We start from the raw sequence: 72,089 nt of genomic DNA on the forward strand, positions 1-72,089 counted from the left end.
TTTTACGATCATCACCGGGAATGCGATCACCAGAACGCTTCTTGGAGATATTCTTCTTTACCATATTCACAGTTAATACCACAAAATTGGAGAAATACGTAGTAGGCAAAAATCGCGTTACAGCAAACAAGTGTTCGCGTTATACAAATATCGTTCCTCTATTCATAAATCGCGTTAGAGCCAATTCGCGTTGTCAAAACACGAGTTATAGCAGAACTCACTGTACAGTAATATTAAAACCCCACGCTAGAGGGCCAACCAATACTGATTTATAAGATGCAATTGTAGATCCTTTAAGGCCTTTAACTCTGAACAGAAAATCTAAAAATTCTAACACCACTGTTTCCGACAATGTGATTGGAATCGTTAACCTGATAAATTATTGAAAAAGTTTCCAAGCTTTCTCATATTGCATAGAAGTTTGGGGTCTATGTCCTGCTATCACTTGGTTAACTATACAGTCGGCCCTTAACATACGCTGGGGTTAGGTAACAGAGATACCTGTACCCGTGACTGTTAAGAATCCGCGTATTTTTGCTGCCCCCCCCCCCCAAAAAACACCCCTGGCCCCCCATGTCCTTATTTACCGTATATACCTGTGTGTAGTTCGAGTTTTTAAGACAAAATCTTTTGGCCAAAACTTGGGGGTCGACCTCAAAACGGGTAATAAGTTTCGTTAGGTTGAAAAATATTTACCAGTAACTACCAGTAAACAATGGAAACGACGCACCACCAGCTGTGAGTGTCGGTACAATTGCCAGGGCAGATCTCTTGCATCATCATAGCAAGCCCAAAGTAGCCAAATGCATGGTATAGTAGCACAGGACGATGTAAAACATAAAGTATTCATTTTTTAAAGTTTATTTATAGATACATAAATTATTGTTCATTACATTTGAAACATCAATCTTTGTTAATTAAATTTGAAACAAAAGCAAACTACGATACCGTATTTCTAAATACCGGGTATTTTCATTAAAATATTACATCACAAGTATATTTTACCTTAACTGTGACTGAATGAATATATTCTCAGAAATAAATATGGAAATGTAATATTTTTGCTGAAATGACGTACGTATTACAGTGGGAAGTGGGATAAAATCGTGACGAAAACAATGACTTTCGCTTTCTTTCGTTCAAAAGATGTTACCGTAATCGCTTTTCGAATGGTTTTCAGTTAAAAAACCGTTGTATGACAATAATATTCTCTCCTAATTCACTTGTGATGCAACAGTTTTTTAACTGAAAACCATTCGAAAAGCGATTACGGTAACATCTTTTGAACGAAAGAAAGCGAAAGTCATTGCTTTCGTCACTTTCCACTGTAATACGTACGTCATTTCAGCAAAAATATTACATTTCCATATTCTTAGAAATAAATAGTAGTTTTGCTGAAACGTAATGTATTTCAATGTAAATTAGGATAAACTACATGAAAACAAAAGACTTTACCTAACCTTCCGATGTTCATATGTTACTCGTTTTTTTAATAGTTTTCGGTTAAAATACTGTTATATTAGTGATAGCCTATTCATACTGTGCTTGATATAATACATTCACGGAAATGTAATATTTTTGCAACTATAATGCTAATGTCAACACAAGCATGGTTACAACGAGACTGTCTGACCGAGGGAGCGCGGGAACGCGGGGTGGTGCGGGCGATGTGTGTGTGTGTGTGTGTGTGTGTGTGTGTGTGTGTGTGTGTGTGTGTGTGTGTGCAGTGTGTGTGCAGTGTGTGGTGTCGCGAGCGATTTGAATAATGTATATTCCTTTGAATGTATATTCCTCCAGCGGCAATCCGCATATTTGCAAATCCGTGTAAGTTAAACCTGTGTATGTTAAGGGCCGACTGTTTTGGAATTACCCAACAATCTATTTAAACATCTTTTGAGAAACTCCAAGTACAGTGGGGTATGCTATAACGAACGTAATTGGTTCCAGAACCTCGTTCGTTCGTTATAGGATTAATCCGTTCCGGACCCCCAAATACAACCACTTAACACTGAAAAAATTCTGTGGAAAATGTAAAAAATCCGGTACTTTATCTTACCTTAGTGTTATTCAGCATGCAGGTACCCCTAAACACTGGCACATCACTATCACTTCCACTGGGAGTCTTGGCTTTAAGGTCCTCAAACAATTGTTTAGCCTTCTCACAAATTATAGCTTCACTAATGTTACCACCTGCCATTTCTTTCTCCTTTATCCACACTAAGAGTAAATTTTCCATCTCTTCAATCACATTACACCTTGCTTTGCTAAGTCTAAAGATTCCCTTAGCCACTTGCACAGTTTTTAACTCCTCTTTATTCTTCAAAATCGTACATATAGTCGATTTAGCCATCCCATATTCATCACTAAGTTTCGCAATGCTTCTTCCATTCTCACGTTTCTTTATAATTTCTTTCTTAGTTTCAAGGGTTATTAGCTTTCTCACTCGCTTTGGACAACTTATTGTTACAATTGTATACTTGTATAACAAAATAGTTATACAAATAATGCGAATTTCCACATCAAAAGACGAAATTTCAACAATAACAGTGGTGCACTGGCTACACAATGAGACAAAGATGGCGCCTGACGCTCTTGCTGTGGGTCGCGGTACAACAATATTCATGCGCCAGGCGAAATAGTCCCGTATTCATCCGCGTTCGTTGTAGGAGTTGCGTTCGTTATAGCATTCTCAATTTTATAGGTAAAACCGTTCGTTATAGGAATATTCGTAGTAGGATCCGTTCGTTATAGCATACCCCACTGTATGAAGTGCCGAGGATATCTCGAAATGAGGGTGCAGAACCTGGTCTAGACATCATTGTTGCAATTGTAGTGGATGAGGGCACCATTTCAATATGGTGCAATTGAGAGGAACTTTCCCTGGAAGGATCTGAGTTTTTGAACCACTTTGGACAACATTTTCACAGGTGGGAACAGATAGATTGAATTCCAACGGTTCGAATCTATGAGTAGAGCATTTCCTAAAAGATTTGATCATTCCAGAGATGCATAAGTTCACATCTTGTGAGGCAAAGAGATCTATTTGTGGAGTCCCAAACCTCAGTTACTAGACTCTTGAACTTCGATATCTTTAGGGACCATTCTGTTTCTGTCGATACTGGCCTGAGACAGGACAGCTCATCTACCCAATTGTTTTGTACACCCATTATGTTTATGTGTTTGTCTTAAAGGGAGTTGCTCCACTTCCCTTGACAGAACTCTCCTTTTGAGGAATGGTATCCTCATCCTATCTCAAATGCTTCCGTACAAACGATCAAGTCTGTTTGAGGGGGAACCCAGGAAGATGAACCGATTAGATTGTCCAAATTTGTCCACCATGATAGATGAATCTTATCTGAATAGGGAGAGAAGAAGCAATATTTTTGTTTCTGTGAAGCAACTTCGACCCCAGATGAGTTAGTTGCTTCTTCCTCAACTTGCCCAAAGGAAATACTATGGTGGCAAAATTCAACAGACCCAGTAGTTTTTCCCAATCGTGCCAAGAAACCTCTTGCTTTACACAAAAGGCTTCTACTTGGTTTATCACATCTGTTACCTTTGCTTCTGGTGGACTGACTGACTGCTGATTGGTGTCCCAATGGAGACCTAACCAATCCAATTTCTGACATGGTAGGAGATTTGATTTGACCTGGTTAATCTTTAATCCAAGGTTTTGAATTAATACTAGTGTACGTTGGGTTGCCCCTTGACAGTCTTCGAAAGAGTTTCCCACTATCAGCCAATCATCTTGATAAGCAAAAGTTCTTACGCCCTCCTTCGCAAGGATCTCCCTGGGGATGTTCGCCAATTTTGTAAACACCTTTGGCGCACTTATTGGCCAAATGGCATCACTGTGAATTGATAACTTACATCCCCAACTGCAAACACTAGAAACTTTCTGTACCTGGGAGCAACAGGCACGAGATAATAGGCATCTTCGAGATCCACTTTGAGATCCAAGCATTGGGCGTAGGTAGATGCCTCAGATGATTGTAAGTGACCATATTGAAACTTTTTTTTTTTTTTTTATGAACTTGTTCAGGACGGAAAGATCTAAAATCCACCTCAATTTGTCGCTGCCTTTCTTGGGGACTGGGAATAGGCGAGACATGAAACACTTCTCTTACTGCAACAGTTCTATCACACCTCTGTTTACAGTTGAATTACAAATTCTGTGAGTAAGGAGGTTGGTTTTTACCCCTTTTTGGTAACACTAGGGGAGGGTGCCTCAACCAAGTCCATGTGAGGCCCCCTTTGATTGTCTTGTAAGCCCATATGGAAGAAGTCCACCTGTTTTCCCAACCCCTTAGACGACCCAGCTGTCTGGCTTCATTGGGAGGGAGTGGTCGCTGATGCGGAGGAATAAGGTCTCCTTCCACTTCTGAAAAAACAGCGACCCCTACTATGCCTTGAATTGTGTCCTCCTTTAAAGTTTCCACTAGGTTAATAACTGAACCTAGCAGCTGGTCCTGTTCCCATTAGACCTTCCTCTTTTATTAGTCCAGGCTGGTTGCAAGCGAGGTCAAGTCAAACCCAAAGGCGTTTTACCGCTATGCAAAGTCAAAATTAAAAACGAGAGTAGGAGTATCAGACCTGAGACTCTAAGATGGTAGTTACACAGATTCTGACCAGGATAAAGCTGAGGCATTGAACAGCTTCTTTTGATCGGTGTTCACAAGAGAGGATGCGATTAACCTTCCTGAGTTTGAGGACAGACGGTTTGACACAGCACTGACCCACATTGTGTTAACAGAAGAGGGTATTAGAAATAAACTGTCAAAGCTAAAGGTCCACAAGAGTCCCGAACTTGACATGGTGCATCCCAGAGTGCTAAGACAGTTGAGCAACGAGCTTGCCGAGACGCTGAAGATCCTGTTTTGTAAATGCCTGGATGAACAAATGGTCCCCAGTGAATGGAAAGTGGCTATGTGGGTCCTATCTTCAAGAAGGGCGATCGTCACTCCACGAACATCTATAGAGTGATGAGCCTGATCAGCATAATATGTAAAGTACTTGAGAGTATTATCAGAGATGCCATGATGGAACATCCACTACGAAGCAACCTTGTAAAGGATTGCCAACACTGTTTTATGCTGGGGCGCTCCTGCTTAACACAATTGCTCAAGGTATTGGACAATTAGACCCATATTCTAAAACAGGGTGGTAATATCGACAATATATACCTAGATTTTGCAAAGGTTTTCGACAGTGTACCACACGAAAGGCTGAAAATCAAACTGGAAGGGTAGGGAATTCGGGGAAATGCCCTAGCATGGATAAAAGACTTTCTACATGGCCGCAAGCAGTGTGTGGTGATTAATGGCACGGAATCATCATCTGTACCTATCACAAGTGGGGTACCACAGGGCAGTGTATTGGTCCCGATGTTGTTTGTTTGTTTCATAAACGACATGCCTGACGTTGTACACTACTCCATACAAATGTTTGCGGATGACGCCAAGTTATTTCGGGAAATCAAGAACCATGCGGACTGTGAAGAGCTGCAGAAGGATCTCTGTGAGCTCCAAGAATGGTCGAAGAAATGGCTGCTGAGATTCAATGTCACGAAGTGTAAGAGAATGCACCTGGGGAGTACCAACGGTAAGGAGACGTATCATATGTCCCAACAGGATGAAGAAACTGCACTATTTGAGACTGAATGTGAAAAGGACCTTGGTGTGTATGTTGACAATGAGCTGAGGTTCTCGGGCCATTGCGAGAAGAAGGTAAATCAGGCAAATAAATTATTGGGTCTTATAAGGTCGTTCGGATATGGTCCGTCCTTCGTAACGATCTTCAGGGTGAAGTGCTTCCCCATCTGGAGTACTGTCACCCCGTCTGGTCCCCGAGATATGCTAGGGACTGTCAGTTGGTTGAAAATGTTCAAAGGAGGGCCACCAGACTGGTGCCTTCACTTCGGCACCTCAACTACCCTGAGATTTTGGAGAGCATGAACTTGCCTGGCTTATACTACAGACGGGCAAAGGGCGACCTAAGTGAGGTGTATACTGGGTAAACATCTCAAGGGGCACTACTCAGTCGAGTGTCCTTACTTGGAGCTGGCGGACGCTCGCCCCACAAGGGGTCACAGCTCAAGATTGAAGAAGCCGCAGGTACAGAAAACTGTGAGGGCAAACTTTTTCGGAGTGAGAGTTGTGAACTCTTGGAACAATCTACCAGAAAGTGTTGTGACAGCACCGAGTGTGAGCTCTTTCAAGACCAACACTGAAGCAGGTTCAGGTACATTCAGGAGCCGGTGCATGCCCAGTACTTGCCAACAGTGCGTAACAGAGACGTGACCGATCGCCCAAGTGGCTAACGACGCCCCCTACCTGGCAGTGAATTTGATTTAAGCCTTCCTGACTCAGAAAAGTCATCCATTCACATGCTGAATGATGATGTTATGTTGAAGATTATGGAATACTTACCAATACAGGTTGACCATCAAAAATCCGGCAATCGATAAACCGGAACCTTCAGTTTTCCGGCATGGATTTCGGAGCGCATTTCCAAATTTCCTGCCTTGGCGCACCATTGTTTTCTGGACGCGCCCAGTGACGGGTTAAGACTTTCGTAGGCCTTAGGCACCTCCAAGATATGGGGCCCCATTTGACAGCATACTCACTAATAACACAAGCTAGTACCCAATTATAAAATGTGATGTCGAAAGAATAAGATTCAGTGATGTTTGCCATGAATTGAGTAAAAGAAAATGGGTTAGATCAGTTGTTCTTGTACAGTACAGAAATAGTTTTGTTTACAAGAAGCACAGCTAGCTGGTGGACACTAATAGGATTAAGTAATAAATAAATGGAAAAAAAGTACCTCAGTATCAATTTAATAATAACCTGTAGAAAAAGGGGAAGAAAAGTTCTCGTTTCATTTTTCGTAGGCCCCCAATATCTCGTAGGCTCACGCGCCGTTTTTGTTTTGATAGCGCTGTACTCCAGAATCAGCTGTTGGGTCTTGCTCGCACCTGCTAACAAGCATTCATGCTCATTCCTTCTGATTTTATCATTTAATTGCTGCTGTATAGCCCCATCATGGATTCAGCAAAGAAAAGCGGTGGCGTAAAACGTAAACATCGTGCGTTGTCGATCGCAGAGAAAGTGGAAGTGCTTAAAAAACTTGATAGCGGCGGGTCTGTGTGAACCATTTGTGAAACATACAGCATCGGCTCTTCAACAGTGTACGATATTAAAAAACAGAAAGAAAAACTGTTAAAGTTCTTTTATGACAGTGGATCAAAAAGGAAAATGTTTGTAAGGAAGTCAATGTCAGAGGGAAAAAGTGCGGAACTAGACCAAGTTCTCATAACCTGGTTTAAACTTCGTGTAAGTGAAGGTGTGGAAACTTCTGGTGATTTATTAAAGGAACAAGCCAAAGTGTTTCATGAAGAGCTGGGATTGCAACACAAGTGTGACTATACAGAAGGTTGGCTGCAACGTTTCAAGTCGCGACATGGCTTACAGTTTCGTGCAGTATGTGGTGAAAAACGTTCAGCAGACAAGGATGCAGCTAGTGCCTATGTGGATGAATTTGCAAAGTTAGTTAGGGATGAACATTTAAGTCCTGAACAAGTGTACAATGCTGACGAGACTGCCTTATTTTGGAGATGTACGCCAAAAAGAACTCTGACAACTGAGGATGCAGAATCGCCATCGGGGTTTAAAGCTTCGAAGGATCGCGTCACGGTAATGTGCTGCTCTAATGCTGCGGGTACCCATAGATGTAAGTTGCTTGTTATCGGAAAAAGTTTACATCCGAGAGTCTTTAAGGGCATGACACGGTTTCCTGTCCATTACCGTACCAACAAGAAGGGGTGGGTTACCACTGATATTACATTGGATTGGTTTCATAAATGTTTTGTTCCTGAGGCCAGGGCTCACTGTAACTCAGTTGGACTAGACCCTAAATGCAAGATACTTCTTATTTTAGACAATTGTTCAGCACATCCAAAAGCCGATCTTCTAGTGAAAGATAATGTTTTTGTTGCCTACCTCCCACCCAACTGCACATCACTAACTCAACCACAGGACAATGGTATCATACGTTCTATGAAGTGTAAGTATCGATCCCTGTTAATGAGGCGCCTAGTGAGTTCAGTTAATTCAGGCAGCCCAGTACAGAAATTCATAAAAGAGTTCAACATTAAGGATGCAGTGTACTGTGTTGCCAATGCTTGGACGTCTATTAAAACATCAACACTGAAAAATGGATGGCATAAATTGTGGCCAAGTTGAATTTTTACTCCTCATTCTAACGAAAACACAGAAAATGATTTTGCAGGGTTTAGGGTTTCCAAAGAAAAGCAACTTATACATGAACTTCTTGCTTATGTTAAAGATGTAACTAATCCTGATGCCAAGGAGCTTTCATCAAGGATAAATGAAGATGTTTTACGGTAATAGAATGGTTGGATGTTGATGATAATGTGCCTACAGTTCATCATTACACTAATTCTGAAATTGTAGATATGGTTAAAAGTCCAGAGAGAAATGCCTGTACAGGTAGTGATGAAGATGAAAACAGTGAAGAAAATGAGGAAGATGTGAGAGACAGAATCTCTATTGACAGGTCAATTGCGTTGACAACTGAACTGCTGGCTGGACTAGAGCAACGAAGTTTTGTAAGTGATCAAGAAATCATGAATGTTTTCTTGCTCCAAGATAAACTTATTAGAGAAAGACCCAAGTATATGAAGCAACAGATATTGCCCGATATATTCAAGAAAATAGCTAGGAAGCAGGAAGAAGCAATAGCGGTGTCCACACTTCATAATCCACTGCCATCAACTTCAAGACAAGTTGAAGCTGTTCCTGTTGCTGAGGATGTTGTCACTGTCAGTGATAAAGATGATAATCCTGACAGCCCATCTGCTGTTTAGCCTGATAAACATCAAAATTTCATTTGATTTTCATTTAGTGTTTAATTTTCTATTTTTTTAAAGGACTATACAGGTAGTAAATTTCTGTTAAATATACTGTATACAGCATATATAATAAAATTTCATTTGCTTTTCATTTAGTGTTTAATTTTCTTTGTTTAAAGGACTGTACAGGTAGTCATTTTCTGTTAAACTTATACAGCAAATATAACCATCAGTTTTCCGGCATTTTCAAAAATCCGGCACTCTTCAGGTCCCGAGGTTGCCGGATTTTTGATAGTCCACCTGTACCAGAATTAGTGCAAAGTGAAGGAGTGTGTCGCTGATGTCAGAAATCGGTTCACAAAATGTTTAGAAAAATTTACAAATTGGTAATAGTACCAGAAAAAATAGGATTGGCTCGACCAATAACAGATCCCATCCTTGGCAAATTGCTTAGTCTTTCCAGGCCAACATTAAAGATGTTGACTCTAGAGAGTGTGGACTTTTGTAGCAGACAAAATGTATTGAAAATAATTGGGCAGTTGTGTCCTGCATTAGTGTCTTGATGTCAATCAGCCAAGTGTACAAACCTGAAATGTTTCAGGGCATAGAAATGCCCACACTTTGGTGAAAAGGCATTGAAACAGCTGATTTCTAGTTATCTGGGCTTGGAACACCTGGATATATCTGGGTGTCCAATAGTTGCACGAGTTTAAATATCCTCCTTCATTCATTAAATGTTAAGTAGCGTTTATTTTAAAAATATCAAATTTTTAACATATTCCCACAAACTACAACAGTGTCCACTATAATATAACAATGAAAATCCGGCATCTTTATAATTGTTTTCAATCAATTTCGTAAGCGGGTTGGTCCTATATAATTACCAAATATTTACTATAATAAGAACATAAGTGGAAAAACTGAACAACTCCGAAAAAGTTTTCCCTCACAGTTTTCTGGACTTCAAGGGCAAACTTTTTTGGAATGAGAATTGCGAATTCTTGGAACAACCTGCCAGAGTGTTGTGGAGGCGCCAAGACTCTTACAAGACCAGTCACCAGACTTCACCAACACTTGTGATACATTCAGGAGCCAGTGCATGCCCAGTACTTGCCAAGATCTGTGCAGAAGAAAAGTGATCGACCGACCGCCCAAGCAGCTAATAACGAGCCGATCAGTGACGAAGAGGAGAAAATAAATAAAAGAGAGCAGTAATAGAGCATTTGAGCACTTTGACACTGAATATATCAAATTTTATACATACAGACCTCAGACTCAATACGCCACACACATGATGTACCCATCAAGGATTCTTGGTGATTGGTATCCATACTACCCACTACTTGCCAGTAGTACACTACCCACGAAGTTTGGCTGGGTCTCTTACCAGACAAACTTATTTACAGGCTTAAGCTATGTCCCCGTCACCTTCCATAGCCTAAAAATTATGTACAGTAGTTTTATTATTTGTACACGAGTTATATTTTAACAGTGGTTGTGTATTTGTTTTATAGTAATTTTATTACTTGATCAGTTATTTTTATTACTGGATGATTGGTGACTTTTCTTTTGAGATTGGTGACGTCACATCGGCAAAATAGAGAGAGGGCAATTATGTTTATCTCAAATAGTAAACCTCAAACAGTAGTCTACGTTCCTATATGAATTGTTTCTTAATTACGTCCAAAGAGAGTCAGACTCATCAGAAGACATGAGGCCTATCACATTGTAAGAAGACTAATATGAATATTATTCAGTTAACAAGCAAGTTTTTTCCCACATGGCATAAACATTTAAACATATACTGTAAGGGTTATATACACAGGTGCTTATGTGGTAAAGTGAGAATACGGGCATTTATTGTAAGGCATTTTTGATGCAAGGAATAGCTAACGCATTAGCTATTCTGTCTGCACAGACGCTTCTGCTGAGTTGTGCGCATGACACCTTGAGAGGGAAAAGCAAACGCCTTGATCAGGAGTTAGCGTGTGAGGCGCCAGTTATTATTGAAGAGTTGTGGGCATGTAAGACAATAAAAAACTGTGAACCAGTAGAAGTCCAAAAATCCGGATGCCAGAAATCAGGACCCCCGAGAATCCGGACTTTTCGAAAACTCTCAAACTTTTTAAATTTAGCGGGCTTTTGTGTGTGTGTGCGCATGCGTGAGCTCCACAGCTGCACAGTGACAACAAGCGACCACGCGGTCGCCATTTTAAAAAGAGCAATCAAACTGTGACAACGTATGTAATTTTGTGTCCTACTCTTTCCATTTACCATATATAGCATACATATTTACAAGCCCATAATAAGGGCTCCTAAAGTAGATAAACTTCGTTGTGCGAAGAGAAAGATGAACAGGTTGAAATTGAGTGACAAACTTGAAATAATTAAGAAACTAGAACGTGGTGTGAGCAATACTGGTCTAATGGAAACATACGACATCGGAAAGTCTACAATTTATGATATAAAAAAGGCAAAGAATAAAATTCTAGAATTCACAGCCTTGTGTGAGCCTTACAATAAAATTGCTGAAAGAAAAAGTTTACATCGGCCAAAATTAGAAAATCTCGATAAAGTGTTGCACGAATGGTTTTTGTTAAAATGATCAGAAGGTATGGCAATTTCTGGGCCGATGCTTATTGCCAAAGCAAAGTCTTTTAAGGAGCAAATGAACATTGAATCAGAGTGCACATTTAGTGATGGATGGTTTAGGAATTTCAAGACTCGTCATGGTATTAGACAGTTGGATACTGCTGGAGAAACACAGTCGGCTGATACACAAGCAGCAACAAAATATAGTGCAACATTTGAAATTTTTTTAACTGACTATGACCTCACAGCCGATCAAATTTATAATGCTGATGAAACGGGGTTTACTGGAAGTGTTTGCCCACAAAAACTTTGGCTGGAAACCAAGAATGAAATGCAACAGGGTTTAAGCTTCATAAGGAAAGGTTAACCGTTCTTACATGTGCTGATGCTTCAGGTCAGCATAAAATTAAGCTTTAAGTGGTTGGCAAATTTAAGCGCCCACAGGCCTTTTAAAGGAATTGTGAACTTGCCTGTGACCTACAAAGCCCAAAAGAGTGCTTGGATGGATAAAGACATATTTCGCAATTGGTCTGTTCATGATTTTGTTCCATCAGTTCGTCAGAACTTAAGGAAATTGGGGAAGCCTGCAAATACAAAGTGCCTGCTACTTCTCTACAACTGTAGGGCCCACCCGCACGAATCAAAATTAGTGTCTGATTGCGGGAATATTTATGCATATAACTTGCCACCAAACGTAACATCATTGATTTAACCCATGGATCAAGGAGTCATTAGGAACTGTCACTATAAAAATGATTTTATGACGAAAATAATGAATAAGAATGTCAACCCTACAGAATTTCAACGCAGTTTTACGATCAAAGATGCAATATTTTCACTCGTGACTGCATGGAATGCAGTCAAGCCTGAAACACTTTTAAGAGTGTGGCGAAAGTTATGGCCGAACGTGATGTTTGCAGATCTAGAGCGTGATCAAGACAAAGATTTTGAAGGATTCCACATAAAGCAGAGGGCATCTGAAGTGCAAGAACTGATGGAGACTTAAATTATCTCTGGAAGACAATCCTCTATGCAAACTTAATGCTGCTGGCATAGAAGAGTGGATACGCACTGAAGATGATATTTAAGTTGCAGCCACTTTCACTGATCAAGAAATCATTCAAAGCATTACAAATCCTGATAAGATAGAAGAGAATTATTCATAAGAATCTGGTGAAGACGACGACAAAGTTGAAGAAAAGATATCTTGGGCTACTGCAGAAAAGTGTATTGAAACGGTTATTAAATTTGTGGAACAGAACCATAGCTTCAGTCTTCAAGACGTCATGCAAGCGCACATGGTGCAGAATAATCTTATCACAAAGAAATTACAAAGTCGTAAACAAGGTGATATAAGAAAGTATTTAAAGAAAGCAATAGAAGCGTCAAGCAGTGCAGCAAATGCAGTAGAAGCTGCAAGTGTTCCATCCACAAGTAGTGCAGCAGACGATACAGAAGTCATGGAAATGAACGAATAAATATTTATTTGTTGTTTTGTACTTTGTATTTTATATGAACATGTTTCGTTAATAAACTATAAATAAATAATCAATTTGTATAAAATAACTTCTGCTTTTATTTGTTTACTGTAGTTTTCTTTTACAATGTTCATTTTTAAACATGATTTCAAGCATTACACACCTGTTTTTTTTTTTAAATGTTTGTTTACATTTTTGTCAGGAGTTGACTTTATTTTTCTTTAAAACTGCTCGTTTTGATAAATGAAGCATACTGTATTTGCTCATGAATAAACTATCAAAATTTACCTGTTCATCTCTTCTTTATTCCTCCATAAATTTAAATTATAAAAGTACTGCCCGAGAATCCGGAAAATCCGAAAATCCGGACCAACCCAATCCCCGAGCAGTCCGGATTTTTGGACTTCTACTGTATAATAATAAAAATAATTCTATATACGTTAGTATATTGGATACGACCTAAAACAAAGCGTATGGAGTGAAATAATTTAAAAGGATTGCGCCTAGTTGAAACTTGTTTTGGCTCTGCCTGTTTTTAAGTGGGCGCTGTCCGGCTTCATTAGCCGTTGGTGACTTTGGTGTAACAATATTGATAATTACTCAAATATGATTGAAACCTAAATATCATTACTCATAAGACACTTTAAATAAGGGTGAACAAGTTGATTACAGTTCTGTACGTGCAAAAATTAAGACAAACGAACCTGAAATTCGTCGTATTTCGTGTACAAATATGCGAACACCTAGCAACGAAAGATGAAGCGTACAGCTGCTCTAGTTGCTGCGTGTTGTTTCAGAGTCCAATATTTGGTGTTATTCTTAATTTTTGTTGACCGATTGACTTTTTTGTCTTTCTTTCCATAATTTTCTATATATTTTCTTCACTATTTCTTTCCTTATTGTGTCCAAATAACAGTTCTCCTAATTTTATTGTTTTTTGATGACTGTTATACAACAGTTATTCCCAAGATGTGGTACAATGTTGTATTTTTTAATGACAGTCCAGGAACAACTAACGCGTTAGCTATTCCGTGCATCTAAAACACTTGAGTGTGAAGATGCTTGTGTGCAGAGAAGAGGCTAGCCGCTAGTGTACGTACACGCGAGCTGGCCTTGGGTAGTTCACGATATTAATTTTACAGTCAACCGTATCTTCTGATACTCACAAAACACGACAGTGGGCAGTGTGAATGGATGGAAAGGCAAGAAAGAGACAGGGCTATGGCAAATATTATGTCACTCTACTGTCACCACCCCGCAACAGCTGTGAGGCGCGCTGCACACATTTCGTCACTGTCGACCAACAGTTATGACTGAAAGGAATTTGTACCTTAAGGCACCCAAAGTTTACTCTACAACCACATGCTAAAGCTACCCAATTTTATTGTTATAATCATTTGAAAACCGTTAGCAGAATATAATTTACACTGTGTAGCAGAATACATTACAAATGCATTCAGAAAGCGAGATATATATTACTGTTATTTAGACATGGCAAGGGAGATGGTCTATGTCCAGTCTAGATTTATTTCTGTAACACCTAAAAATCTTTAAAAATAACTGTTGATTTTAAAAGAGTGCCAATAAATTGAGAATGTCCAATGGGCCAGCAATTGGTGCACTTTTATAATTTATATTTAGTATACAGTGGTCCCTCGGTTAACGAACACAATTCATTCCAGAAGGTCGTTAGTTAACCGAAAATTTTGTTAACAGAATCCATTGTTTCAATGGGATATTGGGTAAATGGTTCCAGCTCACCGAAAAGTACATACAAAGTAAAAAAAATGCAGTAAAGTACACTTACTTTGACGTGTGTATGTAGAAGGCTCCTGGTTAATAATGATGATGGGAATTAGAAGTGGGGATGGAGAAGGGAGAAAAGAAGGAAGTGGTATGGAGGAAAAATCACCTTCAGTGGACCCATGCTTGATGCTGTCATTTCACCAATAAAATTTTAAGTTCACTAGGTGTAATTCAAGAATATTTTCTTTAAATCAACACTGCACTATGGTATATATTATCAATATGTTAACTAAAGTTCAGAATGACCAATAATTTCAATGAAAAATGCAAAAATATTCAAGTCACCAACAAAATGGCTGCTCTTGACAGTAAACAAAGCCAGACTGAACCTGTACAGGAAGCAGGGCTGTCGGAATTTCCGAATCTTGTTTACTGAACACGCTGATTGGTTCAACTGCTCGCGTTGCAAGAACATGACATAATATTACTATTTTCTATAATATAATGTGTGGTGAGGGGTAACGAAGATCCCAGATACAGTAATTATATTAGAGTAGCCCTCATACTCAGTGAATTTCATTGTTCCTGTCATTAGTTTTATAAATTTCTGAATAATAAACACTGCATTATACACCATTCAGAATGTTATATGAGATCACATTAGATTTGTGTTTTATCAATTGTAATTTGTATTACTTTTCAATAATACTGAATAAAAAAATAACCAAAACATTCAAATGATTTTATTTTGACAATATAAAAAAATACAAATATATAAACATTTAGAAGCATAACTAAGCACAAGAAATATATACATGACCTCTCGAAACGTAGCAGGTTTGACTCAGCAGAATACAATTCTGCTAAAATATCGCTAGTAAAATGTAGGTAAGGTAATTAAATACATCTAAAATTTATTTCTGTGTATTCTATATGGTTTTTATGAAAAAGCATATTTCCTAAAGTCAGTAATTTACCGACTGTCGAGACAGTGACGTCACGGCTTACCGACTAAATCATCAATTTACCGATTTTATCAGACAAAGTACCGGATTTGAACCAATCAGCGTGTTCGATAAACAAGAGTCGGAAATTCCGACAGCCCTGACAGGAAGTACTGCATATAATATTATCAATATGTTAAATAAATGTTAAAATGACTAATAATTTTAATATAAAACATTCAAAATATTAAAAGCTCAAATTTTTTTATGCAGGGTATTTACTCCATTGGAAAAGAATTTAAACATAGAGCAGATTACTGAATTGGCTGAGTACTGTACCCTCTCAACTGATTCTCACAACAACAAACTGGAATGTTAGTTCCCTCTACAGTATGCATATACAGTATTATCAATATTTAATGTTAAAATGACTAATAATTTTAATATAAAACATTTAAAATTATTAAAAAGCTGAAATTTATTGATACAGGTGTATTAACTCCATGGGAAACGAATTTAAACTTAGAACAGATTACTGAATTGGCAGACTGGGCCAGTGACCAGCTGATGCTCACAACAAAACGTGATTTTAAATGAGATTTCGTTAAGCGCATTTTGTTAGATTAACCGAATTGAAGATTATTACGAAGATGAATTCGTTTACAGAAATTTCCTTAACCGAGGGACCACTGTAGTAGGGTAAGGGGTGATATAATAATAGTTTATAGGCACCTTGTATAATGTTGATGTTGCAGTGTTATTTCTGAGCCTCAACAACTATGGTCTTTAAGCACAAAACAAATTAGTAATAACACTATTCCAACAACAATTAAAAATAATGAGATAGATCTTCAAGAGTGAAGTGCTTCCCCATCTGGAGTACTGTCACCCCGTCTGGTCCCCGAGATATGCTAGGGACTGTCAGTTGGTTGAAAATGTTCAAAGGAGGACCACCAGACTGGTGCCTGCACTTCAGCACCTCAACTACCCTGAGAAGTTGGAGAGCCTGAACTTGCCTGGCTTATACTACAGACGGGCAAAGGGCTACCTAATTGAGGTGTATAAGCATCTCAAGGGGCACTACTCAGTCGAGTGTCCTTACTTGGAGCTGGCGGGCCTTCTCGCCCCACAAGGGTCACAGCTCAAGATTGAAGAAGCCGCAGGTACAGAAAACTGTGAGGGCAAACTCTTTCGGAGTGAGAGTTGTGAACTCTTGGAACAATCTACCAGAAAGTGTTGTGACAGCACCGAGTGTGAGCTTTTTCAAGAGCAGACTTGACCAACACTGAAGCAGGTTCAGGTAAATTCAGGGCAGTGCATGCCCAGTACTTGCCAACAGTGAGTAACAGAGACGTGACCGATCGCCCAAGTGGCTAACGAGCCGATCAGTGGTGAAGAGGATAATAGTAAAAGTTGTTAAGAGTTAAAAAAATGGAGACTGTTACCTCCAAGGGCAGGAAATGGTTATCAAACGTGCAAAGAAGAGAGTCCTCATGCCTGGGGACGATTATTTTGTGCGACGCCCCCTACCTGGCCGTGAATTTGATTTAAGCCTTCCTGACCCAGATAAGTCATCCATTCACATGCTGAATGATGATATGTTGAAGATTATGGAATACTTACCAATACCAGAATTAGTGCAAAGTGAAGGAGTGTGTCGCCGATGTCAGAAATTGGTTCACAAAATGTTTAGAAAAATTTACAAATTGGTAATAGTACCAGAAAAAATAGGGTTGGCTCGACCAATAACAGATCCCATCCTTGGCAAATTGCTTAGTCTTTCCAGGCCAACATTAAAGATGTTGACTCTAGAGAGTGTGGACTTTTGTAGCAGACAAAATGTATTGAAAATAATTGGGCAGTTGTGTCCTGCATTAGTGTCTTGATGTCAATCAGCCAAGTGTACAAACCTGAAATGTTTCAGGGCATAGAAATGCCACGCTTTGGTGAAAAGGCATTGAAACAGCTGATTTCTAGTTATCTGGACTTGGAACACCTGGATATATCTGGGTGTCCAATAGTTACACAGTTTAAATATCCTCCTTCATTCATTAAATGTTAAGTAGCGTTTATTTTAAAAATATCAAATTTTTAACATATTTCCACAAACTACAATAGTGTCCACTATAATATAACAATGAAAATCCGGCATCTTTATAATTGTTTTCAATCAATTTCGTCCGCGGGTTGGTCCTATATAATTACCAAATATTTACTATAATAAGAACATAAGTGGGAAAACTGAACAACTCCCACTCCGAAAAAGGTTTTCCTGCCAGAGTGTTGTGGAGGCGCCAAGACTCTTACAAGACCAGTCACCAGACTTCACCAACAGCGGTGATACATTCAGGAGCCAGTGCATGCCCAGTACTTGCCAAGATCTGTGCATAAGAAAAGTGATCGACCGACCGCCCAAGCAGCTAATAACGAGCTGATCAGTGACGAAGAGGAGAAAATAAATAAAAGTGAGCACTAATATAGCATTTGAGCACTTTGACACTGAATATATCAAATTTTATAAAGACCTCAGACTCAATCGCCACACATGATGTACCCATCAAGGATTCTTGGTGATTGGTATCCATACTACCCACTACTGGCCACTAATTACCCACAGTTTGGCTGGGTCTCTTACCAGACAAACTTATTTACAGGCTTAAGCTATGTCCCGTCACCTTCCATAGCCTAAAAATTATGTACAGTAGTTTTATTATTTGTACACGAGTTATATTTTAGCAGTGGTTGTGTATTTGTATTACAGTAATTTTATTACTTGATCAGTTATTTTTGTTACTGGGAGATTGGTGACTTTTCTTTTGAGATTGGTGACGTCACATCGGCAAAATAGAGAGAGGGCAATTATGTTTATATCAAATATGAACAATATAGCAATGTAACTTTGCCAAAATACAGCAGCATCCTACTCCTTGTAAGTGAAGCCTAATCTAAAGTTTTTATTTTCTCGATGATTTTCACCCCATTTACAACTCCCCTTAAATTAAACATACTGTATTTAAAAGTCACCTCCAGACTCCCCTTTTTCAGTCAATACTATTACTTTTCATAAAAAGGAAAACTAATTTTTTTCACTACAAAATTAACATTAAATCTTTTAAAATATCCCTGAACTGCCTCGGTTTTATCTTAAGCAGCATTACTCTGTTTCAATTTAGAGACAGGAAAAAATAATTCATCAACTTTATATGACAAATTCCTGATAAACAAATATTATTACATTTTAAATGTACCCTGTACTATTTGCCTAAAAATATTTTCCATATTAATCATATATCTGCTCCCTCTTTAAAAACTGATCATTAGCTACTAGGTGGATTTTGTAGTACACAAACTTATATTTTCTGGTTCTTGTAATAGTGTACAGGGACACTTTATAAAGACAATTATTTTAATTGGATTAAGCCTCCTTCGATCATTCCATGGTTGATATGTTAATTCGCTAGACATACTATACCCCCTCCTCCCGTCCAGTTTGCTTTAGATAAGGGAATCTTAGTACAGCAGCAGTTCTCTGAAAGCAGGCCTCACTGAGCCACTGGTTGTATCAATCAGCACTCAACAATGCCATAATAACTCTTCTGCCACCTATGAAATCTGACTAAATCTGGTGAATCTGAGAGAACCTCAGCTAAACCGATTATGCCACATGCAGTTGTTAGCTGCCTTGGATTACTTTTATTTCTATAACTATCACCCAGATGTAAAATTATCTTTGAAAATGACATACCAGAGGCCCAAAATACTTCATTAACTATTTTTTTTTGCCTGGAAATAACTCACTTGAAAGTACAGTATAGGGCATCATTTAGAAAAAATAAAAATTTTCCTCTCAAGATACTCTTTAAATTCTAAAACTTAGTCATTAACTTTAAGAATGTGAACTCTGAGCATCACTAATATGCAAGTCTTCCAGTATGGCATAAGTATCTATGGTCTCAAATTGATTGTCTGATATACTTGCTGGATCTAAATTTTCACTTTTGCTTTGGTCATCTTCCATTCCTCTTCTCAAGTTACTTTCACTTTTTGAGGTTAAGGTGGCAGATTTGTTTAAAGACTGCTGGTGTTGATGCTTCATGGAAACTGCAGTGGTGTATGCTGGGTTGATTGGTGGTTGTGTTGGTGGTCGATACTCATATGACTGTCCATCACTCATCTAAGAAAAAAATAATTAAGTTGACTTCTAAAACACTAGCTACAATATGCCTCCATATGTCATAAAGCATCAAATTCTAAAACCAAGAAAATAAAGCCATATTGATCAGAATGCTTGAAAACCTAAATACAAGGGTCATTCATTAAGTAATGAGACAAATGAATACTGTACAGTGTAATTATAGAAGTAATGATTTATTATTAATGATCATATAGTCTGTAGAGGGAGATTATGTGGAAATATACATTTCCACATAATCTCCCTCTACAGCTATGCATTTGTTCCATGTTTCTATAAGTTTTCTTATTCCTGTGGCGAAAAATTCTTTGACTAACTTCGTAACCAATTTTGGATTTCTTTCTTCACCTCTTCATTATTCGAATAATGCTATCCACGTAAAGCTGTTTTAAGCGGACCAAACATGCGGTAGTTTGATGGTGTGAGATCTGGACTGTATGCAGGGTGTGACAAATCTCCCACCCTAGTTTTCTAATCATTTCCTGTGTATGCTATGCACTATGGAATCATGCATTGTCTTGTAGAAGAATCATGCCTTTTCTTTGCAAGCTGGGTGCCTCTGAATTATGGCTGGCTTGATCTCATTTTTTATAATTTCTGAATATGATGCAGTGTTGATGGTACACCACTCTTCAAAATAGTGGCAGTATACTGTCCATTCATATCCCAGAAAGCATCACTTTATTCACTGAAGGGAGCATTTTTAGTATTTTGGCTTGAAGAGATGAAGAATGTTTCCACACCATGCTTTGACGTTTTGACTTTGGTTCAAAGTGGTGCACCCCGGTTTCAACACAAGCTATGATCCGCTGTAGGAATGCCTCACCTTCACATAGAATCGTTCTTTCAGTTCAATTGAAATTTGCAGTCTAACGGCTTTGTGTTCTTTGCTCAACATTTTGGGGACCCAACGTGCTCATGTTTTCTTAAACTTCAGTCCATTAAAGCCGAATGTCCATTACAGGCAGTCCCCAATTTATGAACATATATGGTTCTAGAGATCTGTTAAGTAAGTCCAAATTCACATATATAAGCTTGCAAACAATGTGTTAAATATGAAAAATACCTTATGTACAGTCGTGATCAAAAGTTTGCTCCAGCCCAAAATGAAGCAGCATTGACTCCAAACGAGATACAACAGTTAGGGTAAGTCAGCTCGGAGACTCATTGCAGTGACTCAGTTTCACAGAGGGAGTGAACTTTTGTCCCCAACTGTACAGCACACCCAGAGCACAATAATCCATAATACGAAATTGATTTTGGTCCTCCAGCCACAAACAAAAGAGTTTTTCCATCTCATTATGCACTTTTCTTCTTATCTTACTTATGATGGTTAATTGCACAGGCACAGAATTTCTCACATGTTCCATAATTCTTTCTTTGTCCTTTAAAATAGTACCAACAGTCGAATGATTCAGTCGCAACACAAGCCACATTTGTCGTCTTATCACGTCTTTCCACTTGCTTTATTATTGCCACTTTCGTTTTCATTGTAATTGTGCATCTTTTCTTACTCGTACTGCCATCACTTGCAAAACCTATGAGCTTCTCGGACATATTGGGGTCAATTATGTTCATAAAAGCAAAAAGAAATGAACTATTATCACTGCCATAATGTTGTGAACGAAACAACAACTAAAATTGCTGCCGTTTGGCCAGGAATGTTGGGGGTAGCGCCATCTGCGTGTCAGTAAATTAATGACTCTTGCACTTTCCCACTGAATGGAATTTTGGACATATGGATAGGTTTGTTCGTATGTATGAAAGTTCGGAAGTAAAGGAGATACTGTGCTGTGTATCCGGATCTGGAATAATAGAGGACTTGGTCCATTATATACCAACATTGTCTGGAGTGGGTACGTGGGTCACAAAAGTTGAAAACGAATACCAGACCATATTTTCTGTATGCTGTACCTAATAAAAAATCACACAAGTGGCAGTATTGTAACCATTGAGGTTTATCCGAACTGTGTTGTTGTGCTCGCCATGTTCCCTCACCCACAACTTCTTGGACCCCACTCCCCTTTTCATATTTCTGGATCCGCCCCTGATATGTCACCACCTACTTATTTGTAATAATTTATATTTAATTCCTGTACGCTACCCATGCTTTGGTGGGTGCAAACTTCCTATTGTCCTTAAATCATATCAATATTGTCTCTATATCACAAGTCATAGCGTGTCCAGCGAAGCAGTACCAATGTATGTATTAGTGTCTGACCGCATGGTCATGTGACTAGTCTTGTCACTTCCCTAGGGTGCAATAAATTAATTAAATAATAAATAATATGCCCAGTCACATAATGTCGGGAAAGACCTCAACAGCTTCATTCCATCCTCTGGGCATGCCAAGTAGCTACCAAGCTCCTTTAACCCCTTCGCCCTGGTTGATGTTCCGGAACATTCATCTGGGGGCCCCGGTTGACGTTCCAGAACGCGCACCTTTTCGCAGCAATGTTTGAATGCCCAGCGTGGGTTATCAGGTTCCAGCGTGACTGTTTGCGTGTCACGCCACATGCTTGGCCACAGGGAAGCTTCCAGAACATAATTACCTACTTTTGTTTGTTTCATTTTCATTGTTTGTCCATCTTATCATGTTGTATCAAAGGAATATTGCTAAAAGTAGTGTAGTTGTATTGTAGTGTAGTATTAATGGAAAATAATGCTATGATTATGTTATAAATGTATTTATTTGTGGAATATTATTCTGATAATTATTTATATGCATTACTTGCTCTCCCAAAACACAAAGACAGCCAGGCGACCGACTATGTGTGTGTCGCCGAGCACTTTTTATGAAAAATAATGCAAATAACAAATTCTAAGGGGATGCAAATGTTTCATAGAATGAATAAAAATGTTGAGCGTTTTGCCAAAGTTGACAGATTGGTCCAAGATGCACTTGCTTGCTACAGGGAGATTTATAATGAAAAGAAAAAGCAAACTGTGGTGTCTAAATTGGATATCTATTTTAAGAAGTCCCCCATTGCTGTCTCCTCACGCCCCACCAGTGCTGCCTCTTCACTCCCTAAAGATGATCCAATACCTTCAACCAGCAAGTTTCCCCTGTACATTACTCTGTCTGAAGAAAAAAAACATTGATGACCCACCCAGCCCTGTCTCCTCCTCTGCTTCATCCAATTAATATACTGTAGTCTCCATGTATACCTGTAAATAGAAAATTATGGGGGCCCCGTGTGCATTCACCTGACTATATTAAAGGTAAGTGCACAGTAACACTGTATCCATTCTTCATTATTGATTACTTTTACTGTACTGTATTTCATTTTAGATTTTATATGTATTATTTTTTGCATTTTTGACTTCTGACCTGGATTTGGGTCCCTAACCCCGTCGTAAGTCAGGGAGCAGCTGTAAATACCAGCAGAAAGGTATAATATAATCCGAAACAACAAAGCCCAACCATTAATTAAGCAACAGGGAACTAAGTAACCAATCGCCGATCACTTTTACATTCATTCATAATTTTTACTCATGAGTATAGTAAACAAATGGCCTTGAGTTGCCAGCTGTCTCCAGCAGTGTTCAAAGAATCTTGAACGAGACTGTACATACTATAAGAAATGACCTTGGTGGTGTTTCCTTAATTGAGAAATTTTCAGATGAATTTCAACCAAGTTATGCCATAAAGATTACTCTTTCATTGTTTTGTCCTGTAGGGGTGAACAACATTCTGCGGTATATCAAGGACTCAAAGAAGACTTTTTGTCATCTTGATCCTCTGAATGTATCTAAGGTACCACTTACTTATGAACAGCGTTGTACGTTTCAACGAAAAAAAGTGGCGCCGCCAGCGTCTTGACGGCCGAGAAATTTGATGCCGTCGGCGTAAACAATTTCATAAATTGACGCCGCAAGCCAACCCACCCAGAAACACTCTCTGAGTGATTATCATTACAATACAGTAGTACCCCGATTTACGCAGTCAATTGAACCCACAGGGTACCGCGTTAAGTGAAATCCGCGTAAATGGAACAACGGAACATATGGGATTAATTCCAATAGAGACTGGCCCGACCCCCAAACTCTACTTTTTCCAACACAATACCTATGTTCTAGTAAAAATAACATCTTAATTTTATGATGGTACATGCACACAATTAATCTTAAGAGAAATAGAAATACAGTCGCCTAAGTTAATGTCCATTCAAATAATGGACTCAACTCCCTCCCCTCTTCTCACACCTACACTGCTGGCTCTTCCTCTCTGAGAAATTTTGGGGGAAAACCACTAGATTTTAATAAATAATACCTCAAACTAAAGTTAGGATAATATAATTGGCATTGCTGGATTCCTTGTAAGACCAGGAATATTTTGAATATAAATGTCATATATTTTGCACAAAAGATAACATATTTACTCAGAGTAAACATTATATCTAAAATTTGTATGTCTAATGCAAAATCTATGATGTTTATATTCAAAATGATCATCAAATTGTAAGAATTCCAGCAATGTCAATTATATTCTGGCGGGTAATTTGTATGAATTTTATGAGCTAAAACAAATATCTTCAGTTAATAAAAAAATATTCTTCACTACACTATCTGTCAGTCAAAGTACCCCACCTTGCTCCCCCTCTTCCAATCACAGCCAGATGGTCGGTCCTGCCCCAACCCTCCCCACCCCCACCAACCCTCCCTTACAAGAGAAATGTTGGGTGAAAAACAGATTTTAACATTTAGTATTAAATAATACCTCAGATTAAGTTAGATATAATTGACATTGCTGGATTCCTTGTAAGACCAGGAATATTTTAAATATAAATGTCATATATTTTGCACAAAAGATAACATATTTACTCAGAGTAAACATTATATCTAAAATTTGTATGTCTAATGCAAAATCTATGATGTTTATGTTCAAAATGATCATCAAATTGTAAGAATTCCAGCAATGTAAATTATATTCTGGCCGGGTAATTTGTATGAATTTTTATGAGCTAAAACAAATATCTTCAGTTAATAAAAAAATATTCTTCACACCGTGCCAGATGGTCGGTCGTCCCTTCCTCCCCCACCCCCACCAACCCTACCTACCAGATGTGTGGGAAAACCAGAATATTTACCTTTTAGTTATAAATAATACCTCAAACTAAAGTTAGAATAATATAATTGACATTGCTGGATTCCTTTGTAAGACCAGGAATATTTGAATATAAATGTCATATATTTTGCACAAAAGATAACATATTTACTCAGAGTAAACATTATATCTAAAATTTGTATGTCTAATGCAAAATCTATGATGTTTATATTCAAAATGATCATCATATTGTAAGAATTCCAGCAATGTAAATTATATTCTGGCGGTAATTTGTATGAATTTTATGAGCTAAATAAAAAATATATATATTATACTTCACCACATATGAGTAGATGAACCGCTAAGTGAAAGTTCGGTTTCTTGCAGGCAATCACAGATATGAGAAATCGCGTTGAGTGAAACCGCGTAAAACGGAGTAATACTGTACTCTAATGTGGCTTAGATATAGTGAAAATATAACATAAAACTATAAAATAAGAAAAATGAAGATCATTTGTGTGTATGTGTGGGAAGTGAACATTTGTGTGGAGGCAGTGAGCTGTAAATATAATTGCGCCACTCCCTCCTCCCTTCCCAATGTAAGTCAGTTGGGTGACTGAATGGCTGAACTCTCACATCGCCCAAAGCAGCTATTCTATGTACATAAAATAATATGTGCTGTACAGTGAACCCTCACTTTTAGCGGTCAATTGAACCCACGGCGGCCCAAGAAGCAGAAACGCGTAAAGTGAACAGCATAACATATGGGATCAATTGAAATAGAGACCAGGCCGCCCCCAAACCCACTTTTTCCACCAACTATGTACGTTTTAATAAAAATAACATCTTAACTTTATGATGGCATGCACACACACATAATATAGAAGAGGAACAATCAAATAAGAGAATAATATAATTGTAGGTTAGGTTAGAAAAAACAAGGTTAGGTTTAACACTCTACATTGCTAGTAGAAGAGATGGGTCGCACACGGAATGGAGGGTTCCGAGGCAGAAGCTACTGGCCCTCAGGGTGAGTCATCATCACTGACATCCACATATTAGTGCCTCCCTGACAAATCCTCAAAGTCACCATCACTGTCTCTGTCACTATCACTGGCCTGGGCTGGCTGTGATGGGTTAGCTAAGAACCGGTAATGCTTTGTTGACGGCTGGTGTTAATGTTGTCGGATACACCATGATGTAGGGCTCCATAGTCTGTAACAGCTGGGTAGTGAAAAATTTCCATACCGTTATCGCCAGGTTGTCAGAAAGGAGGAGCTTGAGTTTCTCAACACACTGGATGGCACCCCTTACATTACTATACGATAACTGCATTCTTCTTTTTCTTCTTGGGATGACGCACCACCTGCCAGTTCTTCACTGACGCCATCATCATCTAACATCTCATCGGGCAGTCACATCAGGATCCCTTATCACTCCATAATGTCGTCGCAGGTCTCAGATAGCCTGCAGCCAACACTCTGCAGCTTTCTGGCAAAGTCCACTGCTACTGCAACAGTCTGAACCTCACCAGTCATAGATTGACCCTGCCTCCCACCTGGAATACCTTGCAACACATGTCTCCATGCATGACGAATCACATACAGACAGCTGATCCCATGCCTCCACCACAGCTTCCACAGCTTTCTTTGCAGATGTTGAATTTTCTCCAAAATGTTTCAGAAGTACTTGCTCTGCCAACTGTTGTTCCTCGTCGCCTTCGCCTTGCTATCGTGTCACCCAGGTTACGAACTCATCATCCTTGGTGCTGGTATAGTCGCTCAGGAGCTTAAACTTTTGCAGAGAATGCAGCTTACATTATAGATCAATTCTTGGTCCATGGGCTGTATTAATGACGCAGTGTTGGGAGGAAGGAAGACCACTTTACGTTGGGGTGACGATCCAACAGTAGGAGCGAAAGTGTCCTGGTGCGCTGTCAAGCAGCAACAAAATCTTGAATGGAACAATCTGTTGCTCACAGAATTTCCCACGCCGAACGTAAACAGTCATCAAACCAGAGAGGGACAGAGTAGAGAACATCCACGCCTTACGCATGGGGTCAACCAGTGGACATTTAGCTTGGACACGTCCATGCTCTGTAGGCGCAAGGCGTTTATGCAGGCTGTGGATCAATGATAACTTGAGCTACAGGACCGGAGGCATTACAGGTAAACAGGACGGTGATGCGCCTCTGCAACTTCCAGCCCCGACACTTGCTGGCATTCTTCACAACGGCTGTCTTGGAAGGTAGCTTTTTCCAAAAAAAGACCAGATTCGTCGTTGTACTGTCCTTCCTCCATAATCTCACACGTGAAAACGGAGGAAATTCCTAGCCGCTAACAAGGTCAGCACTAGCTTCTGCTCACCAATGTTAATGTTGGTGCTCTTGTTCCTCTTTCTTAAACCTCTGCAACCACCCAGTGGAAGCATTGAAGGGTTTTGGGTTCTGCAATTCCCCATCTTACGTGACACTGCAGCATACAGTTCATGTATGCATTCTTAACTGAGCGCTGTCCACCGCCATGTTCCGTCATACCTGACAAATCAAGTAGCTCACAAGCATCTGCCTTGAGAAGCACCTGGTTGTGGTAATATACTTGATCATAGAAGCACCTGTAGACTTTGTGATGTCTATGTGCTCCTTTATCTTGGCTGCATCCTTCTTAATCGTCCGGATCGAGATCGTTAACACCATGCTGGGCGAGATCAACCTGTCTTTGTTCCTTTTCTCCAACTCTGGATGATCTTGTATTTAATTTCGCCAGAGCTTAGGAACGCCGATTCTTTTGGCTTAGGGCGGCTGGGTCCAGGTAATGCAAGGTTTCTTTTGCAGGGTGGTGGTCCGTGGAAGCCATTCTTATGGAACAATAGATACCGATATACACAGTGGCCTGAAGGGGTGTAACTGGCGAGGTAGGTCAAGGGCTTGAACGCCCACAGCGGGGCACGTCATAGTACATTAAACCAATCACAGCTAGGCGGGGGGAGGGAGGTGTATGATGCTTGGCCCAATCACAGTCCGACACCCGATCACGTGTATGGCGTCACGATATCGCAACAAAGACATCACTGCAACCTACCGCGCCGCTTACCCAATATGGCGGAGGTCTGAATCCAAAAATGGCGGCGGGCGGGACCGCCAGCCGCTCTCTGCGTAAAAATGCATACCGCGCAAAGTGAGCATTCCGTGTTAGCAGGTTACCGGCGTAAACGGAAGCAGCAAAGTGTAAAGCGGGGTAATACTGTACCAGTAAATTTGAGGAATAAATAAAAATAATACTAATAAATAAAACAAAAGAAAAAATTATTGCATTGCCATTTGACAATACAGTCGACCCTCGTTAATTTGGACCCCTTTAATCCGGATTTGGATAATCGGACGAAATCTGAACTGTCCATATCAAATTTCTGGTTCTGGGATTGTCCGAGTTGCAATTGGGGTTGCAATTTCAAATTCTGTGTCAATACTAAGAAATAACAAAGTCCCTGGTGCACTCTAAGATTAAGAGAAAACGGATGACTCAGGCGTCCTGAAGTGAGAGAGAAAACGGACTCCTATGACGGGCACTAAATGAAGAGACATGGCTACATGTTTTGTGGACTAGCCACTGTACAGTATCCTTTTCATCACTTTGTAATAAACCTCGTTATGCCTATGTGTTTGATAATTATCATAACATTATACATTTATATATTTAGCGGTTGTACAAACACAATCACACATGCCATTCAGACTCAGACTTGACAAGTTTTACCAACTATAAAGACAGTTGAAGCTTAAACATCACTCACAATGGATCTTGAATATTCCAACTGTAATCAGACATACATAAGTTGCCTCAACAATTCAAACCCTCAATATCAAATTCTGTGTCACTACTAAGATATAACAGTCTCTGCACTCTAAGATTAAGAGAAAACGGACTACTCAGGAGTGCTGAAGTGAGAGAAAACGGACTCCTATCGGGACACTCAAATAAACATACACATAGCTGTATAATACAATATTAACCCCTAAATCGGCTAAAACGGACACCCTTCCCCCCCTATTAGTCCGTTTTAACGAGGGTCGACTGTAGTTTCACTACATATGGGAAACGAGACCACAAACAGCTGAGAGATCCCCACTACTGTGTGTGTGTGAGATAATTCCTGTGCACATTAGAAATGCTTCTTCCCTTCATGTTTTCGACCTAATATATTTTTTTTGCACATTCTGTATGAAAGATCGCAACAGAAACAAAAAATGTACAGTACAGTAGAGTATATCTACCTGAAATTACGAGTTAAAATATACTCGGTCCGCATGCTAACTCTAGTGTCCTCTCTCTCACACTGGTTCAGTAAACACCTCCCAGGCATTTGCTGGTAAAATTGGTGCTTGCTGTAAGTGCTTACTGTATACGGTATACTGTACTGTACTGCAGTGAACCCCTCTCTCATCTCGGACACCTACCACATATTTGGGAGGGGGCTGAATAGCCAACCCAGGCACCACAAGTTTGAATAATCCTCATCTTTTGCCTGGAGTGCTGGTAAGCACTGGAAATTTTCTGATTATGGTAGGTTATTTTGGCCAAAGTTGGGTATTGGGGTGGGACGAAAGACCGAGAGGAAAGTGCCTTGATGGAAATTTGATAACAAAGAATGTGTTTACTGTACCGTAGTGACAGTCTTTTTTCTTTATTAACAAATTTTCAATTAAATAGAGTATCATTATTTATTTTTTTATCTTCCATATGCACGAGATAGTTAATTAAAAAAATTATGAATTACCTGGTAGTTGAACTTTAAAGTAATATGTATATGGGTACAAGGTGTAAAATTTATCAAAAGTTTATTAACACTCTTGGGTTTATGGAGATGCTCTCCAGTGAGATGCTCGGGGTTTTACTGGTCAATAACCCCACCACACTTGACTGCATCCCACGAGAAATAATTGTATGTAATGAGTCATAGCAAGCTTGCTATTTGAGATAAAAAGGTGGGGTTTGTTGTATTAGCATTGTTAATAAATTATCTACTAACAGTTTTATGTGAATAATCACAATAAAGAAATTATTTCTATACGTAAGTCAAGTACAACACAAAATTTTGCTTACACTTAATGAAAATGTTTATACATACATCATTTATACATCACTTTCTACCTTTGTTATTTCATGTGATTCCAAAATGAACTTTATTCCATTATAAAGCGTACATGTTTAGCAAAAAATTGTCAGAAAGGAAAATTTGTGAAAAAATATATATTTCCAAGGTAACAGTGGTGTAAATTATACGTTTTGATGAGCATGCCCGTCACTTACTGATGATTCCCTTTTCCCTCCGAACACAAAACATAATTGTACATAGTGAGTCATAACAAGCTTACTATTGGAGATAAAAAGGTCGGATTTTTTGCATTAGCACTGTATATTGATTAAATCTATATGTAAGCGTTCGTATAACACAACTGTAGTGCATGGCTGCCACTAAGCCCCAAATGCAAATGTTCCTCGCTCAAAGTTTCTATATGTTTTACATAAGTTATACATAATGTGTTTATAAATGCTTAATATTTTCGAAATTTCCATGAAATAATAATTGTAAAGTAGTGGTTAAATGTAATGCATGAAAATATTACATAATTTTTTTTACGAAAATATATGAATTTCTTTGCTTACATGTTGTTAGATGTTGGAGCACTTGGTGATGTTCCAACCCCCCTCCTGCCCTCCCTAGTGCCCCAGTGCTGAACTTAGCCTAAACAAGGTCCTCCCCGACTTATAACCTACTCGACTTCAGACCACCCGGACATACGACCGCTTCAGTCATACCAAAACTTTGTCAAATTACGTATTTTTGAGTCCCAACGTCATTGATTGCGCTGTGTACTGACAAAATTTTCGTTTGTAATTCACTTTAAAATGGCTGGCAAGCTTAAAAGTGAGAGTTTTGTGGTGCTGAGAAGAAAAAGAGACACCCATATTAGATTTTCTATGTATTATTTAAGCATTTTCGACTTACGACCTGGATTTGGGTCCCTAACCCCATCATAAGTCAGGGAGGAGCTGTAATATCGGGTAATGAACACAGTAATGGAGAGGAAACAGACCCCAATGATGTCAAGAATTTTGACGCGAGAGCACGGTGCTCTAGTATTCCCCTTTTCCTGTACAAATGGCTTGTACTTTCATACTTACTGAACGTACAATACTACAGTATACATAATTGTAATCTTTTTTTTACATCTTAACACTGTTTTAACACTGTATTCTTGGCCGATTGTTCTGGTACAGTAATGTATGGTATTACAGAATTCAAATACAGTATTACCCCGCCTAACGCGGTTTCACTTAATGCGTTTTTTCATATACGCGGTGCCTCGCCAGAGCTGAACTTTCACTTAACACGGATTTTTTCCACATATACGCGGTGAGTGTCCGGCTCGAGACGCTATTTTTAGATTTGCCCACCGCCACCCCTGCCTGACTGCCTGTTTTAGCTCATAAAATTCATACAAATTACCCGGCTAGAATATAATTTACATTGCTGGAATTCTTATAATTTGGTGATCATTTTGAATATAAACATCATATATTTTGCATTAGACATACAAATTTTAGATAAAATGTTTTTTCTGAGTAAATATGTTATCTTTTGTAAAATATATGACATTTATATTCAAAATATTCTGGTCTTACAAGAATCCAGCAATGTCAATTATATTATCCTAACTTAGTTTGAGGTATTATTTATTACTAAAAGTTAAATATTCTGGTTTGTCCACACATCTCCTTGGGACGGTTGGTGGGGTGGGGGGAGAGGAGGGATCGACCGACCATCTGTTACCCTGTAAAAGAATATTTTTTTTTTATTAACTGAAGATATTTGTTTTAGCTCATAAAATTCATAACAAATTACCCGGTCAGAATATAATTTACATTGCTGGAATTATAATTTGATGATCATTTTGAATATAAACATCATATATTTTGCAAAACATACAAATTTTAGATAAAATGTTTTCTCTGAGTAAATATGTTATCTTTTGTGCAAATATATGACATTTATATTCAAAATATTCCTAGTCTTACAAGGAATCCAGCAATGTCAATTATATTATCCTAACTTTAATCTGAGGTATTTTTTATATACAAAATGTTAAAATTTATTTTTTCACCCCTCTTTCTCTTGAAGGGAGGTTGGGACTGACGCGGTTGGAAGGAAGGCAAGGTGGGTACTTTGATTGACAGATAGTGTCGTGAAGAATATTTTTTTATTAACTGAAGATATTTGTTTAGCTCATAAAATTCATACAAATTACCCGGCCAGAATATAATTTACATTGCTGGAATTCTTATAATTTGATGATCATTTTGAATATAAACATCATATATTTTGCATTAGACATACAAATTTTAGATAAAATGTTTCTCTGAGTAAGTATGTTATCTTTTGTGCAAAATATATGACATTTATATTCAAAATATTCCTGGTCTTACAAGGAATCCAGCAATGTCAATTGTATTATCCTAACTTTAGTTTGAGGTATTATTTTTATTAAAATTTAGTGGTTTTCCCCAAAATTTCTCAGAGAGAGCCAGCAGTGTAGTGTGAGAAGAGGGAGGGGTTGAGTCCATTATTTGAATGGACATTAACTAGCGACTGTATTTCTCTTTTCTAAGTATTAATTGTGTGCATGTACCATCATAAAATTAAGATGTTATTTTTACTACAACATAGTTATGTGTCTTCAAAAATGGAGTTTGGGGTTGGGGCTGGTTTCTATTGGAATTAATCCCATATGTTCTGTTGTTCTGCTTGTTTTCACTTAACGCGGGACCCTCTGGGTTCTATTGACCGCGTTAAGTGGGGTACAACTGTATATGCAAAATCAGCAGCAAAATAGGGATCAACCTTGTACAATGGCAGGGGACTATGAACTCCAGGTGTTCTCTACTATACCACCAATAAAACTGTGAATAAATGGCACCAGGGATGACATCTCAAAGGCTTATTCTTATTAAAAAAAATAATTAAATATATCATTATACATTACCTGCAGAGGGTACGTCATGTCTGAGTCATATGCGAACAAGTCTCCACATGCCAGAAATGGTACAATTACACGGTTGACCCCCTCGAGCTCTTGCCACGAACCTTCATAACTTAAGTCAAGCAGTGGGTTTACCATAGTGGGGGTGTAACCAGAAGGGGGAGAGTAATCTTCACAAACAACAAATGCCTCTGAAAAATTGGAGTAGGATATAGAGAAATGTAAAAATAACTTAGAAGTATGCAATTCTCTCAAATCATATAACTATTAAACTTACTGTAATGGGTAATTCACATTACACACAAGATAAAGAGTGTCTATCTCGCCTCTCCTATCACAGAAAGCAGATGCATTCCATTTAAAACTGAAAATAAGTTGGGCTCTCTTACATGTAAAAATGGCATGTCCAAGAAGAGATCTGATCTGTTCTAAATTGTGTGGAACAAAAGGCATTGTCTGCCTCTGGCCAGGCCAGGCCTTAGAGGATCTGGGGACAAGCTCTTAAAGGAAAAAAATAAATAACTTGGTGCAATTTGATGTTTATCTTTCACTATATTTTTTTTTTTTCTACATGGCTGCCACTTGTACCTAATGATGCACTTGTGCTGTAGGATTCCCTACTCTGCCCTCATATGTGCAACAATTGAATGCAAGGATGATTGCCAAAACAACTGCAAACATAATGTAGTTCAGCATGAGGTGAGATAAAACATGTGAAAGCCAAATAAAGAAAAACATAGGTGAGTAGGAGGTAAGACTGGCTACAAGCTTAAGAATGATGAGGTACCAGTAGTAGATGTAATCAGTGTGGAAATATAAAGGATGGGAGGTGAAGTAGTGAGAGATTGGATGGTAAGTGTGTCTAGGAGGGATAACCAATGGAATAGCAGAGACTATAGATTTTCTGTACAAAGGAAAATGTGATTAGTGTGAATACAAAAATCCTACAGGAATAAATCTGATAAAGTCACCACAGAAAGTGCATGGTAATTATTGTACAGTGACCCCTCCGTTAACGAACTCAATCCGTTCCAGAAGGTCGTTCGTTAACCGAAAAGTTCGTTAACCGAAACCATTGTTTCAATGGGTTTTGGCATCAATAAGAGTTAAGGCATTAAAGCCCATGGCGCCATTTCACCCATAAAATTTTAGCTCTCTTGGTGTAATTCAAGATTATTTTCTTTAAATCAACACTGCACTGCATTATATATTGTCAATATGTAAAATATATTTCAAAATGACCAATAATTTGCTTGGAAACACAGAAAAAAAGCGTTTAGTTGAAGAGAGTCTCAAGCAAGATGTTACCTCCAGTGAAAACAGAGAGACTAACTCCTGTTTGCTGTGTTAAGAGGCTGGATGCCGCGCATTAAACTAGTCACTTTACCTTCAATTATGTTCAATAATTGTTAAAATGACTAAAAAATTGAATATTAAACTTTTAAAATTATTGAATAGTATAAACTTCTTGATATTTACTAAAATAGTAAGGAATTTAAGCCCTAGAACCGATTAAAGTATTGGTGGACTGATACTAAAGCTGGTTGCCCGGTCAGTCAAGCGAAAACATGTTGAGGTCGGTTCGTAAGAACTTCGTTAACCGAATTTTTTTTCGTTAACCAAATTGAAGATCCTTATGGAAGGCAGTTCGTTAATCGAAATTACGTTAACCGAGGTGTTCGTTAAACGAGGGCTCACTGTATCTATTTGACTCTATTATCTAAAAGACAATTTGACTTGACCACAACATTATCGTCTCACATCATTGTCCTCTCATTCTTCATCATCACGTCACCATTACCTATCTTGTGATCAATGTTTTCTCTTCAACTTACCAATACTCGAATTTCGTGAAGACCGAGGCTTTGTCACAGTAACATGACGGAAAAAAATCTTAAGCTGAGAATAAAGCAATGTGACATCTTTTCCCCGGAAAATTTTGGCTACAAAGATTCCTCCTTTTGTCAAGACATGGGTGGTTATGTTCAAGGCTGCCAGCAACAACTGAGCTTGCACATATTCATCAAGGTCATGAAGGCCCGTCACTGGAAAACAGAAATCACATGAGTATTCTCTATACTTTGAAAGACTGTGAAAACCAAACTAACACTTCAAATTTATTTTGGCCAATATTGTTAGGGCTTTGCCACACCAGATTGATGACACAGTCAACAGCTACAATGTCACAGAGTAGATGCTCTAGAGTCTTCTAGACCAATTGTAAAATGCTGGGAAATGATGAATAACATAAAACTATCTTAACTGTACAGGTATCAATGAAAAATAAAGCCACAAGAAATAAGCCATGAAAGTAACAATAATTTCATGTACGTACTGTAGTAACAGATTAACGTATACATTTTTGAAGCTATGGGTACTACTGTATCACTATTTATTATTAGCTTCCAACATAGAAACATGGTGACCCATACAATTGCTATTTCTCTAATCTGGAAGCTGAGACTTCCATGGAGGCTCAGTTTCCTTCTTGGCAGAAAACAAACTTTTTTGGTGGGGGAAAAAAGGGGGTAGAATGGATGGTTCACTGGGACTTCACTGAACCAGGTGGTTGGTCATTTTTGCCTAAAGTCAAATGAGCACTAAGAGGGTTGGTAATCCTCTTTGTCCGAGGACAAGTGGCTCTGAGACAACTAGGAATGGGGTGCAGCAAATAACAAATAAATATATCGTATTACTGTACATAGTCCTGCACTGGCATGACTTGTGTTGCATTAAAAGCTAACTCTGATATGGGAAATGATTAAATGAGGACTTGCAAATAAAGAAAAATTGGGAAAGGAAATTAATTTAAGTGTTTATAAAAGAATAGAATACATATTGTTGGGTGAGGTTATACATGACATTTTATGTCAATTTGAATAACTGAAACTAAGCAAAATTAGTTTACCCTTACACTTACCATCTGGTGCACCATCACACACCACTAGCTGTGCAGTGTCACCTTGAAAATGACCAATGATGGCCTCAGCTGTACTAGTTTTTGTTATGTCACCCTGAAGCTGAACAACCCCTGGAAGTGGTGCCATTGCTTGAAGATCTACAGCCACAATTTTTACCGAAGATGGATCTGCTGCTGCACCTCTGTAGTGAAAACAGTAAAAGCACATGAAATATTATTTCCATGTCAATATTTAGAACATTTAGATTAATGTATATATTGATGAAAAGGCAGTGTATCAGTTCTATTACATTATTTAAAAAATATATATACAGTAGATACACCTGCAATATGGAGATTATTAGAACAAAATTTTACCAAGAGTTAGGCCAAATTACTGTACAAACTAAAGTAAACTAAAAAAAACTTTTTAGCTGTACAATATATTCATTAGCTGCAGTTGCAGCCATATATCTTTTGCCAGGCTCTTTTAGTTTTCCTAGTTATGTGGCACCGTTGGAGACACACACAGACACTGGAACAACCAGGCCCATACTTTAAGCACCTGTCAGTGGTTATAATGAAACAAATATGAAGAAACCACAAATTAATTCAGAATTTACATCTGATAGTTTATGACATTTCTCAGTCAGAGTCATTTATCCTACAATACAATGTTGTTACTGGTTATAAAGCCACGTCCATCATACTCTCTACTTTATGGCTTCCTACTATAATATACCTATACAGCATTATTTTGTCTTGTTTTTCATTTGGGTTAAAGGAAACAATGGGCCCCACAACTTATCTAGTGCCCAACTCCCTGCATTACCTACACTAGCCCCTGCATCAACTACCACCGGACTCATCACTACTCCGTCCTCTTCTTCTTGTCCTTAAATTATTTGTTACATTTTGATTTATTACTTGGTATCTGTTTTCAGGATACCATTTATATTCTTGGTATGCAATGTTTTGCCAGTTTCTATGTTTACATTTTAATTGTCACCAAGTTGATTTTCCCCATGTTATGTGTACAGGGGGTCCCCGGGTTACGAGCGACTTCCATTCCTGAGGATGTTCTTAAGTAGGAAATGTACATAAGTCGGAAAACATACTCTTTGTGCACTATATCATAGCCTAAGTCCTTTTATATATCTCGAATCCCTTAATTTAAGAGAAAAGAAGAAATTGAATGACAAAATACAGTAAAGAAAACTAAAAATTTAAGTTTAACTCTTACATTGAAACCTGAGACTGGCTTGCATGTAGCTGTGACAGAGGCTTAATTTGGAATGGTTGAACTGAAACATTCTTCTTTTTGTCATAAATTTCTCTGTAGCATCATAGACATTCAGTAATACCTCTATGAATCTTGCTGTGTTGGTATCTCACTGTTCAAATTTAAACAAACCTTCTTCAATAAGCATGAAACCATCTGCCATTTCTTTTGTGATGAATCACTTTGGTTCTGGAGTTTCAGCTTCCTCTACATCAGCGCTTCTCAAACTATCTGATGTGGCGGACCGACATGGTTTTTTTTCAATGTGCCACGGACCGGCGAGCGAAGCGAGCCAATCCCGGGGCCTATAGGCCCCTCCCCAGGAAAATCTTTTGAGATATGTCCTATTTCAGGGGCATTTTGAGACTATCTGTACTAAACATGAAGACATGATGTCTTATTCATTCTAAGGCCAATCATCATTGACATAACAAGTCTTCCCAGTGTGCCAGGGACCAGTACCATATTTGTGCCATACAATTAATTGTTTACGATCAGAGAAAATATTATTTGAACATTCGCAGTAATATTATTTTATATAGGAAAAATATAATGAATATAAAAGTGGGTTGGGATGAGGTCCCAAATGACAAACACGCAGATACCCGTATGATGCTCTCTGTTCCACTTCTTGATGGTAACTAACCACTGACCTGTGACCTGACATCACAGACTGCTGATCCACACGTGTGGAATAGCAGGGTTGCCAGCTGTGTGACACCCTTCACGGCTGGCACGCATAGTAAAAAATCGGCCATTTCTTTTAATGGGATGCATACATTTATTTTATCCGAAATTAAATAACTACCATACTTAAAATAAAAAGATTTATGTTTTGGGTGGATATGGCATAACTGGTGGCCGAGAACCGTGGCAATTCTGGCAACACAAGGTGATGCGCCCTATTGATATCCCCAGGTGTGGTTCCCACAGAGTCAAACGCCACATCATCATGAAGGTGTTGTTATACGTATTTCAGTTCGCTGTTTTGCTGTTCATTATATCGCATTCGTTAGTTGCATAGCAATGACTTTTAACATGAGTGAGTAAATGAAAAATATAGCCATAATAAATATAAAAACTACAATGAAAATGTAAAAAAAAAAAGACCGAGTCAGATGTCCCGGCAGTGTCACGTGGTGTGGAACGTGACTATCGTTTCTTTCTTTTCTGAAAACTCTCCGCGTACCGGCAGACGATGGCTCACGGACCGGCACCGGTCCGCGGACCACACTTTGAGTAGCACTGCTCTACATCATCTTGACAAAATTTGCTTCTCCAGTTCAATCAGGTCCTCATTGCTTAATTCTTCAGCAAGAGACTCCAGCAACTGTGTGACATCATCCTCATGAATATCATGCTGGAGGTCTACCACTGTCTGTGTCACTTCCCCAGCATCATTTTCAAAGCCCCTGAAACTGTAGACAAACTGTGGGCAGTGTTTTTTCCAAAGACCATTTGCCCTTACCTTGAACCAATTAAACCAGCCCCGACTAGCAACAAAATCTTCCCCATCACTTTCACCACCACATTTAGTCTTCAAGTCAGGATGCAAGATTCTCACTTTTTCCTGAATCAAGGCTAGATTTAGGGGCAAATCCCGTTGATTTTGATCTTCCATCCATATCACTAACAATCTTTCCAATTCAATTAACAATATATTTCTTTGTTTTGTTATCACAGTTGAGTGTTTTGGTGTAGATCCATTTACATATTCAAGAATTTTCTGTTAGTCTTTCAAAATTGTTTCGACCGTTGAGTGACAGAAGCCCAATGCTTTATCAATGATTGAGAGTGTTTCGCCTTTCACAAACAATCAAAAACAAATGTATTAAAAATGTTTAGTCTACCCTCGTCCACTCCGTGCTTTATTAATAACAAAGCACAGAGTGCACTTGAGGGTAGACTCAACATTTGTGATAATTTGTTTCTGATTGTATATATGTATAGCATTGTATATATATCATATGTGTGTGTGTGTGTGTGTGTGTGTGTGTAGACACACACACAAAACACATATAAATAAATAATAATGGGAAAATCCTCTCACAAATACTTATGTCATTAGTGAGTATAAATAATTTCTGCCAAACATTACAAAATGCAGGAGCTACCGCTCACTCCAGACCCCCTAGCTTAATGGCTTATACACATAAATTATATATTGTAAACAATGAATACTCATCAGATGCCACACAATTAAAAAAAACATGGAAAAGTTTTTTTTATGAATTTGTTATACTTTGTTTTCTATTTTCTTCTCAGAAATAAGCAGACATAGAAACATAGTTTTTACAGCACTTTTGAGGCATGAAATAGGCCACCTACAAAAAAAAAAAAAAAAAAATTATTTACTTAAAAAAATGAACATTTTGGGAATTGTTCATTTTTACCTCAACTTACCATATGTGTTTTTTTACCATATTTGACTACAAGTATTATGTTTTGCTTAAAAGCAACAAAAGATGCTTAAACTATGAGCCCAGTGGTTCCACAGTGTATGTCTCCGACATTGCTACATAAACAGGCGAACCGAAAGAGTGGAAAAGAATACATATGGCTGCAACTATACAGTATGATGAAGTGTTGAAGAACACCATAGCAGAACACAGCTGTTTCAGCAGCTACAGAGACTCAACAACTGTATATAATGAATGTGTTAGTCTTGATTCTAATAAATTAACCTGTATATCATGAGGAGAAGCCATAAAAGTAAAAACAAAAAAACTCTCTCTCTCTCTCTGTATAGAACACTCCCTCAAGTTCCCAGTAAAACCAAGCATGAAATAAGGTAAAAATCTGTAAATAATTAACATTAAGAGAAAAACAGGGATGTGTCCTAAGAAAAAACTTCTGTATTTATGACAAGAAACTGGAGGGACAGATGACTTGTTCACCATCTCCAAAACTTATTTAATGTCTTGTAATGACATTATAAATTAAACCTAACCAGTAACTGGTTTAGCAGTTCCAGTATTACAGAAAAACACCAAAAATTTGAATAAAAAACTTACAGGAAGCAAGTAGCTACTGTAACTAGTGATGGACATTGTGGAATTATTTCAAGGGTCATTTCCACAACCAATTGAGAAAATTACAACTTTTTGACCTCAGATACTTACTCAGCAAGACCGCCTCATACTGACCTTAGAGTGCGTGATAATACTTGGCTCCAGCTTCCAGGTGCAGCACACAAGTCTACCACTCTAGTCACACCTGAAAAATTAATTCTTGTCAACACGCTCAAGGAGCTTTACATCAAACCTAAAAATGAGATCTTTGCCAGACACGTTTTAGCAACTCGTTGTCAAGAAGCTGGAGAGACTCTGGACCAGTACCTGCAAGCACTGAAGACCCTGAGTAAAGACTGTAATTTTCAAGCAGTCTCAACCGAGGAGGCACGCAACAATTACATCAGAGATGCATTCATTAACCGACTTCAAGCTCACCAAATATGACAGCGCCTGCTTGAGAATAAAACACTCGACTTGCAGACTGCATATGAACAGGCCCATACATTGGAGATGGCCCAGAAGCAGTCTATTTCATATCTGCAACCTGACACTATTAATGGGGCAATGGCGTCTATAAATCGGGAAGCAATTGTAAATCTGCCTCGAAGCGCTTCACCCACATCTGCCCCAACTGACCAGCCTGAACAGCCAGTAAATGTGGCTGCTGCCAATCTGAAAGGTTTCTTCTGTGGTCTTGGTAGACACCCCCGCTCCAAGTGTCCTGCAAGGGATGTACTGTGTCTCAACTGCAAAAAGAAAGGCCATTATGCTAAAGTGTGCCGATCTGCTAAGTTCACCTCTGCAGCCACCTCTGAATCATTCTCGACATTGGCAACACTCTCTGCTGCATCTCCTGGCTGTCTGTCAAGGGCTGTGATGAAAGCTAAGATAAACGGAGTTCCTGTCACTGCAATCGTTGGTACTGGTAGCTCTGAAAGCTTTGTCAGCTCTAGTATTGTACACATGCATGGATGGAAATTCTTCCCTTGTGTGGAAAATATGTCTATGGCAAATAGTTCTCTAACCTCGAGGGTTCTGGAATACAGGTGCTACTCTACTTACAAACAAGTTACGTTCCTGAGGCTTGTTTATAAGTCCAACTATACTATTGTACATACCAAACATATTGTAAAAAATGAAAAAATTACGGTTATTTAGTACAGCTATACCCTTTAATACAGCCTTAAAACATGGCTCACTCTTCTCCTCTTAGGTAATGTTTGTTCTATCTGGAATTTTCTTCAAAATAATCTAGTCTCATCCACATTAGACACCTGTTCTGGCAGGTGATGATGTTTGTATCTCTGAAAGTTTGTAAGTTGAATGTTCTGAAGTAGAGGAGCACCTGTATTGTATTACTAATCTGGAACTCAATAACACTAAGTACAGTGATAATAGACTGTCTGTGATACCAGACCTCTGTAGTGATGCTATTCTTGGACACGACTTCCTACAGCAACACTCAGTGGTTAAAATTCCGTTTTTAGGCTCCATGCCCACCTTGACGGTGTGTGGGCTTGCCGCTGTTAAGGTCCCATTTCCATCATTGTTTGACTACCTGACACCTGACTGCAATCCAATAGCAGTGAAATCGAGGCATTATTCACATGATGACAAGAAGTTTATTGATTCTGAAGTGTCTAGCATGCTGAAGGAGGGCATAGTCGAGTCAAGTCAGTCTCCGTGGCGTCCTCAGGCATTGGTGGTCTCGTCCTAAGGCCACAAACGGAGAATGGGGATAGATTATTCACAGACAATCATTGTTTCACCTTGTTAGATACGTATCCACTACCACAGATCGATGACATGGTAAGGGAGATCGCTAGATATTGTGTGTTTAGTACGCCAGTGGGAGGGCAATACCTACCTGGTTAAGGAATCAAAAGACTGTGTATCTCAAGTGCCAAGTACGTTATAGTAAATATGATCCATCGGTGGATGAGGAGGAATTACTTGATGTTAATCCGCAATATGTGAGCGTCAGATTTCCAGATGGAAGGGAAACCAGTGTCTCTGCGCTATCTCGTGCCCAAAGGTGTTGAATCAGGCACAGAGACACTTCAAGAAAAGGTGTTTAGATGAATGTCTCAATGAACACCTGGTAGCTGAGAGAGACGAGCAGCTGGAAATGGCGGACCACGAGGGAAATCGGCAGCCAGATGCATCGCCAACTCAGCCCCCTCCCCAGCGCTCGTTGCGTTCCAGACATATGCCGTCCTATTTGGGCGATTATGCACTGTACAGGTAGTTCTGCTATAATGCGATAATTGTGTTCTTGTAAAATATCGTGTTATAGAAAATCGCGTAATAGAAATAACAGGGCGTATGGAGAAAATAGGGTTAGGTGCAGATTACTCGAAATCGAAAAAATTTAGTAGTTAGCCTAACACAAAGGATAGCACAGTCTAAATAAATGTTACATTCATATCTAATAAAGAAATCATAAGTAAATGTAACACTTTACCTTGAAAAAATATGAATGTAACTTGATGGGGGAGAAGGGTGATTTTGAGGTTGATAACATCGAGCTTCTCTTCAAGTGTTATATCCTTTCTTTTACGATCATCACCGGGAATTCTATCACCAGAACGCTTCTTGGAGATATTCTTCTTTACCATATTCACAATTAATACCACAAAATTGGAGAAATAGTAAGCAAAAATCGCGTTATAGCAAACAAGCATTCGCGTTATACAAATATCGTTCCTAATTCATAAATCGCGTTAGAGGAAATTCGCGTTATCAAAACACGCGTTATAGCAGAACTCACTGTAATTGTATGCTGATGGGTTGTTTTAAAGGAAGGGATGAATGCTGTGTTATGCTTAGTTGGTTAAGTGCTCTAGATTATATTGTTTGAAGTTCTCTTATATTTCTTATGTTAGGTTATGTTTATTTGTGTTAAGCCAATTCTGTGACTTGAAGCTTAGTCATTCTTAATTTGTAATTCCTGTTTATTCTGTTCATTACATATCTATGGATACTGATGTTGCATTAAGTTAAATAAAGCCTCCCAGTGCTTACCTTCGTTTTCATAACAATACACTTTCGGTTAATTATGCCAGAGTCACACACACACTTTTATGAGCAGTTAAATTTTAAGCAAGAAAATACGATCAATTTCTTCAAAAAATGGTTTTATAACCTACTCTATGTACAGTATAAAGGCTGAGATTCATATACTGTACAGTAGTTAGATTTGAATCCAATTTCTTTCGAGTATCATTGGATTCTAATTGAACTGTAAGTTTGTATACTTATTGTTCTTCCTAGAGGAGAAGTTAGCCATCTTGTTTGTCAACTGCACAGTTATGGCATCCTGTTTCATATGACAAGTGATCTGTGTTTGTGGAGGATGAAGAACATCTGCTAAAGTTCATCTTTCTGTATAATATGGACACGAAGTAGTACCTTAAGCTGTGTATTCTTATATTACTCTATTAATTATGTATAGTAAAGTATTACAGAACATGTGTTAATCCTATGTGATATTTCCATTTATTATGCACCATGTTATGTATGTGAATTATCATATTTACATATTATGTATTCAGCTTGTGAATGCTGGCATCTGTACATGCCAGCGCGGAATGATACAGAGAGTTGAGATCGCTAGTCCTTATGGTGTGGAAGCCCAAGTCTATTTGTTTCCTCTGTATACCTCCCGTACGAGAATAAGAACCTATTTTCAAGATAACAAGTGTTTGTGTATACCCTCAGTAGTGTAGAACATTTTGGGGGTATCAAAGAAAAACATAGACTTTCAACATGTACTAAAGTAGTCAAAAGGATGTACAAGTGTTTAAAATGCAGCAGAGAGCTGACTGTGAACAAGAAACACACAATGATATCTCCGTTAGCTGGAACAATTGGTGCAGAGCACTTACAGGGAATGAGATTTTCGAGTAATGAAATGAATCTCAAACCCGGAACTTTCCGGGTACCAGGAAAATTCTCTTCCGGAGTTTCTGGAAATTACACATTACGATTACTGTACTGTACATTAATACAGTATTTACCAATTACAGTACACTTTGTAAATTAGATGATCTCCCACCAATTACATTTCGGGATGCTATCATCCTGCCAAATTCAGAAAAAAATATGTTAGGCTTCACCATTTCCTCCATTATGTCCTGGAAATCACACATCGTTAATGTAGCTAAAGCTGCCTCCTGAAAGTTGGGAATGCTGTACATATGCCGTAGCTACTTCACTCCAGAGCAGTTGCTCCAAGTATATAAGGGATTCATTCAACCTAACTTGGAGTACTGCTCTCATATCTGGGGTGGCTCTTATTCTGTCCAACTATTTGATAGGGTGGAATCAAAGGCATTTCGTCTTATTAACTCTCCTCTTTTAGTCAACAAACTCTTCCCTTTCTCTTCGCCGCAATGTTGCTTCACTCTCTCTCTTTTACAGGTACTTTAACGGGCAACGTTTGGTGGATTTGGCATCCTGTGTACCGCCGGCAAGGCCGTGGGATCTTAACACTCGTCTTGCCCGCGGTGCCCACCGTTTCTCTGTGGATGTCAGTCACACGAGAATAACCCATTATAGTACATCCTTCTTTCCTCACACAGCCAAACTGTGGAATGCTCTGCCTTCTTCTGTGTTTCCATACTTATACAATTTGTCTCACTTTAAAAAGCTGGTTTTCCAGCATCTTCGTGGTGTAGATTAACACAGTAGGACCTTTTTCTTCTCTATTTTTAATTTCTTTCTGTTTTTTTTGGCCCCCCTGGCCCCGTTGTGGGTCGTTTGACCTGGTACTGGAATTTTCTCGGAATTTGCCAAAATGACGCATTATTTTATTTCTCAAACCCAGAAAAATCCCCCATCCCCGGAATTTTTCCGGGTACTAGAAAATTTTATCGGAATTTCTGAAAAATGTGCATGATTTTCATCTCTCAAACCTGGAAAAAATATACCCCATCCCTGGAATTTTCTGGTTACCGGGAAAATGTTCAGAATTTTCCAATAAATGAGCCTCTGTAAAATCGTTCCCAAACTCAGAGTTTTCAAAAAATTCTGAGCAAATTTCAATTCCGGATATCGTATAGTTCCGGCTAAGAGGAATCGCGGCTAACGGAGATATTATATACTGTATTTTTTTCAGTGCAACAACTGATTGTACTCTTACATCCACAAAGGTTGTAAAATTATGCAATGCTGCTTCAAATTAAGTTCTTTCTGCTTAAAATGCTAGGAGATCCAAAAGTTAGGTAACCTAGGTAGGTTTAGTTGGATTGGGTTGGTTACGTCATGTTGGTATTATTTTTAATATTTACTATCATCCAAACAATATCTGTAGAAAAAATTAATGAAATCAAGCAACTGCTTCTGGTGTTAGCCATCTCCTCCAACATAACCAATGTTACAGTATTAAGATTTATACACATGCTTAAAAGTATTGTTTCCCCTCAAAAAATTAAATAATTTCTTCATGTACAAAGCACTTAGCGAAATCATTTTAGTGTAATATGATCAGTTTTTCACTGTGTTTTACCTTGCAATTTCCCTCATCCTGCCCACTACAGATGATCTATGATTGTAGATATAGGAAAACAAAAAAATAAATATACAGTGGTCCCTCGGTTAAAGAGCGCCTCGGTTAACGAGATTTTGGTTAACGATTTACCTTCCACAAGATTCTTAACTTCGGTTAACGAGCAATCCCTCGATTAACGAGTTTTTTACGAGCCGACTTCAACATGTTTTCGCTTGCATTTGGCGGTCCACCAGCTGTAGTATTAGTCCGCCAATACAGTAATCGGTTTTAGGGCTTAAATTCCTTACTATTTTAGTAAATATCAAGAAGTTTATACTATTCAATAATTTTAAAAGTTTAATATTAACTTTTTTAGTCATTTTAACAATTATTGAACATAATTGAAGGTAAAGAAACTAGTTTCTGGCGTGCCATCCAGCCTGTTAACACACCAGACAGGCGTTAGTCTCTCTCTGTTTTCAGTGGAGGTAACATCTTGCTTGAGACTCTCTTCAACTACTAAACGCTTTTTTCTGTTTCCAAGCAAATTATTGGTCATTTTGAAATATATTTTACATATTGACAATATATAATGCAGTGCAGTGTTGATTTAAAGAAAATAATCTTGAAATACATCAAGAGAACTAAAATTTTATGGGTGAAATGGTGCCATGGGGTGACTTCTCTTCCACCCCAATGCCTTCTCTTCTTCCTTCTCCTCCACCCCCATTCTAATTCCCATCATCATCATCATCATCATCATCCAGGAGCCTTCTACATACACACCTCAAAGTAAGTGTACTTTTCTACCTTTTTTGTTGAATTTAGGCAATTTTCGGTGAGCTGGAACCAGTTACCCAAAAACCCATTGAAACAATGTTTTCGGTTAACGAGCAACCTGCTGGAACGGATTGTGCTCGTTAACCGAGGGACCACTGTACTACAGGTGAAAACATAAAGCTGTCACTCCTTCTAAACTACTAATAATCACCAAAAACAACAATTAAGTAAAAAACTAAGGAAATCCATGAACATTTTCTGGTGGTTGAGGTTTCCTCATAAATTACCGAAAATACCTAAAGTCAGTGTCTTAAAGTATTACCATAAATAAAATGACAATAGTAAGAAAAACAAACCATTATTGAACATGTAACTCTAAAAGACACCAGTTAATATTGACGAGATACCCATCACAGCTTACCAATAATTTGTTTTGATGGATCTTTTCTTATCATTTTTCATCACTGAATTCAGATGATATTAATTTCTTGGGCAATGCCTCAATTGGTAGATATTTAGGCCCTTAGTCTCGCATTAATCAAAGACGTGACTGATCGCCAAAGCGGCTAACGAGGCCGATCAGTGGTGAAGAGGATAAAAGTAAATTAACAGCGCTACATCTTGCACAGCAATAAATCGACGCTAAATTTTATCCTCTTCTCAGTGTACTCTTATGAGACGCTAGGTCCAGGCGGCACTCTCACATCCACAAAAAACGTAAAATTACACCATGTCATAATACGTTCTTTGTTTAATATGCCAGGGGTCTGAGGGGTGGAGCACCACAGTTAGGTTGGTACAGTCTCCTGAGAATGCTAAGGCTGCTTGTTTTGGTAATTATATAAGACTAATCCGAAAGCGAAATTGGGTTGAAAACAATTATAAAAATGCCAGACTTTCATTGTTATATTATAGTGGACACTGTTGTAGTTTGTGGAAATATGTTGAAAATTTATATTTTTAAAATAAACAGTACTTAACATTTGTGGGTATGAAGAACAGACCTAACCAACCAAACCAAACAAACCTACCTAACCTCCCCGGTATATTAAACAGAAAGAACTTATTATGATATGCTGAAATTTGAGGCATTTCTGGACGTGAGATGATATGGCCGCATCGGTGCTATGCACCCCAGCGGGCTAGTCCTATATATTAACCCCCCGTTTTGGTATTATTTTCTTGTAGCTCCGTTCATTCCTACCACTAATCTATTATCATATTCGAATAAGACGCCTAATTATAAGATAATTTTCATCTATTACATTACCGGCGGAAATGTATAATAACGGAGATAGCTTTTCCAAAATATTTTCTATTTTCTTCCATTAACATTCTGCCATTATTGTCTGCCTCTCCTCCAACACTGCGCGAGTCCCCTTCATAAATCATCTTGCGCGTGCATTGCTGTACACGTCACGCGGCCAATCAAAAGCCTTTTTTATTTTGAAACCAATTAAAATGTTTTTGGGTTTAATTCGCGGTATTTTTGGCCCAATCAAACTCGAGTATTCTTTTTGGTCTCTCATATTTTGAAATTCAATTTCAGTTCTGACCATGGAAGTCTGCGATGAGTGTCACTTAAAGTATATGGAGCCGATTGCGAGTTTTTGGAAAAAAAAACGAAGAAACTACAGCATTTTTTCGATCGCATGGTGTTCTTCCAACCTCAGTAAAGTGTACTAAGAGCAAGACTGAATGTAAATATCGCAAAGACCAACATATGTGACGTTGGGTAAGAATCCCAGAATGCAACGACGAACAAGAACCAGCCCAATAAAGTAAGAAATAGGTGATTCCATCATATGGTGAGTCAGTTAAGTTAGGTCAGGTCAGGTTAGGTTAGGTTTGGTTATTGTTTTCTCGTGCTTTATTGTGTATTTGTTAGTCGCTTAGGCACTTTTTTATTCTCGGAAAACATCAAACGAAAAAAAATCGCTAAAAAAACGGCTAATTTCCGCCAAAAAGGAAGGTCGTATTCGGTCTCAGCACACACAAATACAATAGAAAAATATTTTTTTAACTTGCTTTCTTATCAACTGAGGTTAGGTTAGGTTAGGTTAGCTTTAATTAAAAAACACTTTTTAACATACTAAGAGTGTCCACGGCAATAGTAAATTTGCTGCATTTTTTAATTAATTTTCTTTGAAAAATCGGCGACAGGTATGTCGTCAATAATTACCTAGACACATTTCACAAAATTAAAAACAATGACAATATATTTTACCTTCAAAAATATTGAACTCTTCATTAATCTGTATCAACTTGAACGCACTTCTCGCCCTCCAGCCTTCTTCCTTTGCCAACCGATAGTAGACATCTCGCTTGTCTTTAGAACTGCGGCCCATTTTGCCCTATGAAATATGTTCATATAATCAAACCACACAGGTAAGTCACATACAGCTGAATGTTTGCCTTATTGTTGTTGTTGTGATGGTGGTGTGGATACTGGAGTCTGGACACTGGTATGGGCAGGGCCGGGTGTACGCTAGGGACTGTTTGACCCCTTCTCGTTAACTGCTTAATGATCGCTACCTTTACTTTCTTACTTTCATTTATTACTCTTGCAAAGACAACGCGTTTATATACAGTTATATATATTTATCTATATCTCCCACGGGGTCATCATCCCCAAGGGGCCAGATTTTGTACGGAAGGAAACGAGTATTAACAGAAATACTGGTCCGTAGGAACTTATAATATATAACCGCCCTTCAACAACTAAGGTCGTTAACTTTTATCATCTTCACTACTGATCGGCTCGTTAGCCGCTTGAGCGGTCGGTCTCTGTTACGCACTGGCTCCAGAATGTATCTGTACCTGCTCCAGTGTTGGTCAAGCCTGGTCTTGAAATAATTCACACTCAGTGCAGTCACAACACTAGCAAATTATTCCAAAAGTTTACAATTCTCGCTCCAAAAATGTTTGTCCTGACAATTTTCTGATCTTCTGGCTTTTTCATCCTTGAGCTGTACCCCCTAGTGGGGAAGCCTGGGCGGGCGTCTACCAGCTCCAAGTGTGAACCCTCTTTTTACTTTACCTTTATCCCCTTCTCCACTGATAGCTTGTTAGCCGCTTGGGCGGCCGGTCACGTCTCTATTACGCACTGTTGGCAAGTACTGGGCATGCACCGGCTCCTGATTGTACCTGAACCTCTGTGGGCTTCAAGAATGGTCGAAGAAATGGCTGCTGAGATTCAATGTCACGAAGTGTAAGAGGATGCACCTTTACTTCTCCCCCTTATCACCTTGTTTCACTCTTCTTTTGTTTTTCCGTTACCCAAGCCCATATACTGCCAGATTCTGGGGTCACTAATTCTAAGGGGGATAACTTAACTATAGTCTTAGTTTTAAAGGTCGCTGCCACCAGACCCCCTCTGGGCAGTATGTAGCTCATTAGGTAGCGGTCAGAGTGGACCAGGCATTGGGTTAGGTTTTTCATTGACCAAATCGGTAAGGGGAAAGAAGGGTGAAACCATAAAATGTCTTAACTAATTTATTCCTTATAAAACATGCTGCATTCCGTTAAAATACAAGTGAGTTGGCCTTCCTCAGAAGAACAACGATGATTCTGGTTAACCTGCTCGACAACAGACGTCGTACATTAGTTGCGTGTCATCCACATACTTATTGCAAAACAATGAGTGACCTTACCTCGGTCATTTCTTCCTTCAATAACCCTGCTCCACCTGTATGGAATATAGCCCCTAAGGTTATCATACATAGTAGCACCAGCTCACCACACCTGTTACACTCCACACCTGCAAGGATGGGACTCCTTGTAATTTCTAGATCCACATATCAGGCACCTCGTTCGCACACCGCCCTCGGTGGGTAGAGACGAGGGCTACACCAAGAGACATACCAGTACTGTTTCTACGCCTGGTATTATAGGTCGCTCCAAGTGACGACCGCGGAGTTTCTCAAGCGTTTCCTTATTTATTCCCACTCATTTGGGGTGGTATGCTGGGAATCCACAGGTTCACAGTGGAATAGCATAGCTGGTAGTCACCTCACATGGTGGGACGCTCACAGGGATAATGGCCGACGCCCAGCAAGGTGCTCTGACCCCGTGGGACCTGAGTTTTATGAGAGAGCGAAGGATACTGAGAAATAATGCCTGATGGGAGGTTATTACCCCCTGTAACACATTACTACTTCACTTTATACACCAGGCAAAGTCTTAAGCTGAAATAACTGCTATATGTCTTTTTTAGGGCGGGATGTAGCCCGATGGAGGACACTGACATGAGTTGATGGGAGAACGAAGGCAACTGAGGGCAGTGCCCTGTCGCTTCTCACCGCGTAGGCCTACAGTTTCCAATCTTTAATTTTTACTTTGATTTCTTATGGTTCTCACCTCTCCATTTTCCCGTTTATTGTGACCTGGTGTCTTATAAATCCATATTTTAATCGTAACTTACATACTAGAATACGGTTCGGGCTTGACAGTTCTTGGGGAAATTAAGTGGGCTATATCAACAACTCACACCTGTAGGCCGGGTACAAGGGACGCTGCCTTGAAACAAAAGCCAAATGTTCATAGCGTGGGTATCTCTATACTGCCAGATTCTGGGGTCACTAAGTCTAAGGGGATGACTTAACTCTAATCTTAATTTCTAAGGGTAGCTGCCACCAGACCCCCTCTGGACAGTATGTAGCTCGTTAGGTAGCGTGCAGAGTGGACTAGGCATTGGGTTAGGTTTTCCATTGACCAGATCGATAAGGGTAAAGAAGGGTGAAACCATAACATGTCTAAATTGATTTATTCCTTATAAAACATACTGGTAAAAAACATATACATGAATTGGCCTTCCTCAGAAGAACAACGGAAATGTGGTTACCCAGGTGGGCACCAGACTCTTACATTAATGGCATGTCATCCACATACTTATTGCATAACAATCTGTGACCACCTTACCTCGGTCATTCCTTCTTACACTATCCCTTAACACATCAGACTGCTCCACCTGTATGGAATATAGCACCGTCGGTTATCATACATATTAGCACCATCTCAACACACATGTACACTCCATACCTGCAAGTATGGGACTCCTTGTGACTTTTAGGTATACACAACAGGCACCTCGTTCGCACACCACCCTCGGTGGGTAAAGACGAGGGCTTCACCTAGAGACATACCAGCACTATTTCTACGCCTGGTATTATAGGTCGCTCCAAGTGGCGACCGCAGAGTTTCTCACGGTCTCCTGATTTGTGACTATTCATTTGGAGTGGTGCGCTGGAAATCCACAGGTTCACAGTGGATTGGCATAGCGGGGAGTAGTCACCACCTGTTGTGACGCTCAAAGGGATAATGGCGGCCGGGCGGCAAGGTACTCCGACCGCATGGAACCTGGGGTGATGGTAGAACGAGGAAGACTGAGGGCATTGCCCCGCCGCTCCTCATCACGTAGGCCTACAGTTTCCAATCTTTAATCTGCACTTTTGTTTCTTATGGTTCTCACCTGAACACTTTTCGGTATATTGTCACTCATGCCTTATAAACACATATTTTAATCCTAAATTACACACTAAGGTAAGGTCTTGGTTTGCTAGTTCTTGGGTAAATTCATGGGGTTATAATATCAACGTGGCACCCGAGGCAGGTACATATCGCGCCTTGAAACAAAGGCTGAATGTTCATGGCGGGGGTGTATCAACTTCACTTAAAACTGTAATGAGGGATCCTCCTCTCACACATTGCACTATTTGAACACAGACATAAGATTCTCTGATCACTGTACCTGTCGTGGGTATATGTCACGTGAGGATACGAGGTGTATTAAGTTCATTCCGACGCATACAAGATATTTCCTTTCAAGTATAGTTTCTGGATCACTTCCAACACCTCACATAGTTCTGATACATTTATCCTTTTTCCAGATCATGGTTCTCATGTATTTTCATATGATATCTGTGGAAGTTATGTTCGCTACACGCTCACAGACGTAAATAGTATGACCTTCAAACCCTGATCCACACTTAGTCTTACAGTACACTAGTCCGGCTCAACTGGACTTTAACATTCATCTTATGCATACCCTGAGTTCTCCTTAATGCTATGAATACATACACTTAATATGATATAACTGTACCTGGGTACAATACAACACATGGTCTAGGAACATTGAGTAGGTGAGTTGTCCTTTATCAATGTTTCCCGTTTTCTGAGGTTCTACAAGCGCGGTGCATTTGAATGTTATATAGCGTAATATGAATTAAATGGGGTTTTTAGGAATGACAATGATGTGCGCAGTACATCTCCACTTCACTTAAAACTGTAATTAGGGATCCTCCCCTCACACATTGCACTACTTGAACACAGACATAAAACTCTCTGATCACTGTACATGTCGTGGGTATACGCCACCCGAGGATACGAGGTGTATTAAGTTCACACCGATGCATACAAGACATTTCCTTTCAAGTATAGTTTCTGGGTCACTTCCAACACCTCACATAGTTCTGATACATTCATCCTTTTTCCAGACCATTGTTCTCATGTATTTTCATATGATATCTGCGGAAGTTATGTTCGCTACACGTTCACAGACGTAAATAGTATGACCTTCAAACCACGATCCACACTTAGTCCTACAGTACACTAGTCCGACTCAACTGGACTTTCCCAATCATCTTATAGATACCTTGAGTTCTCCTTAATGCTATGAATACATACAATTAATATTATATACCCGTAGCTGGGTACAATTCATCAAATAATTCCGTAACAGTCATTAGGTGAGTTAGCCTTATCAACGATTCCCGTTCTCTGAGATTCTACCAGGGCAGTGGATTTGAATGTTATGCAGCGTAATATGAATTAAAGGGTTTTTTTAGGAGTGACAATGATGTGCGCAGTACACCCATACACACGCGCGTCATGGAACAGTCAGCTCCTCTCTCATTTCCTCTCCTCCACCCTTTCCTTTCCTCTTCTCCCTGTCTCCTCTATTCCTTTTTCTCTTACTTCCTCTCTCCTCAACATTCACTCACGTTATATAAAAGTCAGTCTCTCTCTATTGCTCTCCTATTCCTTTCCCCTTTCCTCCTCCTCTTCCTCCTCTCCTTGTTTCCTCCCAAACCAAACATTCTTAATTGATTAAACGCCTCGTCCTGTCGTCCTCCACACTGGCCGTCCAATTACCCCGCGCACCTGCCACAGGTAAAGTCCAGCTCAGGCAACTCCTGTATAGTGTTCATGTTCATCCAGGTCTTACCACTAATGTCTCCAGTCATGAGTATTCAGTGTTGGTATCTTGGTATTAAAGTGAGTTGCCAGAGCAGCGTTAACACAAGGTCTCTAATAACGAATATTTATTTTGGTATCTTTGTATTATAGTGAATTTCTAACGCTGTACTACCAGAACGTCTGTGATCAGTATCTACTAGATAATGGTATCAGAGAGCGGTTTACTAATGCCGTAAAAATACAAACCATGTCGAGTGAGGTGCTGTACCACTGTAATGCCTGACTTATTTCCTTTCGTTGGATGATATTGAGCTCAAGTTTGTTTACGTCATCGTATTCAAAAAGTTAAGTCACCGTACACAAGGTGTAAGTTATCGTACTCAAGGTGTTAATACCACTGGTCAACATAAAAAAAAATTCTCATGGTTCTGGATCAAAACAGTCTGATTCTAGTGTAATTGTATGTGCTGAACTCAATTATGACATTCGTATAGCTGTATCAGGCTCAGTTTTCCAGAACCAGCATATCTATATATTTAGTGTACCATGCTATTCATACAGTAATTTATATGCTCATTGGCTCCACTTATGCAATTATTTTGTCCTGATTTGTGCTTTTTTGTTTGTTTCAGTTTGCTGATTCATGATATTGCATATCTACACCTGCATGATTTGTAATTACTCTGAAATTAACAAAACATGGAACGTCGCAAGTGTGTGAACGGTGCTGACAGTTTTTGCTACATATGAGGTGCCTTCACTCCTGGTAGCCTCAAGAAACCAATCACAAAAGCTGTTCGACTGAACTACAAAAGTTACTTCAAATGTCATTTGGGTGACCAAGACAAGAAATGGGCACCTCATGTAGCCTGTAAGTCTTGTGTTAACCACCTGAGCGAGTGGATGTGTGGTAAACGAAGTTCAGGAATGCCGTTTGCTGTACCAATGATGTGGCGTGAACCTAAAGACCACAGTAGTGACTGCTACTTCTGTCTCACAAATATTAAGGGAATAAAAATCAAGACACGAGGCAAGGTACAGTACCCCAATATTGCTTCTGCAATCCGACCAGTACCGCACAGTGCTGAACTTCCAGTCCCAAATCCACCGACTGAACAAGAATTGAGTGATTCCGATTCTACCTCTACCTCAATGGAAAACGACTACCAGGATGACTCTGAAAATACCAGGCCTAAACTATTTACTCAAGAAGCGCTTCATGATCTCATCAGGGACCTAAACTTGTCAAAAGAAAAGGCTGAAGTTTTGGGATCCAGACTAAAGCAGCGTAACCTGCTAGAAGATGGAGTGCATATCACTACAGCGCGTTACCGACATAGACAGCTGTCTGCATTTTTCAAGATGGCAAACAACCTTTGTTATTGCGAGGACGCAGTATCTCTCATGCAACAACTCTGCAAGTCTGAAACATACAAGACAGAGGATTGGAGGCTGTTTATAGACTCAGGAAAAGACTCTCTGAAAGCTGTTCTTTTACACAATGGCAATCGGCTTCCATCTGTCCCAATAGCACACGCAACAAAAATGACTGAGAGCTATGAAACAATGAAAATTCTGTTGGCCGCTATAGAGTATGAGAAACACCAGTGGAAGATATGTGGCGATCTCAAAGTCATCAGTTTACTACTGGGCCTTCAGAGTGGCTACACAAAGCACATGTGCTTTTTGTGCTTGTGGAACAGCAGAGCTGATGCAGAGCACTATGTGAGAAAGGATTGGCCGACAAGACCAAGAGATGCGCCTGGAAGGTTTAACTGTGCTCACAATCCGCTTGTAGATCCAGAAAAGATATTTTTGCCTCCACTGCATCTAAAGCTCGGTTTGGCTAAAAATTTCATCAAAGCTATGGATCAATTCGGTGCTGGGACCCTATACTTATCTCAGAAACTAGGTGGTGTGGTTTCCGAAGCCAAGTTGAAAGCAGGTGTCTTGAATGGACCACAAATTCGTATACTAGTTAATGATAGCGAATTCACCAAAACATTGAACCCACTGGAGAAAAAAGCATGGGAATCATTTGTCAATGTGTCAAAGAATTTTCTTGGAAACTATCGTGCTGACAACTACAAAGAAATCGTAACAACCATGCTTCAGAATTATCATGCATTGGGAGCAAGGATGTCCTTGAAATTGCATTTTTTCCACTCTCATATTGAATTTTTCCCAGGTAACCTTGGAGACGTTAGTGATGAACACGGCGAAAGATTTCATCCTAACATGATGGGCGACTATTGCTGGACACTGCAACGAGAAGAGAGCAAGCTGTACAAGAGAAAGAGTAAAGTTCAGAAGCACTTTTAGAACTTCATATTTTGTCATTATAAAGGATTTGAACTTATGTTTTTTTGGTACAAATTTTTACGAGCTTATCTGTGATAGGTTTAAAATTGTATCTTGCATGACGTGATAATGTTACTATATTTACTATTTTTTTTTATTCTTTAAGAAAGTAGGTCTGATGGTAGAATGAAACATCCAATTAATATTCATTAATATGAAATTAGTCATGAAAGCACAGTCACATGAGATAATCTCATCTTTTGCACGACACGTGATGGAATATTAAATATTTGTACCTATTGATTTTTTTATAAAACCTGGTCTGATAGAACAAAACAAATATCAGATTCGAATTCAGCAATATGAAATTAGTTGTGTGAGCATGATCTCATATGTGAACCATTTTGGCTGTTGACCAGTCTACTCAATGTGTTAAGCCATCGTACTTAAGGTGTTGAATTACTGGATCGCATAAGGGTATTTTTTAGTAACCTTGGGTGGCTACAGTTTATTCTCACCCTATTATAGTGTTGGGTTAATATTCTATACATTGCAGACATTTTTTTTTGGGGGGGGGGGGTAGGATAGAAGGTCAAATACAGTGTTTTTACGATTGAATGAACAAATTTATAGGACGAAAAACAGCGAAGAAACAGGCAGTACATTGTAGTGGATTTCTCCCCTACAAACGCTGTTTGTCGCTAAGTAGCCGACCCCACCAATTCCCCAGTGTATGCCTCGTGGTCTAGGTCAACCAGCGCCGCCATACATCACGGAGCGGGGGTCAACTACTAAGCCACGTCTACCCCCCGCTATTTAAGACCTGACCTCGTGGTGACCTGCCCTCTTTTTCTACCTACACCAACCAGCCAGCAACACACCTCCTCCTCCGCCGCTGCCTGGCGGCCCTCGCTCCTCCTCCGCCTGCCTGGCGGTCCTCTCTCCCGCCGGCGAGCATGGCGACCCACAAGCTGTCCTTCTCCGAGCGTCCTCACCAACCAGCTCTCTCTACATCACGCTTGTAACCATGCTGCCTTTCCAGCACCAAGCTGCATTGTACATCCAATACAACATGTATATAGAGAGCACATTGTGAGTTTCCTTTCTCAACCTCATCCTGAGTGTGAACACAAATATCTCATACCCCACAAATGGTGACTCCCGGAGATTCGCACTCACACAGGATGGAGGAGAAACTGATCACGCTCCCAGTCTTCAAGCAACATGGAAGACTGGCTTATCCACCCAGAAGCAGCTCTTGTATGTATATTATGTATGCTGGATTATATATTATGTATGTATATTATGTATGTGCTCCATTTATGTATTATTCATTCAACCTAGCTAGCAGCGTGTGGCAATGTTATTACCATATCCCACATGCTTAATTAATGTGCCCGGCGACGTATGGAAGCTGCTAATGTATCACTTGCCATACGTCGTCTATAGCAGTTGACAAGGAGCCTAGCTGAGGAGAGCACTACTCCCCTTTGTGTACATACTCTTATCCAGTAAACCGAACCTACAAAACTATACAGGTGTTTGTGTTCTCTCCTGTATATAGAACTTATTATAAAGAACCTAACATGGCGCAGTGCGTAGTTTTACTGGATTATTACGAGTGATAGTGCGAACTTTGTGGAAAGCCGGCTTATGGACTCCTTCCCTGTGTCAACCAACCGCCAACCGCCACCCGTCCTCGAAGAATTTAGCAACTTTGAGCAGTGTCAGTGACAGTGATTTTCTGTGAAGTGTTTAGTGCATTGTGTGTTTCGTGCCATTCATGTGTGACCTTGTTTTAAAGGATTTCCAAGGTATACGGCATGTTCTGGGCATTTGTGGGGAGTAGAGTTCAGCGCACCCTTCTCTGCCTGTTTCCAGAGGGTGACTGAGCTCCTCGCTGTCTCCAACCCCCCCCCTCACAGCGCCGCCTCCACCCCCCTCACAGCTGAGGCGAGACGCTCTGCCTGCCCGGGACACACACACACACATACATGCACTAACACTTGCTGACCGCGCGGCTTTCTTATATATATTTTATATATATAACCTACTTATCTGTGTATTTAATTAATTTTTTTTGTCTGAAATCTTGTTGATACGACGGGCTGACCGGTCAACACTGATTTAAGACACAGTACACAAATGAAGTAGTTATGTCTCATGCCTTACGTAGCCGTGGACCCAGCGCCTGGATGAGTCAAGCGGATGATAGTCCCCCAGAGATGGATGACCAAGCCGGCCACGACGCTCCAGCCCCCACAACATCGCGCAGTCCTTCACCTCAATATTCAGCATTGTCTCCAGAGATAATTGCTTTACTGAAGTTTATGAGAGATGAGAGACGCGAGGATGAAGCTCACAGACGTTTGGCGGATGAACACAGAAGGCAAGCAGAGGCAGAACGAGCCCACCAACGGAGATTGGAAGACAGTGCACGGTTTGAAGCCTTGATATCTCGCCTCACTGTTAACCAAGCCCCTGGCTCTAACACTGCCTCGGTACTGACTGGTTCAGATACCTCATCCATGCTTCCTTCACGCCCCCCAGCCCCACCTAAAGCAGCAGCTCAAACACCGCCCATCTTGAAGCCTGATGTGAACTTCCAGACTTTTCGTGAATGGCGGCGACGGTGGACTGATTATTCTACAATGGTGGATCTCCAGAGTTTGTCACAGCCTAAACAACTCATCCAGCTGCGTATGTGCCTGTCCTTGGAAGTTCAGCGTGTTTTAGAACATACGTTGCAGGTACCCCCAACCTCTTCGCTGTCTGTAGAGGAGGTACTGGACGTTCTACAACGGCACATCAAAGGACAGCAGAATGAAGCTCTGCGCAGGAGGGAATTGTTTAGCTGCAGACAGATGGAGGGTGAGTCTTTTGACGCTTTTTATGTACGTCTTAAGAGAGCCTCGGAAGAGGTAGATATATGTTTAGGCCACCACCAGCAGTGCGAGGAGACCCAGTTGAAGCAGGTGATCTTGATGGGTGTTAAGGACGAGGAACTTGTCCAACGCCTCACCTCCCTCGACTCTTCCTCTTCTCTTCAGGATGTGTTGACGATATGTCGCTCCTATGAGGCTGCCAGGTGTGCCACCTCTGCCATCCGTGCTCCCCCTACAACTGTACGCGCTGTTTCCCGGTACAAGAAGGACAAGAAGTCTGCTCCTACGTCTTCGCCCACCACGTCCACGCCCGGTTCATTTTGCAACAACTGTGGTAAGCAGCACGGAACACAGGTGTGTCCAGCTGCTCAGTCTACCTGCAACAGTTGTGACCGTAAGGGCCACTGGTCGCTCACAGTGCGGTGCCCAGCTAAGTACGTACAGTGCAATGTGTGCGGTCGTCTGGGCCACTATGACAAGTGTTGCCCTACCCACAAACCCAGGGGTTATTGCTGGGCCGGGGTCGGCGTCTGAGGCAGGACGGGTGTGCTGGGGTCGTCAGAATGTGGTGCGTGAGGCAGGAAGAGGAGCCGGTGTCTGCTTGAAGACTGGGAGCGTGATCAGTGTCTCCTCCATCCTGTGTGAGTGCTAATCTCCGGGAGTCACCATTGTAGGGGTATCGAGATATTAATGTTGTCTAGCACTCAGGATGGAAGGAAACTCTAATGTGGTTTTCTTGTATAATATAAGTTATATGATAGACAGTCTGGTGCTGGAGGTGCCGTGTGGTGAGGGGCTGCTCAGTGGAAGACGTTCGATGAGTAGCGTGTTGAAGGAGGTAGATGTGCAGGAGCTTCGTCAGAGAAGATGTTGCCTGTTGCTGGCCTCCTGGTTGAATGAATGTTAACAGCGTGGAGCTTGCTGGAGGAGGTGTTGCTTGTTCAGGAAGATGGGTAGAATGAGAGCCGGTTGGTGAGGAAGCTCAGAGAAGGACAGCTGGTGGGTCGCCATGCTCGCTGGCGGGAGCGAGGACCGCCAGGCAGGCGGAGGAGAGGCTAGGGCAGCCAGGCAGCGGCGGAGGAGGAGGTGTTGCTTGTTCAAGAAGAATGGTCAGAATGAATCTCAATGGAGAGACAGAGCTTATATACCCAGCAGCAGCCACCAGTCCTCTATGAATCATGTTGGGAAAACCCAGAAAGTCGCCGGTGACTAGTTCCGTTGCTAAGATACGGTAACATCTGGTTGGTTGCTAGGGAAGGCGGTAGCAGGTGGTGGCTGTGGCTACGCAGTTGTAGGAAGTTGTAGGGGAGACGTCCACTACAACCTTGACGTCTTCGTAGAACACCATGGCTGTGTGTGTGTGTGTGTGTGTCTCTTCCCTCTGAATGTTCCATGGGCACAGCTCAAACGCAGCGTCTGCGCATACAGAATAGCTAACGCGTTAGCTGTTCCGTAAATCGAAAACGCCTTACAATAAACGCCTATAATGAGGTGGAAAATTGGAATGAGAAGAGGAAGGGATAATGGAATATGAAAAAATCCATCACCTAGAGAACAGAGAAAGACCTGGAGCAAGGTAAAGCGTTAGTTGTTACTTAAAGACACAGGCAGGCAGAGAGATGCAGGCAAAACAATAAAAACAGCCACATAGAGACAGAGAGGCAGCGGGACGATAAACAAGAAACATTCATAATCACCCACTTAGAATGAGAGCTGAAAGGGCGAGGACAAAGAGAGATAAGAGATAATAAATTGGAAAACAAGGCGAAAGAGAGAGAGAGACAGGTGTGCAAGGATAATGTGGTTCGTGGAAGAGTTGTCTAAAACAGTTACAGTACAATTCCGGGTAAAAACAAAAATTCACAGGACTCCGTGTGTAACCGCCAGTCAGGCGGTTAAAGGATATTCAGACTCTTTACATTGGACACAAATATTATAATTCGGTCAAACCTGTTGAATACAATTCATTTAGTATTTCAAATAAGTCATACATAGGCACTCCTACATAAGTGTTTAATCCAATATATATTTACATAACAATCATGGCTATGTAATTAGTCTAATCTTAACACTTACAATGAGTACTCAATTTGCCATATTTCTATATCGGCACACTGATAAATGATGCAATGGACACAGTCTACCTGTGTACACAATAAGTACTAGTTAAACTTACGTGTTGAAAGTCTAGAGAGAAACCAAGGTAGGTGTTGACTCTAAGATATGGGTAGCTATACTGAAATGCCCACCCTATAGCCTGGCCCCCTGGCTGGTCAGCTATGGCTGAGTCAGGTGATTATAATTATACATAAACAAACTCCCTTCACACGCTCCAAACTCCTTCTGGGCCTCTCATCTCCACCATCTTCGTACTTTACATACTGCATACAGGCAGGCACACCCAGTAAACATGACATGACTTACAGCCTAACATAATGTTTGTTTATGTGTTTGCTGCTTGTGGTAACACCCACTCCGTTGAGCGTTCACTCTCAATACCATGTCAGGCCTTTGATACTTAATGCTTTGTCCCGTTCTTGTGACCATGGTGCCCTCAGGCTGGTGGGATTCAACTTTAATTTTGTCACGTTCATGTGACTATGCTGCCCTCAGGCTGGTGATATTCAACATTAATTTTGTCACGTTCTTGTGACCATGCTGCCCTCAGTCTGGTGGTACTTATCAGCTCCTTAGGACATCTCGGTCCTTTGACGTTCGGACATCACTGTCTTCATATGTGGATACCCATTTCATTCTCCTGGCCGACTCCATCAGCCCTTTCCATTGCTCCCTCCAACAAGCATAATTTTGTCACAGGTCGCAACATTGTGGACGTCGTCGTCTTAACCATTGCCTTTTGTACAAGTCCATCCTCGCCAGCCTTGACTTCCATCACTCGACCAAGGTGTCATTTGTTGCATGGACTATTTGCTTCTCTTATAATGATTAGGTCACCAGGGCGAAAGTTGCGCCGTGGTCTGAAATGCACCTGTCAAGTTCTGAGTTGAGGGAGGTACTCCGTCAGCCAGCGCTTCCAAAATTGATCTGCAAGGTACTGGACATGCTTCCACCTTCTGTGGTATGATTCGCCTATTGACCTTCCACCTAAGGGAAGATTACCCTCTTGTCTTAAGTGCAAAAGATCAGCAGGCGTGAGAGCCTTTGGTTCACTTGGAGTGTTTGGAACCAGGGTGATTGGCCTCTCGTTAACTATGGCTTCCACTTCACAGAACAGTGTTTGCAGACGTTCATCGTCTAAAACTTGTGAGCCCACAATAGCCTGCACAACCTTCTTTACTGTGCGAATCTGCCTTTCCCATGCTCCCACCATGTATGGGGCAGCTGGTGGATTGAAGACCCAGTCAATGTCTGCTTTCAGTAAGGCACCTCTGAGTCTGTCATCTTGCTCCCAAATTTTCACTGCTAGTTTGAGCTCCTTGGCTGCCCGTACCATGTTTGTCCCATTATCCGACCTAATACGCTCTGGTGCACCTCTGCATCGTGAGAACCTTGTTATTGCGTTGAGGAAGGCATCTGCGTCTAATGAGGCCAAGACTTCTAGATGAACAGCCCTAATAGTTAGACATGTAAACAGACATCCCCAGAACTTGATCTGTTTCCTCCCTACCTTGATAATGAATGGACCAAAACAGCCCGTTCCAGTGTAAGCAAATGGAGCCTTTCCAGGACTGACACGATCTATTGGTAAGTCAGCTTGCCTTTGATGCCGACTTCTCCAGTTGTTCCGTCGTCACACGACACAGCGTCGTATGATTCTATCAAGCAAGCGTCTGCCCTGGGGAAACCAATACCTTTGCTTCACACACGCCATCGTGTGTTCTCGTCCAGCATGTCCGGCTCTCTCTTCATGCATCTCCCGCAGTATGATTTCGGTGATGTGGTGGTCTCTAGGCAGCAAGATTGGCTCCTCACCACTTCGCCCAAGAAGGGTTCCTTTAATTCTTCCCTTTGATCTGAGCAACGTTCGCTCGTCCAAGTAAGGTTCCAGTTTATATAGCTTATTGTCCTTCGGCAGCTCACCCTTTATGACAGTTTGGATTTCTTTCTCATAAGCCTCTTTCTGCACTAATCTTATAATTGTCTGCTCAGCCGACTGTAGTTCCTCAGTGCTTAGCCTCTTCAGTTTGAGGCGCAGGTCTGCGGTCCTTGTACTGGATCCTAGCCACCAAATGAACCTTTTAATCCATGCCACCCCTTTCACCAAGCGGTACCATGATGAGTACCTGAGCCACAGTTTGGCGAGGGACCACTTTGACTGCTCGCTCACTGCCAGAGCAACTACAGATCTCTGGTGTACTTCTCGTTTCACCTCCAGTAAGTCGTTCAGAACTGCTGGCAGTTCCTTTCCCTTTGACCACCGTTCTTCAACACTGAGTAGAAAGTCAGGACCTCGTATCCACCGAGATCCTGCAACCAGGTCCAGGACAGGTAATCCCATAGTTGCATCATCTGCTGGGTTCAGCGATGTGCCGACATGTCTCCACTGGTCAGTTCTTAACAGCTCTTGTATGACTGCTATCCTGTTGGCTACAAACGTTTGAAATCGTCTGCTCGAATTGGCGATGTACTGCAAGACTAGCATGCTATCCGTCCAAAAATAAGATTCGTGTATGGTCATGGTCATTTCTCGGCGAATCGTTCGATCAGCGTTCACTGCCAGGACAGCTGCACAAAGTTCCAGCCTTGGTATTGTCAGTTGCTTGAGTGGGGCCAGCTTGGCCCGTCCATACACGAAAGAGCACTGGATACTTCCGCCAGAGTCTACCATTCTCAGATAGGTCACCGCACCGTAAGCAGCCTGCGATGCATCGCAGAAGGTGTGCAACTGTGCTGAGATGATTCTTTAGCACATGCTGCTTTTAGGCATCTGGGTACACTTAATTTCCCTAGGTGGGCCAGTTCTCCTAGCCAGGTGCTCCAGGTCGTGTGATTAACAGCCGACAAAGGTTCGTCCCACCCTAATCGACGCCTGCATTCACAATGAAATAATATTTTAGCCCTGATGATGAAAGGGGCCACGAACCCCAGTGGGTCATAAATAGAACTGACCAGGCTTAGTACTCCTCTCCTGGTCGCTGGCCTTGAGTTTGATTGCACCTTGATGGCGAGCTGATCACCTTCCAGGAGCCACCTAACCCCCAGGGCTCGCTCCATTGGCAATTTGTCTTGCCTCAGATCAATTTCCTTCAGTGCATTTTGCCTCTCCTCCGGTGGGATGGTAGCCAACACTCCTTTGTGATTACTGGCCCACTTAGTTAACCGAAATCCTCCACACGCCAACAGTCTTCGAAGCTGACACGCTAACATTGATGCTTCATTTGATGAGTCCAGCGACACGAGCAGGTCGTCAACGTAGAAGTTGACTTCCGCTTGCGCCACCATGTCGGGAAACTCGGATCTGTGGTCTTGAAATGTGCGCCGGAGAACGTAAGTTGCACATGAAGGGCTCCACACCCCACCAAAGATGTGCACCTTCATTGTGTAAGTTACTGGCTCTCTACTCAGGTCCCCATTCTCCCACCAGAGGAATCTTAACGCATCTCGATGTTCTGGCGCTACATGGATTTGATGGTACATAGCCTCCACATCTGCCATGATGGCTGTAGTTCCTTGGCAAAACCTAAACAGGACTCCAATTAATTTGTTGTTGAAGTCTGGACCTTGTAGTACCTGGTCGTTCAGCAATGTCCTTTTGTGTTTGGCTGCACAGTCAAAAACTATGCGTACTTTGTTTGGCGTATTTGGGTTCAACACCAGGTGATGAGGCAGATACCAGACCAGTCCAGTATGTGACTCCAACTGGCACTTAGGCACTGATTCAGCATATCCTTCAGCAAACAGTTTATTTATTTCCTCTACGTATCCTTGTCGCAGCCGTGCGTCCTTGGATAGTCTCCTTCGAAGCCCATCTAGTCGACGCTCCGCCACGGCCTTGTTGTTTGGGGGTTCCATGTTCTCATTACAGAACGGTATGGGAAATTTGTAATGACCATTAGTTTTGATGCCTGTCTCTGACCATAGCCTCAACACACTTTTGTCCTCAAGTGAATGAGCTGCTGACTGCAAGGCTCCTGTGTCCCCACTTCCCAGCTCCCAAAAAAGCTTAACTGTCTTTCCAGACGGGTTTCAGGACTCATGACAGTTTCGGTCATCAGGCATCCTGACATGCAAACTCCTTGTGCGTCTTGGTGCCCCACCGGTCCATTCACTGTCCAACCCAGTCGCGTTTTTATGGCGAATGGCATTCCATCCCTTCCTGCTCTGACCTCCAAGGGTACCAGGGCTTGTGGCACATCTTGTCCTATCAGAATTTCTATGCTGTTGCTCTGCAATTCTGGTAATTCCACACCTCGCAGATGGATCCACCTTGAGATATCACTGTGTTTGCTACGGAGTTGTGCAGTGTTGTGGTGAAATTTTGTATAGTGAGTACTTTCGGCATAAGTATGGTTCTGCCTCGTTTCATGCCTGCGCCAACCACTTCTAGTTCTACCTCCACTGACTCGAGTAACATCTCTTGGGCAAGTGTACCCATGATTACCAGGGTAGGTGTCCCTTTCACCCTTAGTTTCTGTGCCAGATCTTTGGTGCAATACGACCTGTCGCTGCCTGAGTCCAAGAGAGCTAAAGTTCTGATGTGATTTCGTTGGTGTGAGTTCCTTCCCCCGAATCTTCACACTCACTATGGACAGTACAATCTTGGCATTTTTCGTCGATAGTCAGATGTCGCTTTCGCAGCTGTATGGGTTTTCATGGCCGTCCTTTGTCCCTGTAGCATAGACATGGCCTATTTTTCCGGCCATGTACGAACTGTCGTTGGCTTTCTGGGCCATGCCACCATCAGAGGTGCCTGCCATTGACTCCTGTTTCACGAGACCTTGAAAATTTCGCTTTACGCCACCCTTGTGTGTGTTTGACATACTTGCAGTAAGTGCCTCCCTTCGTTCTTGATGCAACAGTCTAGAATGCTTCTCTTTGCACCCATCAATGCCACACCTGAAGCATGACCAACACTCAGCAGCAAGGTGGCCCACTCTCAGACACAAGAAACAGCAACGTAATCTTTTTACCCTCTCTAACCTCTCCCTCACTGACATGCTCCGGAATTTGTCGCACCCTGCTAATCCATGTGCTCTGGAACACACTGGGCACGAGCCTTTTCCAGAGCTTGTTTCTCCTCCATTGCCTTTCGCTTCACTGATAGTCACTAGGCCCACGGCACGTTTGCTTGACGATGATCCTTCTGGTCTTTTCTTACTTCCTTCTTGACTGTCCTCGCTTGATAGCAGAGCCATGTCATCCATCGTCACCGCTTTCTCCTCCAAATATAGCGCTAACCACTTCACCAGCCCCGTTCTGCGTCCTGTCGACTTCTGATAATTCCGTACATCATCCACACAGCGTTCCCTCAATTGGGGGGGGAAGCTTAATCACCAGTGTTCTGAAGGTCTGCCTTGATTCAAGTTCAGACATCAAGTTCAGATTCTCCAGATGGCTTACTGCACCCCATAGCTGAGATGCCAGTTTTCCCAGCTCTTCGTCGTCGAACGCCCCCACTGAGCGAGCGTCTATGAGCCTTTTCACCAGCTGGTCTGCATATGCATACTTATTTCCAAACCTTGCCTCCAGGATCTTGATTGCCTTGTTGTAGGCTCTGTCTGGCTCTAGATAGTCGCATCCCATGATTGCTTGATGTAACTCTTCTCCTTCACAAGCATCCATGAGCAGTTGGTACTTGTACTTCTCTGGCACAGCCGCATTTGTCATGTACCGACGGAAGGCATGCATAAAGGTCCAAAACTCCGCCCGCCTTTGTCCTTTAAACTTGGGAAGGGTGGCTTGCGGCATGCGCATCGTAGCCACTAACTCTCTTATTTCTTCACCCTTCCCTGATTCTCGCTGTGGATGCATAATTGTGACTTGAGGCGCTTTGTTTGCAAGCATTGGCGGTAAAGACGATGCCGTTTTCTCGACATTGACCGATGCCTGTTGCTGGGTTTCTTCCCGGACTATTGGCTTCTCATAATTGCTGGAGTTCTCCATCGAAGGCTGTGAGCTGTCACTTCTTCGTGTTAGTGTTGATGTCTCTTGACCCGCCACCATTCCAGTGTGCATCGTTTTCATCCACCCTGCCTTAAGCTCTCGCAGGGCTCGGTTTACTTCATCCGACGCTGCCTCAGCTCTGGCCACTGCTTGTTGATAATCCAATTCCCTACTGTGACCTTCCCGTGGATCTCCTGGTATTGCAAGCTCATTTCCTGTTTCACCACTCTCTGATTGTACCTCGGCGGGCGGATCCATTGTCATTAGGTTAAAATGTATGCTTCCATCTAGGTCCGACTCTCCTTCCATGTCATCAAATACCCAATCTCCAACATCTTGCTTATTCAGGTAATTTGAATTGCATTCGTTTCCACCACTCTTAAATCAGGGCACGTTAATGTGCCTCGTCTCACCAAAATTATCAGGGCATGTTCGTGTGCCTCGTCATACACTCGCACATGATATCATTGCAAACTTTACATTGATATTTGGGTTATTTACAAAGCAATATCACTTCAGTCAACTATGACTGCTAATTGTGTTCTGCACTTACGTCAGACAACAATAATGACATGTGTTTTCATTCTCGTCATGCACTACACTGGGAGTGATGAAGATCACTTAGACAAGACTATTTTCTGGACTAACAACGTTTAACTATTATCCATGCGAGAAGTATACGGACATTGCACTGCACTTCTTTTCACTGGATACACACACATCCACACCCACACGCACACACTCGTCCCTCGAGTGATGCGTGTTGGTGAGCCAAGCTACGGCTACACTAAGAGTGGCTGAGCTCACTCTGACAACATTATTTTCTTCAATAACAAAAGGTTCAAATATTATCGCCACTATAAATCTACGGGCGTTGCACTGTAATCCGAGCATCCCTCCAGTGGGTTGAGTTGAGTTGAACTTGGCTACTCTGCTGCCTGGGCGTTGATTCAAGCTAGCGCTGCTACACAGTAGACATCCACGTTTGACTGTAACCGCCAGTCAGGCGGTTAAAAGATATTCAGACTCTTTACATTGGACACAAATATTATAATTCGGTCAAACCTGTTGAATACAATTCATTTAGTATTTCAAATAAGTCATACATAGGCACTCCTACATAAGTGTTTAATCCAATATATATTTACATAACAATCATGGCTATATAATTAGTCTAATCTTAACACTTACAATGAGTACTCAATTTACCACATTTCTATATTGGCACACTGATAAATGATGCAATGGACACAGTCTACCTGTGTACACAATAAGTACTAGTTAAACTTACGTGTTGAAAATCTAGAGAGAAATCAGGGTAGGTGTTGACTCTAAGATATGGGTAGCTATACTGAAATGCCCACCCTATAGCCTGGCCCCCTGGCTGGTCAGCTATGGCTGAGTCAGGTGATTATAATTATACATAAACAAACTCCCTTCACATGCTCCAACCTCCTTCTGGGCCTCTCATCTCCACCATCTTCGTACTCTACATACTGCATAGGGGCAGGCACACCCAATAAACATGACATGACTTACAGCCTAACATAATGTTTGTTTATGTGTTTGCTGCTTGCGGTAACACCGTGTGTTAATTCTTTCCCCTGACTTATGCTAAGTGAACGTATCTAGTCAAGGTTGATTCAGTGTTAATTTTGTCTTCTATCTGGTGCTAAGTTGTTCTGACCTCACTAGGGGGAAGGTCACGGCAGGGTTAGCTCCCGAGGGATAATTATCAGATATAGCCAGTGCTATGTGTGGTCTGGGGTGTGCGAGTTTGTTGGCCAAGCTGGAGAGGGCCAAGGAAGAATTGGAGAGGGCCAAGGAAGAAATAGAGAGGGCCACGTTGGAGAACCTGAAATTAAAGGAAGAGCTGGCGAGGATGAAGGAAGAGGCTGGACAAGGAAAGCCAGTGTCTGACGAAAACCCAAGTGAGTGGAAGGTTGTGAGGAGAGGGAAGACCAAACTGGTGATGAAAAAACACACCAAGGATACGTCAACAACGTCATCAACAGCTAAGTGTACCAACTCGTTCAGTCCCTTGATAGATGAACTGGACGTTAGTACAGTCAGGGACAGGGCTGACAAGGAAGGTATAAAAACTTTAATTGTTGGTAACTCACAGGTAAGGTACTTGGATAGGGCTTTTTGCGATAAAAACAAAAATAGGATGAGGGTGTGTTTGCCAGGAGCTGGGGTGGGGGATATAATTGACAGGATGGACAATATCTTGTCTGGTAATGGGAGCAAACCCATTATCTGCCTCAGTGCAGGAGGCAATGATATTGGCCTGTGTAGGAGCGAGGAGCTTCTTGATAAGTTCAAGGCAGCTATTGATCATATTAAGACTTAGGGAGGGATCCCTATCATTTTTTTTTTACGGGAATTAGCCCACCCGGGCACAGGTCAAACGACCCACAACGGAGCCTGGAGGGCGAAAAAAAAAGAACGGAAAGAAATTGTAAATATAGATAAAAAGGTTATACTGTATTAATCTACACCACGAAGATGCCGGAAAACCAGCTTTTTAAAGTGAATGGTTGTCAAGGGCAGTTGGTGTCAATGACTGTCTTGACAGATATTGCAAGTCAATATCAGTCCCATTCATTGACAACTGGGACAACTTCTACGGCAGAAGGGACCTTTATGCTAGGGATGGGGTGCACCCATCTCGGGATGGGATGGCAACCCTGGCGGGGTCTCTAGAGGGGGCAGTTCAAAAGATATCGAAGTCTTTAAACTACTGGGGGAACATATGGGCACGGGGGTGGAGGAGACTGCAGTGGGAGAGGGTAAACAAAGTAAAAGGTTACAGGGAAATAGTGTTAGGAATGATGACAAAGCTAAATTAGACAGAGTTAAGACCTAAACGCAGTAAAGGGAGGACTCAGAACACGACTAACCTAAATGTCTACTACGCGAACAGTAGAAGTATGAGAAACAAAATGGATGATATTTGGACCTTGGTATGTACCGAAAAAATCGACATAATAGCATTCACTGAAACATGGATCAACCTAGACTCAAGTGAGTTACCTGTCGAATACCAAATTGCGGATTACAAATTGTTCCATACCGATAGGCCGTCCAGGAAAGGAGGCGGAGTAGCAATCTATGTCAGGGATAATCTGAAGTGTGAAATAAATAAGGAAATAAAAACCGAGCGGAATGCAGAAACAAACTGGATAGAATTAATTGACGGTAGGGAAAAATTAATCATAGGAGTAATATATAGACCTCCAAGTCTTGATAGAGTTAATGAGCGACTTATCTGGGATGAAATGCGCAGGGCTTCCATACACAACAAAGTCTGTATAGTAGACGATTTTAACCTTGGCCAAATAGATTGGACCTTACGGGTAACTCAGTATCAGAGGATTTCTTCGAAACGATCCAGGACTGTTTCCTAAATCAACATATAACCGAACCCACCCGGGGTAATAATATACTCGATTTAGTTCTGTCGAACAGAGAAAACCTCATTAGCAATTGTCGAGGTAGGGAACGAACTTGCACACAGCGATCACAAAGAAATTAGATTCCAGTTAGATTTTCAGGTCAGACGTAAGGAAAATTCCATTATAGTCCCAGATTTCAGAAGGGAAAACTTTGATAGTTTAAAGAGGCAGCTGAGAGAGGGGTGTCGTGCTTGGGCGTGAACCTGACAGATGACACCACCCTGATAACGAGATCTGAGATTGCCGAGTTCCACGACAATATAAATGATGAGTTACTTAATGCACAAAGGCAGAACATACCATACAAAAAACTCAGATCAGACAACAATGACCCTAAATGGATAAGTAATTATTTAAAGAACATTATTGGCCAAAGGAAGGCTATAGGTAGAAGGATAAATCGTGGCGAAATTTACCTCCGGGAGTATTATAAGTTATTGGCCGGTAGGGTTAAGACCGAGATAAGAAAAGCAAAGAGAAATAATGAACTGAAGATAGCAAGGGAGGCGAAGACAAACCCCAAAGGATTCTACCAAATGTATCAAACTAAAAGACGAGATAAAATTGGACCAATACGCTCAGATACTGGCGAGCTAACTGATAACGACGGAGAAATGAGCAAAAATCTGAATAAATATTTGTCAACAGTTTTCTCCACCGAAATTTTAAACATGATACCCGAGGCACCGACTCTATTCAGAGATAGTGAAGAAAACAAATTAAGCGAGATAGCAGTGACTAGTAACGATGTTAATAAGCAAATAGACAAACTGAAGCCTAATAAGTCACCTGGTCCCGATGAGATATTTGCCAGAGTATTAAAGGAATGTAAGGAAGAGCTTAGTATGCCCTTAGCAAAGTTGTTTAACATGTCATTAAAAACAGGTGTAGTACCAGAATCCTGGAGGATAGCGAATGTAATACCGATTTTCAAGAAGGGGGATAGATCACTATCCTCTAACTACCGCCCAATCAGTCTAACATCAATAATAGGCAAATTACTAGAATCAATCATTTCAAACTCTATTCGAAACCACCTGGAGAAGCACAAGTTGATCAATGATTCCCAACATGGCTTAACAAGAGGGTGTTCATGTCTAACTAATCTATTAACATTCTTTTCATCAGTTTTCGAATAGGTGGACGAGGGGCACAATTATGATGTGGTATATCTCGACTTTAGCAAAGCCTTCGACAGAGTCCCCCACGAAAGACTAATTAGAAAGGCAGAAGCGCATGGCATCAAAGGTAATATCCTTAAATGGATTAGGGCGTGGTTACGGGACAGGAAACAGCGAGTGAGCATAAACAGCACTAAATCGCATTGGAGCAACGTCACTAGTGGAGTTCCCCAAGGCTCAGTACTTGGACCATTATTATTTATTATATATATAAACGACATAGATATCGGCATAGACAGCAACATAAGTAAATTTGCTGATGACACTAAAATAGGACGTGTAATTAAATCTGACGAGGACTCTGCAAAACTGCAGGAAGATCTAAACAAATGGAATGGTCGGAAAAATGGCAGATGAAATTCAATGTGGACAAATGTAAAGTACTCAGTATAGGAGATGTAAACAGGGAAACCAGTTACCAGATGGATTGTGGAATCCGACTGCGAGAGAGATTTAGGAGTAATGATAAGTAGGAATCTTAAGCCAAGTAAACAATGTGGTTTTGCTCGTAACAAGGCTAATAAAGTACTTGGGTTCATACAAAGGAGTGTCAGTTACAAGACTAGCGAGGTCATCTTAAAATTATATCTAGAGCTTGTGAGACCTCACCTGGATTACGCAGTTC

General features: G+C 40.6%; 2 protein-coding genes across 2 annotated transcripts; both read right to left on the reverse strand.

Annotated features, from left to right (window-relative positions):
• Nucleotides 1-18,288: 18,288 nt before the first annotated feature.
• LOC121876244 (putative tRNA (cytidine(32)/guanosine(34)-2'-O)-methyltransferase) lies at nucleotides 18,289-49,042 on the reverse strand. The gene is made up of 6 exons (XM_042381257.1): nucleotides 48,606-49,042; nucleotides 40,240-40,309; nucleotides 35,833-36,014; nucleotides 34,748-34,957; nucleotides 32,916-33,103; nucleotides 18,289-19,806 (listed from the first exon to the last, which is right to left on the reverse strand). Exons 1-6 carry the CDS (start codon nucleotides 48,724-48,726, stop codon nucleotides 19,519-19,521), a joined length of 1,059 nt encoding a protein of 352 aa, XP_042237191.1. The 5' UTR covers nucleotides 48,727-49,042; the 3' UTR covers nucleotides 18,289-19,518.
• A 12,711-nt stretch (nucleotides 49,043-61,753) lies between these two features.
• LOC121876124 lies at nucleotides 61,754-65,317 on the reverse strand. Its single transcript, XM_042381062.1, has 4 exons — nucleotides 65,216-65,317; nucleotides 63,832-64,893; nucleotides 62,574-63,580; nucleotides 61,754-62,333 (listed from the first exon to the last, which is right to left on the reverse strand). The coding sequence occupies exons 1-4, from the start codon at nucleotides 65,315-65,317 to the stop codon at nucleotides 61,754-61,756; spliced, it is 2,751 nt and encodes a 916-aa protein (XP_042236996.1).
• Nucleotides 65,318-72,089: the final 6,772 nt, after the last annotated feature.

Source organism: Homarus americanus, unplaced genomic scaffold (assembly GCF_018991925.1).
Source record: "Homarus americanus isolate GMGI-L3 unplaced genomic scaffold, GMGI_Hamer_2.0 scaffold34921, whole genome shotgun sequence".
Taxonomy (NCBI): domain Eukaryota; kingdom Metazoa; phylum Arthropoda; class Malacostraca; order Decapoda; family Nephropidae; genus Homarus; species Homarus americanus.

What these genes read in the sequence shown, in the direction of transcription:
- LOC121876244 (XM_042381257.1), bottom strand. Translation starts at nt 48,726, where the DNA reads ATGGGCCGCAGTTCTAAAGACAAGCGAGATGTCTACTATCGGTTGGCA. An exon ending in AGAGTTCAATATTTTTGAAG is followed by an intron (nt 40,310 to 48,605) that starts GTAAAATATATT and finishes TTAATTTTTCAG; the next exon opens with GTGTGACTAGAGTGGTAGAC. An exon ending in TTCACGAAATTCGAGTATTG is followed by an intron (nt 33,104 to 34,747) that starts GTAAGTTGAAGA and finishes CCAATTTTTCAG; the next exon opens with AGGCATTTGTTGTTTGTGAA.
- LOC121876124 (XM_042381062.1), bottom strand. Translation starts at nt 65,317, where the DNA reads ATGGGTACACTTGCCCAAGAGATGTTACTCGAGTCAGTGGAGGTAGAA. An exon ending in GAACCATACTTATGCCGAAA is followed by an intron (nt 64,894 to 65,215) that starts GTACTCACTATA and finishes CCGTCTGGAAAG; the next exon opens with ACAGTTAAGCTTTTTTGGGA. An exon ending in ATGGCGTGTGTGAAGCAAAG is followed by an intron (nt 62,334 to 62,573) that starts GTATTGGTTTCC and finishes TCTAACTATTAG; the next exon opens with GGCTGTTCATCTAGAAGTCT.